Source organism: Heterodontus francisci, unplaced genomic scaffold (assembly GCF_036365525.1).
Source record: "Heterodontus francisci isolate sHetFra1 unplaced genomic scaffold, sHetFra1.hap1 HAP1_SCAFFOLD_72, whole genome shotgun sequence".
In the NCBI taxonomy this organism is placed as follows: Eukaryota; Metazoa; Chordata; class Chondrichthyes; order Heterodontiformes; family Heterodontidae; genus Heterodontus; species Heterodontus francisci.
In genome coordinates this window covers 6562974-6635062 of record NW_027140794.1, presented here as the reverse complement: position 1 = coordinate 6635062, position 72089 = coordinate 6562974, and the positions used below count along the sequence as shown (strand labels likewise).

General features: G+C 46.1%; 1 protein-coding gene across 1 annotated transcript; it reads right to left on the bottom strand.

Moving 5' to 3' along the window:
* Window positions 1-39593: 39593 nt before the first annotated feature.
* On the bottom strand, window positions 39594-46323 carry LOC137361135 (probable G-protein coupled receptor 139). Its single transcript, XM_068026076.1, has 5 exons — window positions 46240-46323; window positions 45740-45749; window positions 44825-45693; window positions 40325-40427; window positions 39594-39652 (listed from the first exon to the last, which is right to left on the bottom strand). The coding sequence occupies exons 1-5, from the start codon at window positions 46321-46323 to the stop codon at window positions 39594-39596; spliced, it is 1125 nt and encodes a 374-aa protein (XP_067882177.1).
* Window positions 46324-72089: the final 25766 nt, after the last annotated feature.

Here is a 72089-nt window from a genome sequence, read left to right as displayed (position 1 = left end):
AACAAATGGAGAGAGGGACGAAATGAAAGACAGTGAGCAACAGAAGAGACAGTGAAATGAGTGCTTGACAGAACCCCAGTAACAATTGCCATTGTCTGACCAGTCCGGATTTGGAGATATACTGCGACTGTTTTCGGGCTCAGTGTGGCTCAGTGTTTGATATTTTCAGACTGCAGTGACATTCCCAACAAGGGCAAGAGTTACAGATTCAAAACTAACCACGGAATGGCTCGAAGCATTGCTGTCCAGGGAGATGGAGGGGGAGATGGAGGCAGTCAGACACAGACATAGTGGGACAGAGACATTAGCGTGGGGGGAGAGAGAGTGAGTTAGAGGGAGAAAGGCAAAGAGAGAGACAGATACAGAGGGATAGAGACACTCAGAGAGAAGGAGAGAGAAAGACAGTGGGTGAAACAGAGACTGAGGGGGACACAGACAGAGAGTGTGTGACAGGGTGAGATTATAGGAGAAACTTTAGATTTAACAATGTTGGAAAAAAAATAAAGTTAAAAACTAAAACTGGCTGTGCGCAAGAACTAAATCTGAAAGGAAACATTGGGAGTTTAGTGTGAGTGTTTTGGAGGCAACTGTTGGATCAGTGTTTCATATTTTCAAACTGCAGGGACATTTATTGTTGTTGACAATATATTATCAACAATTGACAAACTTTAGAAGCAGGGGTAAAGTGAGACAGGGTGTGAGGGGACCTTGACAGAACCTCAGTCACAATCCACATTATCTGCCCAGTGCTGTATTGGGGGTTTAGTGTGAGAGTTTAGGGGGCGAGTATTGATCAGTGTTTGATATTTTCAAACTGCAGTGACGTTCTCAGCAAGGGCAAGATTTACAGGTTCAAAATTAGCCAAGAAATGGATTCAAACATTTCTGTCCAAGGAGAAAATTTGGGAGAGATGGTGTGAGACAGGTACAGGCACAGTCATGGACTGAGGCAGTGAGAGAGGGAGAAGGAGATAGAGGGAGAGAGAGAGATGGAGACAGACAGACATGAGAGGCAGAGACAGATGGAGGATGAGACAATATGTAACAATAGGTAACAATCCTCATTATCTGCCCAGTCAATTATTGGGAGTCTACTGTGAATGTTTTACGGTTGAGTGTTGGATCAGTGTTTGATATTTTCAAACTGCAGTGACCTTCCCAAAAAGGCAGGTATAGAATAGAAGAGCAGGGAGGTTATGCTGAAACTGTACAACCCATTGGTTAGACCACAACTGAGTACTGTGTGCAGTTCTGGTTACCTCATTACAGAAAGGATGCAATTGCACTAGAGATGGTACATAGGACATTTTCGGGGATGTTGCCAGAACTGGAGAAATGCAGCTATGAGGAAAGCTTGTACAGGCTGGGGCTGTTCTCTCTGGAACAGAGAAGACTGAGGGGAGATCTGATTGAAATGTGAGGGGCTTGGATAGAGAGGAGGTGAATGGTCTATTCTCCTTCGCAGACAGCTCAGTGAGGAAGGGGCAAAAAATTAAAGTGACAGGTAGAAATATTGGAGGGGAGATGAGGAAAATGTTTTTCACCCAGATTGTGACGAGGGTCTGAAACACACCGCCTGAAAGGGTAGATGAGGCAGAAAACCTCAACTCATTCAAAAGGAGTCTGGATATGCACCTCAAGTGCCGTAATCTACAGGGCTACGGACCAAATGGTGGCAGGTGGCACAGACACGATGGGCCAAGTGGCCTCCTTATTTGCCTTAAATTTTCTATGATTCGAAAGGAAAGTGTTACTGGTTCAAAATTAACCAAGAAATGTCTGAAAGCATTGCTGCCCTGGGAGAGAGAGAGGAAGGGAGAGATGAAGAGAGAGAGAGAGAAAGAGAGAGACAGGCAGAGAAAGAGGGAGAGACAGAGAGAGAAGGAAGGCACAGACAGATCGGCAGGGGAGAAACAGAGACAGAGGGAGAGGGAGAAACAGAGACAGAGAAGGAGGGAGAGACGGAAATAGGGGAGATGGAGACAGGGGAGACAGAGGGGAGGGTAAGACATACAGAGAGGGAGTGGCAGAGATAGAGAGGTACCAGTAGAGTGAAGGAGAGGGAGGGACAGAGGGAGAGAGAAAGACAGATAGAGGGACAGATGGAGATGGAGATACAGAGTGATAGAGAGAATGATTGGGAGAGACAGGGAGTGGGGGAGGCAGGGATAGAGGGAGAAACAGAAACAGAGTGAGAGCGGAGAGACAGGGATTGGCAGAGAGAGAGAGACTGAGAAAGAGGGAGAGGCCGAGAGAGAGAGAGGCAGAGAGAGAGAGAGAGACAGAGGGAGGGACATAGGGAAGGAAAGAGGGAGGGACAGAGAGAGAGAGAGAGAGATTGAGAGAGAGAGAGAGTAAAGATGGAAACATAGAGAGAGACAGAGAGTGGGGAGTCCACAACAGCAACTTTAGGTCAGTTATTTTAACTTCGGTGGTGGAAAACATCCAGAAAAAATAATTCGGATCAACATCAATAGTCACATGGACAAATGTGAGTTAATTAAGGAAAGGCAGCATGGATTTCTTAATGGAAAATCATGTTTAACGAACTGGCTGGAGCTTTTTGAGGAGGTAACAGAGAGGGTTGATGAGGGCAATGGTGACGATGTGGTGCACATGAACTTCCAAAAGGCGTTTGATACAGTGCCACACAACAGACGTGTGAGAAAACCTGTAGCTCATAGAATAAATGGGACGGTAGCAACATGGATATGGAATTGGCTGAGTGACAGGAAACAAAAAATAATGCTTAATGGATGCTTTTCAGTCTGGGGGAAGGTTTGTAGTGGAGTTCCCCAGAGGTCAGTGTCGGGACCCTTGCTTTTCCTGACATAGACCTTGGTGTGCAGGGAAGAAATTCGAAGTTTGCTACGAAACGTGGAAGCATTGTGAACTGTAAGGAGGACAGAGACGAACTTCAAAAGGACATAGACAAGTTGGTGGAATGGGCAGACAGGTGGCAGATGACGATCAATGCATAGAAATATGAAGTGATTCATTTTGGTAGGAAGAACATGGAGAGACAATATAGAAGAAAGGGAACAATTCCAAAGGCAGTGCAGGAGCAGAGGGACCTGTGTGTATGTGTGCATAAGTCATTGAAGGTGGCAGGACAGGTTGAGAGAGCAGTTCATAAAGCTTACAGTATCCTGGTCTTTATTAATAGGGGCACAGAGTACGAGAGCAAGGAGGTTATATTGAATTTGTATAAGACACCAGTTCGGCCTCCGCTGGAGTATTGCGTCCATTTCTGAGTGCCACACTTTCGGAAAGACGTGAGGGAATTGGAGAGAGTACAGAAGAGATTCTCGAGAATGATTCCAGGGATGAGGAATTTCAGTTTTGACGATAGATTGGAGAAGTTAGAACTGTTTTCCTTGGAGAAGAGAACGCTGAGAGGTGACTTGATTGTGGTAACAAAACTCATGAGGGGTCTGGACAGAGTAGATAGAGAGACACTCTTGCCACTTGTGAAAGGTGCGAGAATCAGAGGAAACAAATTGAAAATATTTGCTAAGAGAAGCAAAAGTGACATGAGGAAAAACTTTTTCATGCAGTGAGTGGTTAATATCTGTATTGTGCTGCCTGAGAACGTGGTGGAGGCAGGATCAATTGAAGCATTGAAATGGGAATGAGACTGCTATAAGAAAAGGAAGAATGCGCAGGGTTATGGGGACAAGGCGGGGAATGAAACTGAGAGAATTACACTCTCGGAAAACCAGTGCAAACATGATGGGACGAATGGCCTCCTTCTGCACTGTAACAATTCGGAGACAGGCAGAGAAAAAGACACAGAGAGAGGAAGACAGAGAGGCAGAGAGAGAGAGTTTGTCAGAGAGCCAGAGACAGAAAGGGAGAGACAGAGGGAGGGAAACACTATGGCAAAGAGATAGAAGATGAAGAGAGAGGGAGAGACAGAAAGACCGAGGGAGACAGAGGGACAGAGACATAGAGAGAGAGAGAATGACAGAGAAGGAGATAGAGAAGAGAGCTAGTGGGAGGGGTGGAAGGTGTGAGAGAGAAAGAGACATTGTTTTGGATTGAGACACAATAGGAGGGAGATCGAGAGGGAGAGAATGTGACAGAGAGAGGGAGAGACAGACACAGAGACAGACAGAGAGAAGGAGAGGCAGAGAAAGGGAGAGAGAGAGAAAGAGAAAGAGAGAAACTCACTGTGGAGTTACAATAATAACAGACCTACTCAGTGACTCTCCCAGTGGAGATATTACAATGACAGACCCACTCAGTGACCCTCCCTGTGGAGATACTATAATAACAGACCCATTCAGTGACTCTCCCTGTGGAGATACGATGACAACAGACCCACTCAGTGAACCTCCCTATGGAGATACTATAATAACAGACCCATTCAGTGACTCTCCCTGTGGAGATACGATAATAACAGACCCACTCAGTGACCTTCCCTGTGGAGATACTATAATAACAGACCCACTCAGTGACTCACACCGCGGTGATACTATAACAACAGAGCCACTCAGTGACTCTCCCTGTGGAGATACTATAATAACAGACCCACTCAGTGACCCTCCCTGTGGAGATATTATCATAACACACCCATTCAGTGACTCTCCCTGTGGAGATACTCTATCAGGACACACACTCAGTAACTCACACCGAGGAGATATCATAACAACAGAGCCACTCAATGTCTCTCCCTTTGGAGTTAATATAATAACAGACGAAATCAGGAATTCTGCCTGCAGAAATATTATAATAACAGACACACACAGTCACTCTTCCTGTGGAAATACTAAAATAACAACCCCCCTCAGTGACTCTCCTGTGGAGACACTATAATTACAGAACCCCTCAGTGACTCCCCCTGTGGAGATACTATAATAACAGATCCACTCAGTGACTCTCATTGTGGAAATACAGTCATAACAGACCCAGTCCGTAACTCTCCCTGTGGAAATACTATAACAGCAGACCCACTCAGTGTCTCTCCCAGTGGAGATACTATAATAACAGATCCACTCAGTGACACCCCCACTGGAGATACTCTCAGAACAGAAACACACAGTGACTGTCCCACTGGAGACACTGTAATAACAGATACTCAGTAACTCTCCCTCTGGAGATTATATAACAACAGACCCACTCAGTGACTCCCCCTAAGGAGATACTATAATAACAGACCCACTCAGTGACACTCCCTGTGGAGATACTAAAACAACAGAACCACTCAGTGACTCTCCCTGCGGAGATATAATAATAACAGACCCACTCAGTGAGTCTCCCTGTGGAGATACTAAAACAACAGATTCACTCAGTGACTCTCCCTGTGGAGATTCCATAATAACAGACCCACTCCATGTCTCTCCCTGTGGAGATACTATAATAACAGACCCACTCAGAGACGCTCCCTGTGGAGATACGAGAATAACCGACTGACTCAGTGACTCTCCCCGTGGAGGCGATATACTAACAGACGCACTCATTGACTCTTCCTGTGGAGTGACTGGGAGGGAAAGTCAGATGGAGGGACAGAGAGAGAGACAGAGAGAGAAGGAGAGAGGGATTGACTGAGTGAACGACAGACGGAGGGACAGAGAGAGAGGAACAGCGATAGAAGGAGAGACGGGGGTGTCACTGACAGAGAAAGACATATGGAGGGACAGAGAGAGAGACAGAGAGAGAAGAAGAGAGAGAGGGAGTGACAGGGAGGGAAAGACAGATGGAGAGACAGAGAGAGAGAGACAGAGATATAAGGAGAGAGAGGGAGTGACAGCGAGGGAAAGACAGATAGTTGGACAGAGCGAGACAGAGAGAGGGGCAGAGACAGAGAAATAAGGAGAGAGACGGAGTGACAGAGAGGGAAAGCCACATGGAGGGACAGAGAGAGAGTGGCAAAGAAAGGAGAGAGAGGGAGTGACAGAGAGGGAAAGCCAGATGGTGGGGCAGAGAGAGCGACAGAGAGAGAAGGAGAGAGGGAGTGACAGAGAGGGAAAGCTAGATGGAGGGACAGAGAGAGAGGGGCAGAGACAGAGAAAGAAGGAGAGAGAGGGAGTGACAGCGAGGGAAAGACAGACGGAAGGACAGAGAGAGAGTGGCAAAGAAAGGAGAGAGAGGGAGTGACAGAGAGGGAAAGACAGATGGTGGGGCAGAGAGAGAGACAGAGAGAGCAGGAGAGCGGGAGTGACAGAGAGGGAAAGACAGATGCAGGGAGAGAGAGAGAGACAGAGATAGAAGTGAGATGGGGAGTGGCAGAGACGGAAAGACAGATGGAGGGACAGAGAGAGAGACAGAGGGAGGACAGAGAAGGAGTGACTGAGAGGAAAAGACTGATGGAGGGACAGAGAGAGAGGGAGTGACAGAGAGGGAAAGATATGTGGAGGGACAGAGAGAGAGAGAGAGAAATAGAAGGAGAGAGAGAGGGAGTGACAGGGAGGGAAAGGCAGATGGAGGGACAGAGAGAGAGACAGAGGGTGATGGAGAGAGAGAGGGAGTGACTGAGAGGGAAAGACAGATGGAGGGACAGAGAGAGAGAGAAGAGAGAGATAGAAGGAGAGACAGGGGGAGTGACAGAGAGGGAAAGACAGATGGAGGGACAAACAGAGAGAGGTAGAGATAGAAGGAGTGACAGAGAGGGAAAGACAGCTGGAGGGACAGAGCGAGAGAGACAGAGATAGAAGGAAGGACAGGGGGTGTGACAGAGAGGGAAAGACAGTCGGAGGGACAGAGAGAGAGACAGAGAGAGAAAGAGAGTGGGGGAGTGACTGAGAGGAAAAGACAGATGGAGGGACAGAGAGAGAGAGAGATACAGGGAGAGAAGCAGAGATAGAAGGAGTGACAGAGAGGGAAAGACAAATGCAGGGACAGAGAGAGAGAGAGAGAGAGACAGATAAAAGAGAGATTGGGAGTGGCAGAGAGGGAAAGACAGATGGAGGGACAGAGCGAGAGGCAGAGGGAGGACAGAGAAGGACTGACTGACAGGGAAAGACTGATGGAGGGACAGAGAGAGAGGGAGTGACAGAGAGTGAAAGATAGATGGAGGGACAGAGAAAGAGAGAGAGAGGTAGAAGGAGAGAGAGAGTGAGTGACTGAGAGGGAAAGACAGATGGAGGGACAGAGAGTGAGAGAGAGAGAGAGAGAGAGATAGAAGGAGAGACAGGGGGAGTGACAGGGAGGGAAAGACAGATGGAGGGACAGAGAGAGACAGAGAGAGAGGGGCAGAGATAGAGAAATAAGGAGAGAGAGTGAGTGAAAGAGAAGGAAAGCCAGATGGAGGGACAGAGAAAGACAGAGAGAGAGGGGCAGAGACAGAGAAAGAAGGAGAGAGAGGGAGTGGCAGAGAGGGAAAGACAGATGGAAGGACAGAGAGAGAGAGGCAAAGAAAGGAGAGAGAGGGAGCGACAGAGAGGGAAAGACAGATGGTGGGGCGGAGAGAGAGACAGAGATCGAAGAGAGATGGGGAGTGGCAGAGAGGGAAAGACAGATTGAGGGACAGAGAGAGAGGCAGAGGGAGGACAGAGAAAGAGTGACTGAGAGGGAAAGACTGATGGAGGGACAGAGAGACAGAGGGAATGACAGAGAGGGAAAGATAGGTGGAGGGACAGAGAGAGAGAGAGAGAGAAAGAGAGGTAGAAGGAGAGAGAGAGGGAGTGACAGAGAGGGAAAGACAGATGGAGGGACAGAGAGAGAGAGAGACAGAGGGTGAAGGAGAGAGATAAGGAGTGACTGAGAGGGAAAGATAGATGGAGGGACAGAGAGAGAGAGGCAGAGATGGAAGGAGAGAGAGAGGGAGTGACAGAGATGGAAAGGCAGCTGCAGGGACAGAGAGAGAGACAGAGAGAGGAGAGACAGGGAGTGACAGAGAGGGAAAGACAGGTGGAGGGACAGGGAGAGAGTCAGAGATAGAAGGAGAGCAAGGGGCAGTGACAGAGAGGGAAGGACAGATGGAAGGACATACAGAGAGAGGCAGAGATAGAAGGAGTGACAGAGAGGGAAAGATAGATGGAGGGACAGAGAGAGAGTGAGACAGAGATAGAAGGAAGGACAGGGGGTGTGACAGAGAGGGTGAGACAGACGGAGGGACAGAGAGAGAGACAGAGAGAGAAACAGAGAGGGGGAGTGACTGAGAGGCAAAGACAGATGGAGGGACAGAGAGAGAGAGACAGGGAGAGAAGGAGAGAGAGGGAGTGACTGAGAGGGAAAGACAAATGCAGGGACAGAGAGAGAGAGAGAGAGAGACAGCGAGAGAAAGAGATAGAAGGAGAAAGAGGGTGAGTGACAGAGATGGAAAGGCAGCTACAGGGTCAGAGAGAGAGAGACAGAGAGAGGAGAGACAAGGAGTGACAGAGAGGGAAAGACAGGTGGAGAGACAGGGAGAGAGTCAGAGATAGAAGGAGAGCGAGGGGGAGTGACAGAGAGGGAAGGACAGATGGAAGGACAGAGAGAGACAGAGATAGAAGGAGAGAGAGGGATTGACAGATCGGGTAAGCCAGATGGAGGGACAGAGAGAGAGAGGCAGAACAGAGTGTGAGGGATAAAGAAAGGAGAAATGGTTGACAGCTGTCCTGGGAGCGAGGGAGGAAGGGAGAGATGAAAAAAGACAGAGAGGTATAGAGGAAGGGAGAAATCGTGTCATAGATACACAGACAGAGTTTTGGACAGAGGCAAAGAAAGAGAGTGAGAGAGGGAGATACAGAGACAGGGAGAGAGGGAGAGGGAGATACAGAGAGGAAGAGGCAGAAATAGAGAGGGAGATGGAGATATAGAGAGGGAGCTACAGAGGCAGTGAGAGTGAGTGAGGCAGAGAGGGAGAGCGAACCGAGATGGTGTGAGAGAGACACAAACAGTGTCATGGACAGAGGCACAGAGGGGGAGAGAGAGAGTAACAGAGAGAGTAACAGTGAGAGAGTGAGCGGCAGAGAGAGAGACAGAGAGAAAGACTTTGATAGTGAACGACATTGAGAGAGAGAGATGGGGGAGAGAGCTGGGGGCGAGAGGGAGATATAGAGGGAGATAGAGGGGAAGTGAGAGATAGAGGGGGAGTGAGAGATAGAGGGGAAGTGGGAGATAGAGGGGGAAAGTTAGAGAGAGTGGGAATGAGTGATAGAGGGGGAGAAAGATAGAGGGGGAGAGAGTTAGAGGGGTGAGAGAGATAGCGGGGGAGAGAGATAGAAGTCGAGAGAGAGGGGGAGAGAGAGATAGAGGGGGAGCGAGAGATAGAGGGAGATAGAGAAATGGAGGGGGATAGGGAGATAGAGGGGGATAGAGAGATAGAGGGGAAGAAAGAGATAGAGGGGAAGAAAGAGATAGAGGGGGATAGAGAGATAGAGGGGGAGAGGGAGATGGAGGGGTAAGGGAGATAGAGGGGAGAGGGAGATAGAGGGGGAGAGAGAGAGTGATAGAGGGGGAGCGAGAGATGGGGAAGAGGTTGGTGAACCTGTTGAGTTCTCTACCAGAGAAGGCAGTGGAGGCCAAGTCATTAAATTTATTCAGAAGGTGATATATATATGTCTTTATGTCAAAGGGATCAAGGGATATGGGGAGAAAGTGGGAACAGGGTACTGAATATACCATCGCCCATGATATTTTATGAATGACGGAGCAGGTCAGAGGGGTCGAATGGCCTACTACTGCTCCTATTTTCTATGTTTCCATGAGAGAGGCGGACTGAGAGAGAGGGAGAGACAGAGAAAGAGGGAGAAACCGAAAGAGAAGGAGAGATAAAGATGGAGAGAGGTTACCCTGATACGCTCTCTCTCACACACACAAACATGCAGAGACACCCAGAGACCCACACAGACACACACATAAAGGGACACACAGAGCCACAGACACACACACACACACAAACACACACAGACAGACAAACACATAGACACACACATAAAGGGACACACAGACTCAGACACAGACACACACACAAATACAGGGGCACACAGACAGAGACACAAACATACAGGGAAACACACACACAGGGACACACGCACACACTTATACCAAAGCTCCATCTACACTGACCCATTAAACACTCCCAAGCCAAGCACAGTGTGGGGTTAGACACAGAGTAAATTTCCCTCTGCACGGTCCCATCATACAGTCGCAGGGCAGGGGCAAGATGGGGTAAGATACAGAGTAAAGACAATGCCTATTGTATTATAAACAGAGAAATGGTCTTGTGCAGTACAAACTGAGACCGGGTGAAACGCAGCATAAGCAAAGACCACTCCCAGGACAGGAACATTATGGGGTGAAAACAGAGGGAATCTCGCTCTACGCTGTCTGAAACAGACAGAGAGAGATAGAAAGAGAGACATAGAGAGACACAGACAGACAGGATGACTGAGAGTGAAAGAAGGATATTTAACATCAGACATAGGAAGAGATGGAGGGAATTATCCCCTCAAACCTCTTCCAGCATTCAGTGAGATCAGGGCTGATCTGTGATCAACTTAACACCATATACCACACCTTTGCCCCTTATGTCTTAATACCTTTGGTTAACAAGAATCTATCAATTACAGATTTAAAAATTAACAATTAAGCCAGCATGAATTCCTATTTGCAGAAGAGAGTTCCAAAATTGCAAAGAAATCCAAAGGAATGATTGTACAGTCTGCGGTTATTTTCTTTGGAACAGAGGAGGCTGAAGATAGATTCAGTTGAGGTGTTTAAAATTATGAGGGGCCTCGACAGAGTGGATAGGAAGGACCTATTTCCCTTAGCACAGAGGTTCAAAAGCGGGGACATAGATTTCAAAATTTCCACAGCCAATATCATGATGGTGTGATGGCTCCCACAGTGGAATAGCTTGATTGATGTTTAAAATGGAGGATATTCCCTCTGGATCTCTCCTGATGTTTCTCTCTCCATGTCTATCTCTTATAAGAAATATGAAGGATTATATCAAATTAATACATCTTACATACTCCCTTTTAATCCATCCCATCGATCTCTCTCTCTCCAATCTTATCCCTCTCTACAGCACTCTCTCTGTCTGCATATCTAACCCTCTCTCCCTCTGTCTCTCTCCTCGTGCTAGAGATAGCAGGAGGGAGAGACAGAGAGAGGAAGACAGAGAGAGAATGTTGAAGGAACTGTACTCTGTTCCTAAGCTGTGCTGAACCTGCGCTTGGAGTGTTTGATGCGCTCCATTAATCGGCTGTGTACAGTCCTGTATCAGGCTATGAAGAAGCAAAGCATGTTCAGTACACAAACGGCTCAAAGGGACCGAGTCACTCCTGTCTGCTATTGGGAGCAGAGACTGATCTTAACATCAGGGCTGCGTTTGACCGAGTGTCACATCGAGGAGCCCGAGTAAAACTGAAGTCAGTAGGAATCCGCTGTATGGAGTCATACCGAGCAGAAAGGAAGATGGTTGTGGTTGTTGGAGGTCTATCATCTCAGTCCCAGGACATCACTGCTGGAGTTCATCAGGGTAGTGTCCGTGGCCCAACCATCTTCAGCTGCTTCATCAATAACCTGCCCTCCATCGTAATGTCAGAAGCAGGGATGTTCACTGATGATTGCACTGTGTTCAGTTCCATTCTCACCTCCTCAGATAATGAAATCCCAGCAGAAAATGCCGGAAATGCAGAGCATGTCAGGCAGCATCTGTGGGGAGAGAAACAGAGTTAGTGCTCGCTGGTTTCCAGATTTCCAGCATCTACAGTATTTTGCCTCAGATAATGAACCAATCCATAGCCACATGAACCAAGACCCAGACAACATTCAGGCTTGGGCCGACCAGTGACAAGTAACATTCACGTCAAACAAGTACCAGGCCATGACCATCTGCAACAAGAGAGAATCCAACCACCTCCCCTTGGCATTGAAAGCATTATCCCATCGCTGAATCCCCCAGCATCAACATCCTGGGGACACATTGACATCAAACTTAACTGAACGAAGCACATCAATAGTTTCTTCACCCAGGGGCTGATGGGTGTCTGGAACTCACTGCCTGAAAGAATGGTAGAGTCAGAAACCCTCATCACAGTTAAAACAATCTCTTGGAAATGTACTTGAAGGAATAACTTCTCCATATTTAAAGTGGGTAAGGAATAATTATCCTCGTCTGCACTGCCCCATCGAACAATCTCAGAGAATGTACAGCACGGGTTAGATACAGAGTCAAGCTCCGTTTAACTTTCCCTGGAGTGTCGGATTCACCCAGGTCACTCACTGTGCCCGGCTCAGCCTCAAGACTCATCAGCCTCAGTCACTCAGGCACTCCTGTATCACTTGCCTTAATGTAAGCGGATGCCGGATTTGGGAGCTGGACAGGCACACGGGATTCGGACGACTGCTCATTTGGAGGATAAGCATCAGTCATCCCTCAGAGAATGAGAACAGACCAGCGAGACTCAGAAAAGGAAACTTGTGTTGAATTTGTGAGTCTTGCATTGTGGAATCCTTTAGTATTTGGTGAGAATGTTGAGCCAGTGAAGTTTTGCCCCAGTGGGATGAATAGATACTATATGACTTTATTGCAACAGTAAGGTACCGTATGTACTGTAAATATGGACTGAGATAACAATGTAACTGATCAATTTTCAGCTGAATACTATGACGACAGTTGTAGAGTCTTAGAGGCATAGAGTTATACAGCACAGAAACAGGCCCTTCGGCCCATCATGTTCCTGCCAAACATCAACCACCTACCTATTCTAGTCCAATTTTCCAGCACTTGGCCGTTGCCTTGTATGCTATGGCATTTCAAGTGATCATCTAAACACGTCTGAAATGTTGTGAGGGTTCCTGCCTCTACCACCTCTTCTGGCAGAGCGTTCCAGATTCCTACCACCCTCAGGGTAAAAGAAATTGTCCTCAAATCCCCTCTAAACCTCCTGCCCCTTACCCTTAAATCTATGCCCCCTGGTAATTGACCCCTCCGCTGAGGAAAAAAGTTTTTTCCTATCAAACCTATCAATTGCCCTCATAATGTTGTATCCCTCAATCATGTCCCCCCTCAGCCTTCTCTGCTCTGAGGAAAACAACCCAGCCTTTCCAGTCTCTCTTCACAGCTGAAATGCTCCAGCCCATGCAACATCCTGGTGAATCTCCTTTGCACCCTCTCCAGTGCAATCACATCCTTCCTATCGTGTGGCACCCAGAACTGTACACAATACTCCAGCTGTGGCTGAACTAGTGTTTTACACAGCTCCATCATAACCTCCCTGCTCTTATACTCGGCTAATAATGGAAAGTATCCCATATGCCTTCCTAACCAACTTATCTACCTGTGCTGCTGCCTTCATTGATCTGTGGACAAGAACACCAAGGTCCCTCTGACACTCTGTACGTCCTATGGTCCTACCATTCATTATATATTCCCTTGCCTTGTTAGTCCTCCCAAGGTGCATCACCTCACACTTCTCAGGATCAAATTCCATTTGCCACTGCTCTGCCCATCCTACCAGCCCACCAATATCGTCCTGTAATCTAAGGCTTTCCTCCTCACTATTTACGACAGCATTATTTTTCCTGTCATCTGCAAACTTACTGATCATACCTCCTATATTCACATCTAAATCAATAATGTACACTACAAACAGCAAGGGTCCCAGCATCGATCCCTGCAGTACACCACTGGTCAGTTATACCTGCTATCCTGTGAGAATGTACATAAGACACGATGGGATGAAGTCAAAGTGGGCACTGTTGAATTTGCGAGCTTGATCTGTCTGGGAACACAAGCGTTAATTAAGTTTAAAATATTAAATGTTCAATTCACTTGTACAAGTAAACACTCAACAGAAATGGGTCTGGAATGTCCTATGTGCTGCATTTCTAAGACAAGATATGGGCAGTAAATGAACAAAGGACTGGAATTACAAGAAGGCAGGATATGGAGAATAAAATGGAGTCTTTTATTGACAAGAAATTAGGTACGGATGAGGCTTGGAATGTAGAAGCAAATGCAATGTGTTTGTGGGTTGGTCCAGGCAGTATAGGAAAAGATATTGATCACACACAGGGATTGATGATGCAGGGAAATACCCTGACACTGAGCCCAGTGACATGGTCCACGAGGGGAGAGTGAGGGTCAGTCCTGGATATAAAGGGGTCCCTTTCCTTTATCTGACACTGCAGTCCAGATAGCTGAGCCAGTTTTTGGAAGAAAATCCCTCCTGCACGACTGATCATCTATCAGTGGGAACTTGGTGAGATTAAAAACGCAGACGAGGTGAGAGTCTGTGGGGATCATTTCCAGCATTGATATTTCCAGGAATATTCACTGGGATTTTATTGCTATTTTCCAGGAATTCTATGTAACCTAACCTACGTGTAACCTTTAATCTTTTAGTGCATGTGTAATGTTTAATTTGTGAAAGCCATACAGAGTAGAGGTTAAGGTACTACAACAAGGTCAAGATTGTTCGCATTTATGACGTTATCGTGTCGAAGCTGCAGTTAAGTTGGACTTGACTTGTGAACAATTGTTTTTAAGTTACTTTTCCTACTGTACTGCGGCATCCCACCATATAATATACTTTGCTGTCTATATTGTCTGAATACAGACATAAAATAGCCACAAATTTTGCTATTTATGCCGGTGGTGAAGTGTTTATTTTGTCTGTGATTTAACTGGACCCGTAATGATAATCAACTCAGTTTGTTAGCCACGATTGATTTACATTGTCTGTTGGGTTTTTGTTTCTTTAAGGAATGAACATTTGTTGTCAACCATGAAATAACTTCTTTAACTGCTAGCCATTGTTTGGCTACTGTCAAATTGTTTAATGCATTTTCTCAACACACCATAGGCAACTTCCCCTTCGTATCTTCATTGTTTCCTTTGTTCAGATTTAAAAACCTAGTTTCAGAATGAACTATATATTTTTTTTCAATTGTAAATTTCTATCATATTGTGGTCACGATTTCATAATGGCTCCTTTACAGCAAGGTTATTAATTAGCCCTTTCTCATTACAAAATACAAAATCAGAAATAGCTCAATCCCGAGTTGGTTCTTCAACATACTGCTCCATTCATCCATCTCGTACACATACTAGGAATTCATCCTCCACAGAATTAGTGCTAATTGGGATGAGACAATCTATCTGTAAATTGAAGATGCCCATTGTTACTGTGTTGCCCATGTTGCATGCAGCTGTAATTTCCTGAAGTTTACCGTGTCCAACATTACCACTGTAGTTTGGTGGTCTACAAAATATCTCCCAGCAATGTTTGCTGCCCCTTGCTGTTTCTTACTTCCGCCCAAACTGATTCTACATCTTGCTCCTTCAATGTAAGATACTGTCTCACTAATGTACTGTCTCGTCCTGCATTGACAGCACTATCGCACCTCCTTTGCCCCTCCACATATCCTTCCTAAATGAATGCATCGAGAATTAATATGTTTGTGTCGTAATGACGGGCCAGGCCTAAATTAGCGAAAACTTTAATCCATTTAAAAATCAAGGGCCACAATCCAACAGGCGCATATTTAAATGAGGGATCTTAAGACAGACACAAATGCAGGTCGACACATTGAATCCTGCCTCTGGGTGAAGGACACGCTCCAAGGCGGGTGGACAGCCTGTCCAATATATATTCCTCATCCCAAAACTCTCTCACTCTCTCCACATATTGTCATTATAGTTTTCAAAGTAAAACAAATGCCCCCAGGAGCAGAGCAGTAAAATAACATAAATTGGATAAATCAAAGCAAAAGATTCTCAGGAATAGGTGCAGCAAGATCCCAAAACTGTTTTCTCTCAGTTGGACTGACAATCTGTCAGTAAAATCCCAATACAATCAAATGCAGGTTAGAAAGCAAAGGATCAAAAGTGATATATATTGAGGCCACAAAGCGAGCACACAACCCACACACACCAGACTCAGCGAAATATCCCTTCCACTGGAGAGAGGGATGGAGAGTGTTTGGGATTTGAACTGGGACTCCTTTCCACCCAGAAACAACCCATCTCAGCAGTTTGCTTCACCAGTGAATATGTTGCACGTTGGGATGTTGTTCAATATGTTCCTCGGGGTATTGGCCATTGATATATTTAATTCAGTATATTGAGGACAGAACCAATTTGACCAGTGGACCTGTTTTGTTGATGTAAAACATTTAACTCTCAGCCCTTGTCGGGAACATTACTGCAGTTTGAAAATGTTTGATCCCCATTGCAGGCCGCACACAGAGATTGGGGAAATTTCGGGAGGGAGTGACACATGTCAATTCCAACCTCAGCTCAAAACTCACGTTGAACAAATTCAGATCCATCTGCCTGTCTTTCACTCTTTGTCGGTCTGTCTCTCTCCCTCACTCTCATTGTCTGTCTCGCTCTATCAGTCTCACTCGCTGTCTGGCTGTCTGTCTCCCATGCTCTGTCTGTCTCTCTCTCTCACTCCCCCTTTCTCTCACTCATTCTACGTCTGTCTCTCTCCGTGTCTGATTCACTCTTTCATTCCATGTCAGCCTCTCTCTTTATTTTATGCTCTACCTGTCCAACTTTCATTCACCCACGGTTTCTCTCCCTCTCGTTCTCTCTCTCTCTCTCTCCCTTTCTCTCTCATTTTCCTTGCTTGCCTGCCTCTCTCAACCTATCACTCTCTCTTGCTGTCGGTCTGTCTCATTCCATGTCAACCCCTTTCTCCTTCATGCCATTAGTTTTACTCTCGCTCGCCCTCTCTCTGTCTCAATCTCAATTTCAATTTCTCCCCCCCCATCCATCCATCTATCTATCTATCTATCTATCTATCTATCTATCTATCTATCTATCTATTTATCTATCTATCTATCCATCTATCTCTTGGTTTTGTGCTCTGTCTGACTCACTCCCACTTCTGTTCTCTTTTTCCCCACCTCTCTCCCATTCCGTCTGCCTCTCGTGCACACCCCGTCTGCCTATCTCTTTTTCATTCCCTCGCTCCACGTCTCTACCTCACTCTGTTTTGTGCTCTGTATAATTCTTCTCTCTCTCTCTCTCTTTTTCAATCCTCTCTCTCAGTCCCTGTCTGTATTTCTCTATCTCGCTCTGCTTCCTTTTTCTCATTTTCTGTCACCCCGTTTCGTTTGTTCATATGGTTTCGCTCTATCTCCGCCCGTCCGTCCGTCCGTCCATCCATCCATCTATCCATCTCTTTGTTTTGTGCTCTGTCTAACTCACTCTCATTCTGTTTCACGCTCTGCCCCTTTAACCCCCTCTCGCTGTCTCTCTCTCTCTCCCTTTTCCTCTCTCTCTCACTCTGTGTTTTTTTCCGCTCTCATCACTTCTTCCTGGATTGGAATGTACTCTGAAATAATCAATTATTTAAAGCTAGTACTAAACAAATTTATGTCGTATTTTTAATATATTATATATTGAAATCGGGGAAAGAATTTAGTCTTCGAATAGTACTGGAGCCTGGGACCAAATTTTTTTTTGTCATCCATACATTGCCACATTGTAGATCTACCTTTTATCAGAGAGAGGAGCTCCCATTGTACAATATACACTGTAGATTTTTAATATTCACAATTTGGAACTGCGTGTTTTCTGGGCCAGAGAAACCAGGTTGCATAGTTAAATGGAGATTGGGGATATGTTCTTTCCCACATTGAGGAATTGCCCTGTTACAGGAGAAGAGCGAGGGAGAGAGAGGCTGGGTTTGCTCATTGGAGATGGGGGAGTTTTGAGTTGTTTATTCCCGAATTGTGGATCTGTTTGTTACCTGGGCCAGAGAGAGGAGCTGGAACTTATCATTGGAATTCGATGCTCCGTTTATTGTAACAAACGCATTATTCTGGGTGGAGGGCGAAATATTAACAAGAGATCGTCAGTTCTGAGCTAATTGATTTGAAACGTTGAATCATGAAAATAGACTCATAGAAAGTTTAATGCACAGAAAGAGGCCACTTGGCCCATTGTGTCTGTGCCAGTCGAAAAACGATACACCTATTCTAATCACACCTTCCAGCATTCGGTTCGCAGCCCTGCAGATTACAGCACTTGAGGCGCATATCCAGACTCCTTCTAATGAGTTGAGAATCTCTGCCTCAATTACCCTTTCAGGCAGTGAGTTCCAGACCCTCAACAGCCTCTGGGTGAAAACGTTTTTCCTCAACTCCTCTCTGATTTGCTTAACAATCACATTAAATCTATTCCCCCTCGTCTCTGACCTCTCGACGAAGGAGAGTAGAACCTTCCCCTCCACTTTATCCAGGCCCCTCAACATTCTGTACATTTCAATCAGATCTGTTCCAAGGAGAACAAACCCAGCCTATCCAACCTTTTCTCATAGCTGCATTTTCCAGTCCTGGCAACATCCTCGTAAATTGCCTCTCCAGTGCAATTACATCTTTTTAAAATGAGGTGACCAGAACTGCACACAGTACTCTAGTTGTGACCTAACTGATGAAATATACAGTTCCAGCATAACCTCCCTGCTCTTATATTCTATACCTCAACTAATAAAGGAAAGGATTCCATGTGCCTTCTTCACCACCTTATCGACCTGTCCTTCTACCTTCAGGGATCTGTGGACATTCACTCCAAGATCCCTCTGTACTTCTCAGTATTCCTCTATTAATCGTACATTCAGTTGTCTTGTTTGACCTCCCCAAATGCATCACCTCACAATTCTCTGAGTTGAACTCCATTTGCCACTTTTCTGCCCATCTTACCAGATCATCAATATCTTCCTGCAGCCTACAACTATACTCCTCGCTATCTACTACAAGGCCAATCTTTCTGTTGTCTGCACACTTCGTGATCATGCCCCCTACATTACGGTACAGAACGTTAATGTTCTGGGGCTGTACGACAGGCCTCCCAACAGCGAGCGTGAGATAGTGGTATAAATATGTAAACAGATTATGGAAAGATGTAGGAGCAACAGGGTGGTGGTGATAGGAGATTTTAATTTTCCCAACATTGACTGGGATTCACTTAGTGTTAGAGGTCCAGATGTAGCAGAATTTGTAAGGAGCATCCAAGGGGGTTTTCTAGAGCAGTATGTAAATAGTCCAACTGGGGAAGGGGCCATACTGGACCTGGTGTTGGGGAATGAGCCGGGCCAGGTGGTTGAAGCTTCAGTAGGGGACAACTTTGGGAATAGTGATCACAATTCCGTAAGTTTTAGCATACTCATGGACAAAGACGAGAGTGGTCCTAAAGGAAGAGTGCTAAATTGGGGGAAGGCCAACAATACCAAAATTCGGCAGGAGCTGGGGAATGTGGATTGGGAGCAGCTGTTTGAAGGTAAATCCATATTTGATATGTGGGAGTCTTTTAAAGAGAGGTTGATTAGCCTGCAGGAGAGACATGTTCCTGTGAAAATGAGGGATAGAAATGGCAAGATTAGGGAACCATGGATGACAGGTGAAATTGTGAGACGAGCTAAGAGGAAAATGGGAAGCATACATAAGGTCCAGGAGGCTGAAGAAAGACGAAGCTTTGAAAGAATATCGGGAATGTAGGACCAATCTGTGACGAGGAATTAAGAGGGCTAAACGTGGTCATGAAATATCTTTAGCAAACAGGGTTAAGGAAAATCCCAAAGCCTTTTATTCATATATAAGGATCAAGAGGGTAGCGAGAGAAAGGATTGGCCCACTCAAGGACAAAGGAGGAAAGTTATGCGTGGAGTCAGAGAAAATGGGTGAGATTCTAAACGAGTACATTGCATCGGTATTCACCGAGGAGAGGGACATGACGGATGTTGAGGTTAGGGACAGATGTTTGATTACTCGAGGTCAAGTCGGCATAAGGAGGGAGGAAGTGTTGGGTATTCTAAAAGGCATTAAGGTGGAAATGTCCCCAGGTCCGGATGGGATCTGTCCCAGGTTACTGAGGGAAGCGAGAGAGGAAATAGCTGCGGCCTTAACAGATATCTTTGCAGCATCGTTAAATGCGGGTGAGGTCCCGGAGGACTGGAGAATTGCTAATGTTGTCCCCTTGTTTAAGAAGGGTAGCAGGCAAAATCCAGGTAATTATAGACCGGTGAGCCTGACGTCAGTGGTCGGGATGCTGCTGGAGATGATACGGAGGGATAGGACCTATTCCCATTTGGAAGAAAATGGGCTTATCAGTGATAGTCAACATGGTTCTGTGCAGGGAAGGTCATGTTTTACCAACTTTATAGAATTCTTTGAGGAAGTGACAAAGTTGATTGATGAGGGAAGGGCTGCAGATGTCATATACATGGACTTCAGTAAGGCGTTTGATAAGGTTCCCCATGGTAGGCTGAAGGAGAAAGTGAAGGCGCATGGGGTCCACGGTGTAGTAGCTAGATGTATAAAGAACTGGCTGGGCAACAGGGGACAGAGAGTAGCAGTGGAAGGGAGTTTCTCAAAATGGAGACGTGGGACAAGTGGTGTTCCACAGGGATCCGTGCTGGGACCACTGTTGTTTGTGATATACATAAATGATTTGGAGGAAAGTATGGGTGGTCTGATTAGCAAGATTGCAGACGAAACTACGATTGGTGGAGTCGCAGATAGTGAAGGGGACTGTCAGAGGATACAGCAGAATATAGATAGATTGGAGAGTTGGGCAGAGAAATGGCAGATGGAGTTCAGTCAGGGCAAATGCGAGGTGATGCATTTTGGAAATTCCAATTAAAGAGTGAACTATACAGTAAATGGAAAAGTCCTGAGGAAAATTGATGTACAGAGAGATTTGGGTGTTCAGGTCCATTGTTCCCTGAAGGTGGCAACGCAGGTCAATAGAGTGTTCAGGAAGGCATACGGCATTCTTTCCTTCATCGGACGGGGCATTGAGTACAAGGGCTGGCAGGTCATGTTACAGTTGTATAAGACTTTGGTTTGGCCACATTTGGAATACTGCGTGCAGTTCTGGTCGCCGCATTACCAAAAGGATGTAGATGCTTTGGAGAGGGTGCAGAGGAGGTTCACCAAGACGTTGCCTGGTATGGAGGGCGCTAGCTATGAAGAGATGTTGAGCAGATTAGGATTATTTTCATTAGAAAGATGGAGGTTGAGGCGGGACCTGATTGTGGTGTACAAAATCATGAGAGGTATAGACAGGGTGGATACCAAGAAGCTTTTTCCCTGAGTGGGGGATTCAATTACTAGGGGTCACGAGTTCAAAGTGAGAGGGGAAAAGTTTAGGGGGGATATGCGTGGAAAGTTCTTTACGCAGAGTGTGGTGGGTGCCTGGAACGCGCTGCCAGTGGAGGTGGTAGACGCGGGCACGATGGCGTCTTTTAAGATGTATCTAGACAGATACATGAATGGGCAGGAAGCAAAGAGATACAGACCCTTAGAAAATAGGCGAAATGTTTAGATAGAGGATCTGGATCGGCACAGGCTTGGAGGGCTGAAGGGCCTGTTCCTGTGCTGCAATATTCTTTGTTCTTTGTTCTTTGTTAATATATACCACAAAAAGCAGGGGACCCAGGACTGAGCCTTGCAGAAGGCCACTGGAAACAACCCTCCAGTCGCTAAAATGCCCGTCAGCAATTCCTTTTGGGTCCTGCCATTGAGGCACTTTTGTATCCACAATGCTGTATTTCCCTGGATGCCATGGGATTTTATTTTTTTAACCAGTCTGTCATGTAGGACCTTGTCAAAAGCCTTGCTAAAATCCTTGTCTACCATACCAACTGCACTACCCTCATTGATCTTTCGTGTTTTTCCTCCAATAAATTCAATCAAGTTGGTCAAAAAAGATCTTCCCTGAATGCCTCAATGCTGACTATCCGTTATTCAGCCATGCCTTTCTGAGAGACAGTTTATCCTGTCCCTCAGAATATATTCCAATCATTTGCCCACTACTGAGGTTAAACGGACTGGTCTGCAATCCTTCGCTCCCTTTTTAAATAGAGGTACAACGTCACCTGTTCTCTAATCCTCCAGCACCGCACCTATGTCCAATGAGCACCGAATCTCCCTATCTCTGTCACCTCCTGCAACCCAAAAAACCCTCCTTATTTCTGTAACCTCCTCTATACCCTACAACCCTCCCTTTCTCTGTAACCTCCTCCAGCCGCAACAGCGCACCGTTCCTCTGTAACCTCCTCCGGGCCCTACATCACTTCCTACCTCTGTCACCTCCTCCAGAGCCACAACCTTCCCTATCTCTGTAACCACGACCACCCCCTACAGCTCTCCCTATTTCTGCTGCCTCCTCCAGCCCCGATAACATTTCCTATCTCTGTCACCACCTCCCGGCCTGACAAGCTTCCCTAACTCTGTCACCTACTCCAGGCTCTACAACCCTCCCTCTCTCTGCAACGTCCTCAGCCCGACAACCCTCCTGATATCTGTAACCTCCTCCACCCCTACAACCTTCCCTGTCTCATGTTTCAGGTCAGTGATGAAGGTTCTGATGAAGGGTCACCGTCATGCAAAGTTAACTCTGCTTCTCTCTCCACAGATGCTGCCAGACCTTCTAGGTATTTCCAGCATTTCCTGTTTTTACTTCACTTTACATCGATGCCCCCGTGTCACTGACCTCTCAGCGAAGGTAAATTGGCTGATCACGTACACTCTATCCGGGCCAATCAAAACTTACAACATTTCAATCCAATCTCACCTCAGACTTCTCTGTTCCAAGCACAACAGCCCCAGGCTATCCAATATTTCCTCACAGCAACATTTTTTCCAGACATGGCAACATCCTCGTAAATTTGCTCTGTACCCTCTCTCGTGGAATTAAATCCTTTCTGTAAAATGGTGACCGGAACTGCACAAAGTACTCACGGTGTGGCCAAACCAATGACTTATATCGTTACAGCAGAACCTTTCCCCTATTCTGCACCTCGGCTAATAAAGGAAACGTATTCCCTATATCTTCTTAACTCTCTTAGCGACCTGCCCTGTTATCTTCATGGATCTGTGAACATTCACTCCAAGGTCCCACACTTCTTCTACACCTGGAAGGATTCTCCCATTAATTGTGCATTCCTTTGCCGAGCTCGACCTCCCCAAATTCATCACCTCACACTTCTCTGCATTGAATATCATTTGCCACTTTTCTGCCCACCTGGCTAGTCCATTAACATTTTACTGCAGTCTACAGCTATTCTATCAACCACACGGCCATTTTTTTGTATCGTCTGCAATCTTTTTTATCATGCCCACTCGATTTACGTCCAAATTCTAAATAGAAAGCTCAAGAAGCAGTGGCTCTATTAGCGAGCCCTGTGGAACGCCACTGGAAACAGCCTTACAGTCGATATTTCAGCATTTAAGAGAACAAAGTAATTCATGACAACGCTACGTTCTCGCAGACGTCATCAGGATGCGCCGCGGTGCGCACATGCGCAGACGGTCTCATGCCCCCTGCGCATGCGCTACGGTCCGGCTTGCAAGGATCGCTTTGCGCATGCGCAGTTGACGCGGTAGTCGCATGTATCTCCTCATCTCTGCGCATGCGCTGCGGTCCGACATGCAGGACCGTTGTGCGCATGCGCAGGTGACGCCATCGCGTTACGTCGTCTTCCTCGGGCAACGCGCCAGGTTGGCCGCTGCGCATGCGTCAAAGCTTCAGCGCGACTTTTTGAAAGTGGAAGGAGGAGAGATTTCGTCGGGCATTTTCCCGCATTTTATCTGAATTATTTATTCGTTTTGGAGACTTGCTTCATTTTTATTTGACACAGGAGATTGTTCCAAGGTAGGTTGCTCTGCCTTTGTAAGTTGCTCTGAAAACATTTCCATTGTCTGGGCCACCGCATGTTCTCCAGCCCCTGTTGTAAGTTGCTCTGAAAACATTTCCATTGTCTGGGCAACCGCATGTTCTCCAGTCCCTGTTGTGAGTTGCTTTGAAAACATTTCCATTGTCTGGGCCACCGCATGTTCTCCAGTCCCTGTTGTGAGTTGCTCTGAAAACATTTCTATTGTCTGGGCCACCGCATGTTCTCCAGTCCCTGTTGTGAGTTGCTCTGAAAACATTTCCATTGTCTGGGCCACCGCATGTTCTCCAGCCCCTGTTGTAAGTTGCTCTGAAAACATTTCCATTGTCTGGGCAACCGCATGTTCTCCAGTCCCTGTTGTGAGTTGCTTTGAAAACATTTCCATTGTCTGGGCCACCGCATGTTCTCCAGTCCCTGTTGTGAGTTGCTCTGAAAACATTTCCATTGTCTGGGCCACCGCATGTTCTCGAGTCCCTGTTGTGAGTTGCTGTGTGCAGGCAGTACATGTGCTGCAACCTACCGTCTTAACGGTCACTTTCGTTTTTGTAACGTTTTAATGGAGTGCATTGTGTATTTCTTATCTCATCTCATGTTTCCCGTGTGGTCCCTTAATAGCCTTCCTGAACCTCAAACTTCGGTCATGGCAACGTCAGTAGATTCCACAGAGCAGTTCCGTGCCACCTTGACAACCCAGGAATTCGAGAGTTATGACGACTTCAGCAGTAAACTTGAGATGTTTCAACAGGTAGCATGGTCTGCAGGCACATCCTCTGATGTGCCTTGTTATGTTTCACTGTGTTAACAATGCTATTTAAATGCGCTTTACTGTTGTGCTTACAGGCAACGGGGAGTCTATTTAAAAAAGTGAGCACCCATATGCTTGAGAGGGAAAACAAGAGACGGCGAGTCGAAATTCCCATCCGCTTTAAGTATGCCTCAGTGAGGCTGTGCTGTGCACACTATGGGCAGCCACGCATCCGTTCCACTGGAGTGCGACCGAATCAGAGGTAGGTGCTGCGGTCACTATATTTCCACTTGTGCAGCTTGTCAGTCCTGTAAAGCTGTTCCTTGATGTGCATTGAACAAAGATTCGATTTGCAGTATCAATACATCTCGTCAGTGAGATCCTGTGCCCACAAAGCCACGCGCATACCGCCCCCGTGTCTACGGACTGCCTTTGTTGTGATTTCCTGGATAGACCAATGGCTGGGCGACCACCTCAGCGCAACCTCCTCCGGACTGCGAAACAGGTGCGCACCAGATGTTGGGACCTTGTCATGGTGCACATGTAAACTGCTGCCAGCAACACACCTGGGGATGGCTGGCGTTTTCGTGAGGGCACGAGGCACGTGGGGCGTGCTCATTGAATGTCTGTTATTTTTCAGGTATCTCGCCCTGGGCCGTGAGGTCTTCATCAGTGTGAAATTCAATACGTCCAAGAACACACTGTGTGTCAGCTCCTACCATCTTGTGCATACGGGTCATGTTTTGCATCCAGAATGTTTACGCTTCTATGCAAGGAGACGACAACTGAACCACGATGAAAGGCAGAAGGTAGAAGAGTTGATCAAGCTGCAGGCTGGGAACAAACAGCTGAAGGATTATATCGAGCGTTCATTCAATAAGACCGTGACCCTTAGTGACATTAGAAATGTAAAATCCCGGCTCAAGACAGGGGATGACAGCATGGATGCGCTGTGTGATACGCTGAAGAAGATTCAGCAGGACGGGGCTGCAGTACGGGTTGGCCTGCAGGGAAGCAGCATCTCTATATTGCCTTCATGACACCAGCCATGAAGGCCCACATGCAGGCCTTTCCTGAACTGCTGTTCATGGACGGAACGTACAAGGTGAACAAGTGCGGCTACCCTCTGTACCAAGTGATGGTGCAGGACAATGTTGGCAGGGGCAGGGCTGTGTTCTGTGCCATGGTGAGGAATGAGACGGCTCAGATGCTGGACGAGATTGTGGGTGTTTTTGTTGATTTCATGGGATCCAGCGCCTGCCGCGTGAGATCAGCCATTGTGGATAAAGACATCAATGAGATCAATGCGATCAGAAAGCATCTCCCAGCTGCAACGGTTCTCCTCTGTCAGTTCCATGTGATGCAGAGCACGAGGAGGAAGATCAGCAGCTACCCACTGAATGGTGAACTGAGGGATCAGTTGTTTATGATCTGCAAGGAAATGGTTCATGCACCTTTGGAGGAGAAGCTCACTAGTTGTGTAGAAAGGATTGGACACCTCTACCCACCCCTGCAGGACTACCTGCTTACAAACTGGATTCCACAGAAGGAGATGTGGGCAGCATGTTCACGCAGTAAATTCCTAACGTTTGGGGACAACACCAACAATCGCATTGAGTCAGAGAATGGCAAGATAAAGCACCTGCTCCACTCCTCCTCATCCATGAAGGAATGCATCTCAGCGCTGATCTTCCACAATAGTGTCCTGGATCGGGAGCGTGCCTATTACACATTCCTGCAGGGAGCCTCTTTCAAGCGCATCGCAGAGGCGCCAGCAGATCTGCAATCATTTTACACGGGATTCACCAGTCATGCTATGAAGCTGATGCATCAGGATCATAGCCACATTCAGCGAGTACATGACAAGGAGCAGGATGAAGGCACAGTAACTGTGATTTCTGGCGCCAAACAGTACACACTGAAGATACATGATGGCCAGGCTACCTGCAGCTGCATCTTCTCCATTCAGACTTTGTTGCCCTGCAAACATGCTGTTGTTGTGCAGAGGCATCTGGGTCTGCCTTTGGACAGGCTCGCCCCCAATTGTCGCTGGTGTGCATCTCAGACACAACGACGACAGGCATGGCTGCTGCTATTGTGATTACAGAGGAACTGCCAAGGCCCCTCAGCCACAATGAAAAATACCGCTTGCTTTCAGATCAATTGTACCAGCTACAACAGGCCGTTCTGGAGAGTGGAACGGCAGCATTCATGAGGAGACTGGACTGGCTGCGGCAACAGACTCTCCGCTGGCAGCAAGGACTGGCTGATGAGATGGAGCCATTTACTATGCCCAACAATTGCCCGGAAGCACCTTCGGATGGAGGTGGCCGCGAACTGGACATCAGTCACGTGTCACAAACCCTGGATCCTGAGCGTCTCACCCCCTGGCCTAATGATCTGATGGACCATAAATATGCCTGCCTGTTCAAATCTCCACTTCCCCTACCTGTGGTACCCTCTCATTGCTGCTCAGTTACACAGTCACCTGCTCCTACACCCATCAGGGCAGTGCACATGGGCACACAGTTAGCTGCTCCTACACCCATCAGAGCAGTGCACATGGGCACACAGTTACCTGCTCCTACACCCATCAGGGAAGTGCACATGGGCACACAGTTACCTGCTCCTACACCCATCAGAGTAGTGCCCATGGGCACACAGTTACCTGCTCCTACACCCATCAGAGCAGTGCACATGGGCACACGGTTACCTGTTCCTACACCCATCAGGGCAGTGCACATGAGCACACAGTTGCCTGCTCATACACCCATCAGAGCAGTGCTCATGGACACACAGTTAACTGCTCCTACACCCATCAGAGCAGTGCACATAGGCACACAGTTACCTGCTCCTACATCCATCAGGGCAGTGCACATGGACACACAGTTCCCTGCTCCTACACCCATCAGAGCAGTGTTCATGGACACACAGCCACCTGTTTCCCCATCCGACGTTGAAACAACCATGCAGAGCATTGTGAGACTCCGCAATTGCCAGTTGCTGCCTGTCAAGCAGAGAGGGCGTCCAAAGGGGTCAAGCACTTGGGGAACATTCAGAAAGAAGAGACTGAGCACTAAAAGAAACAAGCATGCCGTGTCCAGTGGTAGCAGAAATGTGAATGCTCTTGCTCTGAACACAACTGGTGATAGTAGTAGGAAGGATTAAATGGGAATGGATGGGAAGATGCATGAGTAACATAACCACTAGCAGGCAACTGCTGGGCTAAATGGCCAGCTTTATGTTCATAGCCCAAAAGAAATGTGCTTCTTTTCCAGCATCATTCATGTTTTCCCTGAGAGCAGCATTGAACCATCACGAGATAGGGGCAATAACATCATCCTGCCTCCGACAGCTGAGGTGGGTACTAAGTGATTCATTGGCGGTGTCATCAGTACATGCCTTTACCGCAGATCACAAAGCATGCTCAACAGTAATTCCATTGGAGGGAGGGAAGCTCTGACACTGATGTTCTTTCCTTATTTTCTTTCATGTAAAACGTGCCCTTGAGAAAACAATCCTTGACACTTAAGGACAGCATTCAAGCAAAGGAGGCAGTGCGGGAGAGGACGCAAGGATGTGCTGATTCCTGCATGTGAGGTGGGTAATAAGTGCTTCATTGGCGACGTTATCAATTGGTGCCTTCACTGCAGAACTTAAAAAGGTGTGCACAACAGTAATTTCAGTGGATGGAGGGAGGCAAGCTCTGACTCTGATTTGCTTTATTTCTTCTCATGTAAAACATGCCGTCGAGAAAACAATCCTTGAGACTTAAGGTCAGCATTCAAGCAACGAAGGCAACTGGATCATGCTGCGGAGCTCATCACGATGTGGAAAGGAACATTGCATTTACTGATGAATTGGGAATGCACATTGGGATGCGCTTGGGGAACATTCACCAAGAATGGACTGAGCTCAGACTCTTGTGACTTTGCCTTCTTCACATGGACAATACAGTAGTGGAATAGAGGGCCAAGCGTTTATTCACCACAAGGCTCTCCAGGAACAATCTCTTTAGCTGTGCATAGCAGAGACTCGGCCTGTCTGTCAAACGGGAATGCTGGACACAACACTCATGTATCCATGCACAGCAGTTGCTCGGATACTTAATGAACTTAATAAAACTTTTCAATAATTAAACCTAGAATTGTTGAGGTTTTGTTTTGCATGCTATTTCCCCGACTTTGCAACTGCGCTTCAGATATTCAACTATGGTGGGGGGGGGGGGGCAGAGGGAGGGGTGGGTGAAGAGGGGGAGGGGTGGGGAGAGCGGGGAGGGGTAGGGAGAGGGAGCATGCAAAATGCAGGGACCAAACAGTTGCAATGCCTGAAGTACTGAGGAGAAGTAGAGAAAGCAACTGGGTAGGGGACAAAGCAACTGGATTGGGCATCCGCAGCTGGAGGGAACGGCTGAATGGAGAGGGCCGGAAGCGAGAGGCCGTAGAGAGCCGCGGGGAGCGAGCGTGCGAAGACCTTGGTGTCACCGGGTCCAGCGACTGGCCAGTAAGTCTTTTGCTGTTGTGTTTATGGCGCATGCACAGAAAAAGGCACTCCTCTTCCATTCTGCTGCTCCCCCCCACTCTCTCCCCTTCCTCCCTCTCCCCCCAGCTCTCCCCCCCTCCCCCTTCCTTACCTCTCCCTCTCCCTCTTTCACCCCCCTCCCCCTCTCCGTCTTTCTCTCCATCTCCCTCTTTATCCCCCCTCCCTCTCCCTCTTCCTCCCCTCCCCCTTCCTGACCCCTCCCTCTCCCTCTTTCTCCCCTTCACTCTTTCTCCCGCCTCCCTCTTTCTATCCCTCTCCCTCTTTTCCCCCTCTCCCTCTTTCTCCCCCTCCCTCCCCTTCTTTCTCCCCATCCCTCTCCCTCTCCCTCTCCCTCTTTCTCCCCCCTCACTCTCGCTCTTTCTCCCCCCTCCCTCTCCCTCTTTTTCCCCCTCCCCCTTCCTTACCCTAACCTCTTCCTCACCCTCTCCCTCTTTCTCCCCCTCCCTCTCCCTCTTTCTCCCCCTCCCTCTCCCTCTCCCTCTTTCTCCCCCCTCCCTCTCCCTCTTTCTCCCCTTCCCTCTCCCTCTTTCTCCCCCTCCCCCTTCCTTACCCCTAACCCTCTCTCTTTCTCCCCCTCTCCCTATTTCTCCCCCTCTCCCTCTTTCTCCCCCTCCCTCTCCCTCTTTCTCCCCCTCTCTCTCCCTCTTTCTCCCCCTCCCTCTCCCGCTTTCTCCCCCTCCCTCTCCCTCTTTCTCCCCTCCCTCTCCCTCTTTCTCTCCCTCCATCTCCCTCTTTCTCCCCTCTCCCTCATTCTCCCCCTCCCTCTTTCTCCCCCTCCCTTTTTCTCCCCCTCCCTCTCCCTCTTTCTCCCCCCTCCCCTCCCTCTTTCTCCCCTCCCTCTTTCTCTCCCTCCCTCTTCCTCTTTCTCCCCCTCTCCCTCTTTCTCCCCCTCTCCCTCCCACCCTCCCTCTTTCTCCTCCCTCCCTCTTTCTCCCCCCTTTTCTCCCTCTTTCTCCCCCCCTCCCTCTTTCTCCTCCCCCGGCACCGCTACCGCTGCTCTCCCCGCGCTGCTCTCCCCGGCCCCCGCGCTGCTGTTCCCGGCCCCCGCGCTGATCTCCCCGGCCCCCGCGCTGATCTCCCCGGCCCCCGCGCTGATCGCCCCGGCCCCCGCGCTGGTCTCCCCGGCCCTCTCCACTTTCTCACTCCGGCCATTGTTTTCTGCCAAGTGTTTGTTAGGTTTCATCTCCGTGATTTTTTGAGCAGCGCCATCTTTAGTCCTGCCAGCTGCAAAAGTCGCAGGCTGTGACGTTTTCGTGGCACATGCTGTATCTGCGCATGTGCCAAAACAGCGCCGCCTACCGATCGCGTTGTCAACAATTGCGGTCAAACATGAAACCCTGCAAAGTGCAGGCATAAATTCCTCACATCAAGCTGCAAAGTACAGTTATAGTCAGGCGACTTTGAACAAAAAAAAGAAATAGCACTAGGAAAATCATGAACAGAACAGAAACACACAGTGTAAAACAGGACCAATTAAAAACTACATGTGAAACACAAGGAATGGCAATGCAGCAATGCACGGCAGCAGACAGGAGCAGCGGTGACATCACACGACAAGGAGCAACCTGAGGTGACTACACTGGTAAGCTTTGATTTTCCTTTAAATTTTAATATAGCATTATAGAATTTCAGCAGCTTTGAAGGTCTGAATTCAAATATTTATAAAGACATTTAAAAAAGGAATAGATAAAAGATGACATTGATAACAGTGTAAGGTCGCCAATTAATTTGCAACACTGCATCCTACATTGCAAGACCCTTGAGGAGGGAAATCTGCTCGTCCCAGCAAGAACCAAGTCCCATGAAGTTTAAGAGAACTGCTTGGTCTCTTTCTTTTAGAAGGAATATTGGGAGCTACTATGCTTGAATCTCTGAGTAACGATCATGTGACAAACCCCTCCCCATTTGCGGACTTAAAGTTGGTATTTTCTCTGCAACAGAGTGGCTAAACAGCTAGACTCTGACACGTGCAGACCCCAGTCGGGGTCTCTCTCTGTCTCTGCTTTTCAGCTTGCAAGCTTCGAATCCTGCCTGTTGACTGCTCACCTGTGATTACCCTGGCTACAATCAAAAATCCCTTTGGAGGAAATCATCCACATCACTGTCTCCAATAGCCCCACCAAATCTGTCATCTATCTTATCAAGCTAACAGCCTTGCCACCACTGAATTCAGCGAGAAGCCAGCTGAATCACTAAACTCTACAGGCTGCAGATCTTTTACTTCCATGGACTATAACTGAACCAATCTACCCTTCCCCACTTCTCGATACCTCTGCACCAAATGATGCAGTCCCTGAAACCGATAGAGAACCTCCAATTTATATATATATATATACATGTGTGTATGTAAGTCGGCATATATCTTATTATTTCAATTACATCTGCTTAAGTACAATAAGGTTAACGTCTGTCTTAGCTAAATTCAAGAAAATCTGTCCAATTGGTTCTTGTTATGTAAGTATTGGCCAGTATATCCACTTTCAGAAATAACTAAACCTGTTGTGTTCAAACAAGTGGAAGGAAAAGAAGGAAGCTCTTTGACACGTCCTTACTTTACCACAACGATGTACTAAGGCCAAGTTGGTAATTTCGAATCAATGGTCGCTTACTTAATAAGCTCCAGGGGATAGATGTACAAGTGAATAGCAAGAGATAGTAACAGTAAAGGTTCTGAATTTTCCAGAAAATTAAAATCTAAGGTTTTTGGATGATAGGAATTAAATTTTAAAAATCCATTAACCTGTCAACATAATAAAGTTGCATTAACTCAAGAGATGCAGCTGATTGGGAAGTAGCTGGTCGGAGTTTACTTATTTAAGTCATATGATTAAAAGTCTACGGAATATAGGCGTGTCACAGCAGCTCGGATCTGTGAAGTGTGCATCCGATTCCATGTAAGAAACTTAACATGCCTTGCATGGATATATGTGCAGCATTTGTCGTAAGTTGGAGCAGCTCGAGCTCTGGGTTGAGAGCTTTAACTGAAGCTGGAATCGCTGCACTGTACATCGGTGAGGCGGAGAGGTTTGTAGATAGCACGTTTCTAGCTGTGCTCACCCTGCAGCGTAAGAATCTGCAGTTTTAACCCCGTTTGTTTAACTTTTCCAATACACAGACTGTGACAGGTTTTTTTGTATGCTCTTGTCTGCACGAACCGTCCTGATGCTTTTGTAAACTTTTCACTCTCTGCAGACAGCTACTTTAAGGTATAAATCTCTCACATGCTGGCTTCGTTAGGAGACTTAGGGCCCCTTACCTGTTCTGGCCAGCAACGGACCAGGATGTGGCTGCTGCACAACAGTTTCGTTGAAGAAGAAAACATTCAATTAAGGAATGTCTGTTAATGGGTTCAGGACGAGTGGAATTCACATTTCTCAGCCTGGAATGTATGCTTTTGCACTTAACAGACAGTAAGGCAGCTGTTTTAAACACAGGGCCAGGCCATCTGAACTACGGCTGCCATTTGGGAGCACATTGCACTTTGAAAGGAAATGCTAATTTATATAAGTCTTCAGTTCGGGTTTTGTATTTTCATTAAACCAGTTCTCGTGAGCGTGACAGCTACAGCTTGGTTTACGCAAATGCTTTGTGGAAAGACCAAAGAACAAAGAACAGTACAGCACAGGAACAGGCCATTCGGCCCTCCAAGCCTGCGCCGATCTTGATGCTTGCTGAAACTAAAAGCTTCTGCACTTCATGGGACCGTATCCCTCTATTCCCATCCTTTTCATGAATTTGTCAAGATGCCTCTTAAACGTCGCTATCGTATCTGCTTCCACCACCACCCCCGGCAGCACGTTCCAGGCACTCACCACCCTTTGTGTAAAGACTTGCCTCGCACATCGCCTCAAACATTGCCCCTCTCACCTTAAACCTACGTCCCCGAGTAACTGACTCTTCCACCTTGGGAAAAAGGGTCTGATGATCCACTCTGTCCATGCCGCTCATAACTTTGCTAACCTCTATCATGTCGTCCCTTCACCTGCGTCGTTCCAGTGAAAACAATCCGAGTTTATCCAACCTCTCCTCATGGCTAATGCCCTCCAGACCAGGCAACATCCTGGTAAACCTCTTCTGTACCCTCTCCAAATCCTCCACGTCCTTTGGTAGTGTGGCGACCAGAATTGCATGCAATATTCTAAGTGTGGCCTAACGATGCAGCTGCAGCATGACTTGCCAATTTTCATACTCTATGCCCTGACCGATGAAGGCAAGCACGCCGTATGCCTTCTTGACTACCTTATCCACCTGCGTTGCCACCCGTGGACCTGTGCGCCCAGATCTCTCCGCCTGTCAATACTCCGAAGGGTTCTGCCATTTACTGTATATTTCCCACCTGCATTAGACCTTCCAAAATGCATTACCTCACATTTGTCTGGATTAACCTGCATCTGCCATTTCTCTGCCCAAGTCTCCAACCTATCTATATCCTGCTGTATCCTCTGACAGTCCTCATCACTGTCTGCAACTCCACCAACCTTTGTGTCATGCACAAACTTACTAATCAGACCATTTTCCTCCAAATCATTTGTATATACTACAAACAGCAAAGGTCCCAGAACTTATCCCTGCGGAATACTATTAGTCACACCCCTCCATTCAGAAAAGCACACTTCCACTGCTACCCTCTGTTTTCTATGACCGAGCCAGTTCTGTATCTATCTTGCCAGCTCACCTGATCCCGTGTGACTTCACGTTTTGTACGAGTCTGCCATGAGGGACCTTGTCAAAGGCGTTACTAAAGTCCATATAGGTAACATCCACTGCTCTTCCTTCATCAATCATCTTCGTTACTGACACAAAAAACTCAATCAAGTTATTGAGATACGACCTCTCCTTCACAAAACCATGCTGCCTCTCGCTAATAAGTTCGTTTTTTTCCAGATGGGAGTAAATCCTGTCCCGAAGAATCCTCTCTAATAATTTCCCTACCACTGATGTAAGGCTCACCGGCCTATAATTTCCTGGATTATCCTTGCTATCCTTGGGTTTTCTGCGGGTGCTCCCGTTACCTCCCACAAGCCAAAAGACTTGCAGGTTGGTAGGTAAATTGGCCATTATAAATTTCCCCTAGTATAGGTTGGTGGTTGGTGAAATATAGGGACAGGTGGGGATGTGGTAGGAATGTAGGATTAGTATAAATGGGTGGTTGATGGTCGGCACAGACTCGGTGCGCCGAAGGACCTGTTTCAGTGCTGTATCTCGAAACTAAACTAAACCCTTCTTAAACAAAGGAACGACACTGGCTATTCTCCAGTCCTCTGGGACCTAACCTGTAGCCAATGAGGATTCAAAGATTTCTGTCAAGGCCCCAGCAATTTCTTCCCTTGCATCCCTCAATATTCTGGGGTAGATCCCATCAGGCCCTGGGGACCTATCTAACTTAATGCTTTGCAAGGCACCCAACACCACCTCCCTTTTGAGAATGAGATGACCGAGACTATCTACATTCCCTTCTCTTGGCTCATCATCCACCAAGACCGTCTCTTTGGCGAATACTGATGCAACGTACTCATTTAGTACCTCGCCCATTTCCTCTGGCTCCACACACAGATTCCCTTCTCTGTCCTTGAGTGGGCCAACCCTTTCCCTCGATCTCCTCTTGCTCTTTATATACGTATAAAAAGCAGTGGGATTTTCCTTAATCCTGCTTGCCAATGATTTTTCATGACACCTTTTTGCAGTGCTGACTCTTTGCTTAAGTTCCTTCCGACTGTCTTTATATTCCTCAAGGGATTCGTCTGTTCCTAGCCTTCCATCACTTACGAATGCTTCCTTTATCTTTTTGACTAGGCTCACAAGATCCTGCGTTATCCAAGGTTCCCGAAACTTGCCAAACTTATCCTTCTTCCTCACAGGAACATGCTGGTCCTGGATGCTAATCAACTGACATTTGAAAGACTCCCATATGTCAGATGTTGATTTACCCTCAAACAGCCGCCCCCAATCTAAATTCTCCAGTTCCTGCCTAATATTGTTATAATTAGCCTTCCCCCATTTTAGCACCTTCATCCGAGGACTACTCTTATCCTTTTCGACAAGTACCTTAAAACTTACGGAATTATGGTCACTGTTCCAGAAATGCTCCCCTACTGAAACTTCGACCACCTGACTGGGCTCTTTCCCCAACACCAGGTCCCGTATGGCCACATCCCTAGTTGGACTATCTACATATTGTTTCAAGAAGCTCTCCTGGAGGTTCCTTACAATTGCTGCCCCATCCAAAACCCTAGCATTAAGTGAGTCCCTGTCAAGATAGTGGAAGTGAATATCACCCACCACTACAATCATGTTACCTTTACATCTTTCCAAACTCTGTCTACATATCAGCTCCTCTACGTCCCACTGGCTGTTGGGAGGACTGTAGAAAACCCCCAACATCGTGACTGCACCCTTCCTATTCCTGTGCTCCACCCATATTGCCTCGCTGCATAACCCCTCTGAGGTGTCCTCCCGCAGTACAGCTGTGATATTCTCCTTAACCAGTAATGCAACTCCCCCACCCCTTTTACACCCCCTCTATCCCGCAGGAAGCTTCTAAATCCTGGCACATTTAGCTGCCAATCCTGTCCTTCCCTCAACCAAGTATCTGTAATAGCAAAAGCATCATAGCTCCAAGTACTAATCCAAACTGTAGGTTCATCTGCCTTACCTGTTATACTTCCCGCCTTGAAACAAATGCACTTCAGACCACCAGTCCCGCTGTTCTCCGCAACATCTCCCTGCCTGCTCTTCCTCTTAGTCTTACTGGCCTTATTTACTAGTTCCCCCTCATTAATTTCACTTGCTGTCCTACTGCTCTGGTTCCCAAACCCCTGCGACACTAGTTTAAACCCTCCCGAGTGACGCGAGCAAATCTTGGAGCCAGAATATTTTTGCCCCTCCAGTTTAGATGCAACCTGTCCTTCTTGTACAGGTCCCATCTGTCCCTCAAGAGATGCCAATGGTCCAGATATCTGAAACCCTCCCTTCTACGCCAGCTGTTGAGCCACGTGTTTAGCTGCACTATCTTCCTATTTCTAGCCTCATTGGCACGTGGCACAGGGAGTAATCCAGAGATTCCAACCCCAGAGGTCCTGTCTTTTAACTTACTAACCAACTCCCTAAACTACCCCTGCAGGACCTCATCAATCATCCTGCCTAATTTTCGTTGGTATCGATGTGTACCACAACCTCTGGCTTTTCACCCTCCCCCTTCAGAATGGCCCCTGACCGTTCAGATACATCCTTGACCCTGGCACCAGGGAGGTAACATACCAACCTGGAGTCTCTTTCACGTCCACAGAAGCGCCTATCTGTGCCCCTGACTATAGAGTCCCCTATAACTATTACTCTCTGTGCTTTGTCTCTCCCTGCTGAACAACAGTGCCAGCCGTGTTGCCACTGCTCTGGCTGCTGCTGTTTTCCCTTGATTGGCCATCCCCCCAACAGTATCCAAAACGGTATACTTGTTAGAGAAGGGGATAGCCACAGGGGATTTCTGCACTGATTGCTTGTCACTTCTAGCGGTCACCCATCTATCTGCCTACACCTTGGGTGTAACCACTTCTCTAAAACTCCTGTCTATGGCACGTTCTGCCACCTGCATGCTCCTAAGTGCATCCAGCTGCCGCTCCAACCGATCCGTGCGGTCAGTGAGGAGCTGCAACTGGGTACTCTTCCTGCAGATGTAGTAGGCCAGAAAGCTGGAAGCGTGACGGACTTCCCACATCTCACAGGTGAAGCACTTCACCCCTTAACTGACATTTCTGGCACTAATTAATTAATTTAAAATAAATAAATACTTATTAAATCCTTGCTAAATGGTTATAATTAACTATCTGGTCCCTAGTGTTAGATTCCTACTATAAATATTAAATGCTAACTAAATACAGTAATCTCCTCCCTCTGGTTTAGTTACTCTACTTATTAATTAGTTAATTAGGATTTTAATCAATTTTTATCAATGTTTTATTTTCAAATTGAGTAAAAAAATTCCCCACCAGCCAATCAGGTCACAGCTTTCCTGTGAAGTCACTTTCAGTTTTTTTTTACCAGAGGTAAGGTTTTTATACTTACAGTCTGGAACTCCGCCCTCCGAGTCTTCTCCCAGTCAGCTGTGCTCTTTGGGAGCTCTCGGCTCCCCTCACTGTGAGGACAGATATGAAATGAAAGGAGCTCCTCACTCCCTCCTTACCGAACTTCCTCAGTTACCAAACTTCTACTATCGCACTCTAATGCAACCCAAGTCAGCACTCCAGTACAAACAAAGTCAGCACTGTAAGACGGCACACTTTTATAATGACTGGCTCTGGCCCCTGAAAACTGGTTTAAGCCAATTCTTTGATTAAAAAGGGGCCGCTGCAAGCAGAGCCTGAGTGAAGATCTGTTTAAAGCTGGTCTAAAACTCACTTCCTCCAACCCTAACAACAACTGTTGAGTTAATCTGCTAAATAAAAGACAGATTAGATTGAAGATAAAATTAACCCTTAATTATCCTCAGTTACCAAACTTCCACTATCGTACTCTAATGCAACACAAGTCAGCACTCAAGTGTTAGTATTAGTCTTAGGGTTGCAGTTAGATTTCGGATGAGGGGTAGAGTGAATGATAAAGTTCCAGTTCGGGTTAGGTGTGTGGTTAGGTTTAGGATTGAAATGACTTTTTGGATTCGGATTATATTTAGAGTTAGGCTTAGCTTGACTGTGATGGTTAAGGTCATAGTTAGGTCTCGGGTTGGAGTTTGGATTAGGGGTTGTTTAAGGTTACAATTAGGGTGGCACAGTGGTGCAGTGTTTAGCACCGCAGCCTCACAGCTCCAGCGAGCCGGGTTCAATTCTGGGTACTGCCTGTGTGGAGTTTGCAAGTTCTCCCTGTGTCTGCGTAGGTTTTCTGCGGGTGCTCCGGTTTCATACCACATGCTAAAGACTTGGAGGTTGATAGGTAAATTGGCCATTAGTAATTGCCCCTGGTATAGGTAGGTTGTAGGGAAATATAGGGACAGGTGGGAATGTGGTAGGAATATGGAATTAGTGTAGGATTAGTATAAATGGGTGGTTGATGTTTGGCACAGACTCGGTGGGCCAACGGGCCTGTTTCAGTGCTGTATCTGTAAAAACTAAAAAAAAAACTAAAAAAACAGTTAGGGTTAGCTTTAGCATTGGGGATATGGCTAGATTTAAGACAACAAATAGAGTTGCTGTTACAGTTTGATTTAAGGTTACAGTTAAAATTAAGGTTGTGGGTAGGGTTAGTTCTACAGTTAGGTTGTGGACATAATTAGGCTTATGATTCGGTTTACATTTAGGAAAAGCATTGGGATTAGAGTTAAAACAGAGAAACATAGAAAATAGGAGCAGGAGTAGGAGTAGGTCATTCGGGCATTCGGGCCTGCTCCATGGCTGATCGTCTAACTCAATGCCCTGTTCCCGTTTTATCCCCATATCCCTTGATTCCTTTGGCATTAAGAAATATATCTGTCCCCTTCTTGAATTTATTTAATGACTTGGCCTCCACTGCCTTCTGTGCTGCAGAATTTCATAGGTTCACGACCCTTTGAAGAAATGAAGAAATGTCTCCTCATCTCGGTTCTGATTGGCATATCCTGTATCCTGAGTCTGTGATCCTGGGGTTCTGGACCGCCCAGTCTTCGACAACATCCACCTTCCATCAAGCCTGTCTAATCCTGTTAGAACTTTACAGGTTTCTATGAGATCCCCTCTCATTCTTCTAAAGTCCAGTGAATATAGGCCTAGTCAACCCAATCTCTCCTCTTACGTCAATCCTGCCATTCCAGGAATCAACCTAGCAAATCGCCTTTGTACTCCTTCCAAGGGAAGAACATCCTTCCTCAGATCAGGAGACCAAAACTGCGCACAATATTCCAGATGTGGTCTCACCAAGGCCCTGCATAACTGCAGTAAGACATCCTTGTTCCTGTACTCAAATTCCCCTTGTAATGAAGGCCAACATACCATTCGCCTTCTTAAATGCTTGCTGCACCTGAATGCTTGCTTCTTGCTTAAGGTTACGTTTAAGGTTACAGAAAGCTTTAGCGCTGAGAAAGAGAGAGTGAGTGGGAGGCATCAGCAATTGATATTTCTATTGTGCCTTCAATGTAATAAAAGTTCGCTGGAGTATTATATCGCAAATGTTGATACCAAGCCATTGAAGGAGGTTTTAGGTCGGGTGACCTAAAGTTTCAGCATATAGATGGATTATAAATAGTTTATTAAAGGTTTGGATGGAGAATTCCAGAGCTTAGTGCTCAAGCACCTGAAGACACAGCCAGAAATGGTTGAGCAAATAAAATCAAGGATGGGTAAGATGCCCGAATTAGATGAAAATAGTGATCTCGGGCGGTTGTTGGGCTGGAGCGGAATACCTCAATAGGGAGGATTTTAGAGATGGCATGAAGTCAGACATATGGGAATGGTTGCAGGGCTGGAAGCGATTGGAAAAAAGGTAGGGTGGAGGCCATGGAGAGATGGAAACACGTATGGAAAGCTTAAAACTGAGGCCTTGCATAACTGGGAGCCAATGCAGGTAAGCAAGTGTCGGGGTGAAGTATGTATGGGAACTGGTCCGAGTAAGGACATGGGCAACAGTGTTGCAGTTGAACTCACGTTTACAAAGGGTAGAGTGCCGGAGAGCAGCAGCAACAATTGAAATAGTCAAGCCTCGAGGTAACAAAATCATGAAAGAGGGTTTCAGCAACAGATGTGCTGAGACTGGGCCGATGTTAAGTGGAAACGAATAGGCCATCATAGTGGTGTTTGGACACCGAGACTACGAACAGTCTGGATCAGCCCCAGGTAGTGACCTGGAAAGAGGATGGAGCCAATGAGCAGCCGCCAAACTTAGGCAGTGAGAATGCTGGATCCATCGCCAAGCCTGGCTCCACTGCTTCACATAGTGTCCAGTCTCCCCACCTGAGAACCCCAGTTGTGCCTGTCCAGACGTGACCACTCAATGGCAAAATGCCCCCACCCAACTGTCTGCTAAGGGAGAGAGAGAGATGCAAGGGTTCAAAAAACAGTTAAAAATAATACTTATAAATTCACACAAGGTGTATTCCAGCATCTATAGCATTTTGATTTGTAACATCAACCTTTCTTTTTTCCTTTCTGAGTCAATGTGAGGTGCTCAGAATGGAACCAGTGCAGGTAAAGGAGAGACTATGGCTGTTGGTTCCACTCTTGTCCTGCCGTGTGCATTGTTCATCTCCTAATCGGAAACAATTAAAAATAGGTTTCCTGCATCTGCAACATTTTCTGTTTTGTAAGCAAATTTTTCTTTCCGAGCAGATTGTTTTTGGTGTGTCTGACTCCTCCTGCTAATTTAATTTTGGATCTACAAATGTCACCTCTCGCTCTGGCTTACTGCATTTTTTTGATTTTGTCTGGGGGAGCGTTATTCCATAGGCCATCATTTATGCAGGTGCAGTTTTTATAAAGAACATTTTTTTAATGAAACACAACTTAAAATAAAATGCCTTTGTCAACATCCACGATGAACTCCAGCCGCTGCGGTGCACATTCCTTGTGAACCAGCAGAAATAGTGCCACGGCCCAAGCACAGTGGCGGCTCTCACGCCGCTGAGTTACAACAACAAAGAACAACAAAGATAATTACAGCACAGGAACAGGCCCTTCGGCCCTCCAAGCCTGCGCCGATCCAGATCCTCTCTCTAAACATGTCGCCTATTTTCTAAGGTTCTGTATCTCTTTTCTTCCTGCCCATTCATGTATCTGTCTAGATACATCTTAAAAGACTCCATCGTGCCCGCATCTACCACCTCCGCTGGCAATGCGTTCCAGGTGCCCACCACCCTCTGCGTAAAGAACTTTCCACGCATATCCCCCCTAAACTTTTCCCCTTTCACTTTGAACTCGTGTCCTCGAGTAATTGAAACCCCCACTCTGGGAAAAAGCCTCTTGCTATCCACCCTGTCTATCCCTCTCATGATTTTGTACACCTCAATCAGGTCCCCCCTCAACCTCCGTCTTTCTAATGAAAATAATCCTAATCTGCTCAACCTCTCTTCATAGCTAGCGCCCTCCATACCAGGCAACATCCTGGTGAACCTCCTCTGCACCCTCTCCAGAGCATCCACATCCTTTTGATAATGTGGCGACCAGAACTGTACGCAGTATTCCAAATGTGGCCGAACCAAAGTCCTATACAACTGTAACATGACCTGCCAACTCTTGTACTCAATGCCCCGTCCGATGAAGGAAAGCATGCCGTATGCCTTCTTGACCACTCTATTTACCTGCGTTGCCACCTTCAGGGAACAGTGGACCTGAACACCCAAATCTCTCTGGACATCAATTTTCCCCAGGACTTTTCCATTTACTGTATACTTCACTCTTGAATTGGATCTTCCAAAATGCATCACCTCGCATTTGCCCTGATTGAACTCCATCTGCCATTTCTCTGCCCAACTCTCCAATCTATCTATATTCTGCTGTATTCTCTGACAGTCCCCTTCACTATCTGCTACTCCACCAATCTTATTGTCGTCTGCAAATTTGCTAATCAGTCCACCTATACTTTCCTCCAAATCATTAATGTAAATCACAAACAACAGTGGTCCCAGCACGGATCCCTGTGGAACACCACTGGTCACACGTCTCCATTTTGAAAAACTCCCTTCCACTGCTACTCTCTGTCTCCTGTTGCCCAGCCAGTTCTTTATCCATCTAGCTAGTACACCTTGGACCCCAAGCGCCTTCACTTTCTCCATCAGCCTGCCATGGGGAACCTTATCAAACGCCTTACTGAAGTCCATGTATATGACATCGACAGCCCTTCCCTCATCAATCAACTTTGTCACTTCCTCAAATAATTCTATTAAGTTGGTAAGACATGACCTTCCCTGCACAAAACCATGTTGCCTATCACTGATGAGCCCATTTTCTTCCAAATGGGAATAGATCCTATCCCTCAGTATCTTCTCCAGCAGCTTCCCTACCACTGACGTCAGGCTCACCGGTCTATAATTACCTGGATTATCCCTGCTACCCTTCTTAAACAAGGGGACAACATTAGCAATTCTCCAGTCCTCCGGGACCTCACCCGTGTTTAAGGATGCTGCAAAGATATCTGTTAAGGCCCCAGCAATTTCCTCTCTCGCTTCCCTCAGTAACCTGGGATAGATCCCATCCGGACCTGGGGACTTGTCCACCTTAATGCCCTTTAGAATACCCAACACTTCCTCCCTCCTTATGCCGACTTGACCTAGAGTAATCAAACATCTGTTCCTAACCTCAACATCGGTCATGTCCCTCTCCTCGGTGAATACCGATGCAAAGTACTCGTTTAGAATCTCACCCATTTTCTCTGAGTCCAAGCATAACATTCCTCCTTTGTCCTTTAGTGGGCCAATCCTTTCTCTAGTTACCCTCTTTCTCCTTATATATGAATAAAAGCCTTTGGGATTTTCCTTAACCCTGTTTGCTAAAGATATTTCATGACCCCTTTTAGCCCTCTTCATTCCTCGTTTCAGATTGGTCCTACATTCCCGATATTCTTTCAAAGCTTCGTCTTTCATCAGCCGCCTAGACCTTATGTATGCTTCCTTTTTCCTCTTAGCTAGTCTCACAATTTCACCTGTCATCCATGGTTCCCTAATCTTGCCATTTCTATCCCTCATTTTCACAGGAACATGTCTCTCCTGCACGCCAATCAACCTCTCTTTAAAAGCCTCCCACATATCACATGTGGATTTACCTTCAAACAGCTGCTCCCAATCTACATTTCCCAGCTCCTGCCGAATTTTGGTGTAGTTGGCCTTCCCCCAATTTAGCACTCTCCCTTTTGGACCACTCTCGTCTTTGTCCATGAGTATTTTAAAGCTTACGGAATTGTGATCACTATTCCCAAAGTAGTCCCCTACTGACACTTCAACAACCTGGCCGGGCTCATTCCCCAACACCAGGTCCAGTATGGCCCCTTCCCGAGTTGGACTATTTACATACTGCTCTAGAAAACCCTCCTGGATGCTCCTTACAAATTCTGCTCCATCTGGACCTCTAACACTAAGCGAATCCCAGTCAATGTTGGGAAAATTAAAATCTCCTATCACCACCACCCTGTTGCTCCTACATCTTTCCATAATCTGTTTACATATTTGTACCTCTATCTCACGCTCGCTGTTGGGAGGCCTGTAGTACAGCCCCAACATTGTTACTGCACCCTTCCTATTTCTGAGTTCTGTCCATATTGCCTCACTGCTCGAGTCCTCCATAGTGCTCTCCTTCAGCACAGCTGTGATATCCTCTTTGACCAGTAATGCAACTCCTCCACCCCTTTTACCTCCCTCTCTATCCCGCCTGAAGCATCGATATCCTGGGATATTTAGTTGCCAATCATGCCCTTCCCTCAACCAAGTCTCAGTAATAGCAATAACATCATACTCCCAGGTACTAATCCAAGCCCTAAGTTCATCTGCCTTACCTACTACACTTCTTGCATTAAAAGAAATGCACCTCAGACCACCAGTCCCTTTATATTCATCATCTGCTCCCTGCCTGCTCTTCCCCTTAGTCACACTGACTTCATTATCTAGTTCCTTACAGGCTTTTGTTACTACCTCCTTACTGTCAACTGACCTCAATTGGTTCCCATCCCCCTGCCACATTAGTTTAAACCCTCCCCAACAGCGTTAGCAAAAGCACCTCCAAGGACATTGGTTCCAGTCCGGCCCAGGTGTAGACCGTCCAATTTGTAATAGTCCCACCTCCCCCAGAACCGGTCCCAATGTCCCAAAAATCTGAACCCCTCCTTCCTGCACCATCTCTCAAGCCACGCATTCATCCTGACTATTCTTTCATTTTTACTCTGACTATCACGTGGCACTGATAGTAATCCTGAGATTACTACCTTTGAGGTCCTACTTTTTAACTTGGCTCCTAACTCCCTAAACTCTGCATGTAGGACTTCATCCCGTTTTTTACCTATATCATTAGTGCCTATGTGCACAATGACAACTGGCTGTTCACCCTCCCCCTTTAGAATGTTCTGCAGCCGATCTGAGACGTCCCTGACCCGTGCACCTGGGAGGCAACATACCATTCTGGAGCCTCGTTTTCGACCACAGAACCGCCTATCGACTCCCCTTACAATCGAATCCCCTACGACTATAGCCCTTCCACTCTTTTTCCCGCCCTTCGGAACAGCAGAGCCAGCCACGGTGCCATGGACCTGGCTACTGCTGCCTTCCCCTGGTGAGCCATCTCCCTCAACAGTATCCAAAACGGTATACTTGTTTTGGAGGGAGATGACCGCAGGGGAATCCTGCGCTGCCTTCCTGCTCTTTCTCTGCCTTTTGGTCACCCATTCCCTTTCTCCCTCAGCAATCCTAATCTGCGGTGTGACCAATTCACTAAACGTGCTATCCACGACCTCCTCAGCATCGCGCATGCTCCAAAGTGAGTCCATCCGCAGCTCGAGAGCCGTCATGCGGTCTAACAAGAGCTGCAGCTGGACACACTTCCTGCACGTGAAGGAGCCAGGGTCATCAGCCATGTCCCTGAGCTCCCACATTGAGCAAGAGGAGCATGATACGGGTCTGAGATCTCCTGCCATTTTTAATCTTAAGTTTAAACTTAGTTAAATGAAAAAGGAACGAAAAGTTTTTACCAATCACAATAAAACCAGAGAAATCGAAAAAGCCTTACCTTATAAACACCCCACCGAGTCTTTTTTTGGTTAGAGGAGGAGGGCGGGTGGGAGACACTACAATTGTGGTGTCTCGGGTTCAGAAACCGCCCAAATATATAGTGTTTTACTTACCCAGCAGCCCCCTGGCCTCCGCCGAAAAACAAAAGGAAATTTTCAGTTATTTTCAGATCACCAGCGATTCCTGGCGTCATTCAGTTGATGTAATTGTGGGGATACATATTACATCCATGCGATTGAAGCACGAGGATCCACCTTTCGGCTGCTGTCAGTTGTTTTGTTTATTAAATAATTGAACAATTAATATTACAGGATATTTCACCGCACTCTTGAACTGTTCTCTGAACTTGGACTGGGTCGCCCCATAAATAAATGTGTTTGTGCAGCAATTTAAACTCCGCAACATATATCCGACTTGTTGAAACATATATTCAGAATCATTGTAAGCCGTGGGATTTGTTCCTGTAATGATATAATATAAGAATTCTATAACATACGTCAACAACAGAAGTATGAAGCTGCTGGATATGGTGAAGAGTAAAACCATTGACTTCCTTCTGTTCTCCATCTTTGGATCATTGCGATTCTCTCCCTTTTTCAGACCCTTTAGTCCTTTCCGGGCTCGACTGGCCACTAAAATGTATCTGACAGTCAGAGCATTGAGCAACAGAATTAAAGCAAATGGCAGCAATGGGGTTAAAACCTTATCAAACCAGTCAAATGCCACCCATCCAGGCTCTGTATAATAGCTTGGTTTTACATTCCAGAACCATGGTACATTCTCAAGTATCTCCACAGGTTCATATATAAAGTAGAAGGGAACGTTTTTTGTACAGAACAGAATGCAAGTTGTTGATAACATCACAGCTGCAGTTTTCTCAGTACAATATTTAGTTTTCAGCTTTTGGCAGCAAATCGAGACAAATCTGTCAAAGGTGAAAGCGACAGTGAGCCAGACAGAAATTTCTGTGGCTGCACTAGTCAGGAGATAGATTACACTACATACAGGGGTGATGTTCAGGAAACTCTTTGGGAAATAATAATAAGTCATTTGGTTCAGTATGACCTCGGTGATAATGACCAATAGATCCGCCACTGCCATGGCCACCAGGTAGCGAGTGGTACAAGTGGAGAGGCCGTACTTTGCCCGGGACAGGATCAGAATTGCCACTAAATTAACTGTAAGTGAGAAAAGAGAAAAGAGACTAGTAATTGCCAATCAAACGTTTCACTGCCTGAGCCAAGACAGTAAGGAGTCAATTGTAGCACCAAAAATGTTTGGGTGTACTCAGATGAAACGTGAAATAGTTTCAACCATGGTCTTAACACATCTCCAACCTGCCTAATTCCAGTGTTAATAGTGACGGGCCAAAGGGCCGAGTAGAAGACCGCTCCTGGTAGGAGGGGTCGCATGTTAAGTGTTTTAATGAGGCTGGCAGATTTCTGAATTAACCTGATTTACTGGTTTAACATTGGCTTCTCTGACTTTCCAGGCCCTACGAAACCTGCCAGCTGATGGGAGGAGAGGCAATCTTTAGAAAGAGGGTTTGTGTGCAGCACTGCTTGTGGGTCAGAAAGCGCAGGAGTGCTTCTCCTGGAAGTCCAGGTTCACAGCCCATCAAACTCCACCGAGGCAAAGCACCCTGTTGATGGGGATTGTATCCCATGCTAGGTCCATGATTAGATCATTGTGGGATCAGACACAGCATCCGGAATTGGATGTACCTGTTCCTTTGAGCTGCTGTGATGTCGTGGCGCTCCAACTCGAAGCCTGTCAATCAAGCTCATTTCCAAGTGGATAATCTGCATAAGAACTCTACAGCATGTGGGGAAACCCGGTACCAAGCATGTATAGAAATTACTCCAGTTATTAGCCAGGGAAGAACTAGCTGAGCAGAATGAAATACTGCAACCACTGTAAATATGATTCAGAATAATGATCAAATTCAGCAGGTCAGCAGGTATTTGTGGAAACAGAAACAGAGATAACTTTCATGTCGATAACCTTTCATCAGATCTGTAAGATATTAGAGAGTAATAGTTTTGAAGCATAGAACTAGTGAAATATGGGGCATAGAGGGAGGAAAGAAAGAAGTGGAAGTTCTGCGATCGGGTGGAGGACAGTAGAAATTCAATGACGAATGTTGTAATGGTGCATGCTGATGGGGCAATTCCAGCAATGAAGATGAGTAAAGAGGAGAAGCAAGTTGTCCCAACAAAATCTATGGGAGAGGCCCATGGAAAGTCTGGCAATGAGGAAAAAGCTCCAGTTGCCCGCAAATTGGGTGGAGAAAGATGGGTAGACTTAGGGACACGGTCCAGCCTGTTGAAAGTGCACAAATAGGGGTTCCTGGACCCAAGCATGGGGCAACACTTCCTCTACACCAGTGGCTCCGTTGTAGCCATCCTGCATTATGCACCCATGCCATGTGAGCAAATTGGGATTGTAATCTAAAGTTTTTCATCTCCGTGTTGAGGCTGACATCAATAAAGTACGCAGTCAAAATATATGATGTCTTTACTCATTGATCTTAAAAGTTCAACAGCAATGGTGGCCGAGAATAGAAATGTCAGAGTGGGAGTAGGATGTAAAATTAAAGTGGAATGTAAGATAATATCAGGGTCGTGCTTCCAGACTGAAAGGAAATGTTCAGCACAGCACTTACTGAACCTGCATATAGTCATCTCTAAGGTACAGGAGACAGCATCCTCGGAAGGTAAAACAGCGGATGAGGTGTTTTAGGCACTGGACGGTGAGAATAAAGAAGGTGGAAAAGCCGGTGTTGCATCTCCTGTGCTTGCAGGGTTGGGGGATGGGCAGAATGTTGATGGTAATGGAAAAGTGAACCAATGTTTCATAAGATTTATGGGAGAGGAAGGAGGGGGCGTTAGATGTACTTGGTGGTAGGTTTAGTTGGGCATGTTGGAAACGGCAGAGGATGTGTTTCTGAATGTGGAGGTCGTCAAAATGTAAGATGAGAACAAGGGGAAAACTGTGATGGCCCTGCCAAGGAGGGCAGGGGTTGATGGCACGAATATGGGTTATGAAACAGACATGACTGAGATACCTGGCAATCACAATCGAGGGGAATCCTCGGCTGAGAAAGATGAAGACAACTCAGTAGCACTGGTGTGAAAGGTGGCATCACCGGAACTGTTGCAAAGGCGACAGAAAGAGTGGGAGAATGGAGCATGGTCCATATAGGATGCAAGATTTGAGGAATTGTAGTCAAGGTAGCTGTTGCCGTCGGTGAGCTGAGAGTAAATATTGATGGACAGCCTATCCCTGAAACGAAGACCGAGAAGTCAAGAAAGGGAATGAAAGAGTCAGTGATTGATGATGTGAATGCGAGGGATGGGTAAAAATCAGAAGTATTGTTGATTACATTTTCCAGTTCAGGGCGAAAGAAGGAAATGACACCAAGCCAGTCCTCGGTGTACGGCGGAAAAAGGGTGAAGCAGCGATACTGAGAATCACGAAGCCAGTGAGGAAGAAAGCAGATCCAGTGGGAATAGGGACCGAACAGCACCAAACGGATACATTCCAAATGGGGCTCTCAAACGTAACCGTGGGGGAAGATTGACGGGGCTTGGCAAGGAAATGACCTAAAGTTGTCGGGGTCAGGAAAGCTCCCTGCTGCTCTGAGTTTAAGGGCATTTTGGGTTTACTGGACATTGGACCTGGGATGTTCGGACTGGCATGGGCAGAAACATAACTAGACATATGTAGGTCAACTCCGACCTCAGAAGGAAGGAAGGCACCTATGTAGTGGAATAGTCGTGGCAGAATTGATCCGTAGGTGAGGATTCAGAGGCTGAAAAAGGATGAGTGATCCTGGATGGGAGGGAATAGCTGTCAAGTAATTAGTGACTGGATTCGTACAGATTGACAAATGATTTAAATAAGCAACAAATTTTAACAAGACCATGGAAATGCGAGCAGAGGTCTGGGTGTTTTTGCAGTGGAAGATCTGAAATCGCAGACATCATGCTAAACTTATACAGATCCTTCATTATACCACTCTTAATGTACAGTGGGCAGGTCAGATCTTCATCTTATAGAAAGGGTATCGAGCAACGGGAGAATTGTTGCAAGAATGATGCCGGAAATGAAAAATATAACTATCAGGGAAGATACGACAACCTGTGGCTCTCTTCTCAAGAAAAGAAAATACTGAGGCTGATGTAATAGATGACATTAAAATTATAAAGGAGTTTGGAGAGGGAACGTGGAGTAGCTATTTCCACTTGTGATCAGTCCAAGTCTACTTTTTTTCTTCATTTGTGGGATGTGAGCGTCTCTGGCTAGGCCAGAAGTTATTGCTTACTTGCCCTCGAACTGAGTGGCTTATTAGGTCATTTTAAGAGTCAAGCACATTGCTGTGGGTCTGGAGTCACATGTAGACCAGAACAGGTAAGCAAGGCAGATTTCCTTCCCGAAAGGAAATGACTGAACCAGATGGGTTTTTACAACAATGGTTTCATGGTCATCATTAGACTAACTTTTCAATTCCAGATTAATTTTACCACCTGCTGGGGTGGGATTCGAACCCATGTTCTCAGAGCATTAGCCTGGGCTCTGGATTACTAACCCAGTGAAATGACCGCGACGCCAACGCCTCGCAATACAAGACAGTCGCTATTAAATCGAAAAACGTAATCAGGAGATAACTCTTTAATCAGACAGTCCTGAGAATACGGAACTTGCTACCACATGGAGCAGAGGAGGTAAATGTAGAAACATAGAAACATGGAAAAACAGGAGCAGGAGTAGGCATATCGGCCGTTCGAGCATGAACCGCCATTCAATACGATCATGGCTGATCATCCAAACTCAGTACCCCGTTCCATTTCTCCCCGTATCCCTTGATCCCATTAGCCCTAAGAACTATATCTAACTCTTTCTTGAATATATCTAATGATTTGGTCTCAACTGATTTCTGTGGTAGAGAACGGTTTGGCAGAACGTTCACCATTCTCTGGGTGAAAAAATCTCTCCTCATCTCAGTCCTAAATGTCTTACCCATTATCCTTAGACTGTGACCCCTGTTGCTAGACTCCCCCGCCATCGGGAACATCCTTCCTGCATCTAGTTTGACAAGTCCTCTTAGAATTTTGTAGGTTTCAATGATATCCCCTCTCATTCTTCTAAACTCCATCGAATGCAAGCCTAATCGACCCAATCTCTCTTCATACGTCAGTCCTACCATCCCAGGAATCAGTCTGGTGAACCTTCGCTGCATCTTTTTTCATATAAGGAGCCCATAACTGCACACAACACTGCAGATGTGGTCTCAACAAAGCCTTGTATAATTGCAGTAAGACATCTTTGCTCCTGTACTCGAATCCTCTCGCGATGAAAGCCAACATACAATTTGCCTTCTTCACAGTTTGCTGCACCTGCATGCTTACTTTCAGCGACTGGTGCACAAGGACACCCAGGTCTCGCTGCACCTCCCCCTTTTCTAATCTATTACCGTTCAGATAATAATCTGCCTTTCTGTTTTTTTTCTACCAAATTGGATAACCTCACATTTATCCACATTATACTGCAGCTGCCATGTATTTACCCACTCTCATCCTTACTGTACAATGTAACTGAAACTTCTCTGAATCCTCCTCACAGCTCACAATCCCACTCATCTTCGTGTCGTCTGAAAACTTGGATATATTGCACTTAATTCCCTCATCCATATCATTTATATAAATCGCGAATATCTGGAGTCCGAGCACTGATCCCCGCGGTACCCCCCACACCCCCCCCCCCACCCCGCCCCCGCAGTCGCTGCCTGCCACTCGGAAAAAGACCCTTTTATTCCGACTCTTTGTTTCCTGACTGCCAACCCGTTCTCTATCCATGTCAGTACCATACCCCCAATCCAATGTGCTTTACTTTTGCACACTAACTTCGTATGTGGGAACCTATCTAAAGCTTTCTCAAAGTCCAAATATACCACATCCACTGCTTCTCCCTTATTTATTCTACTAGTTACATCCTCAAATATTCCAGTCGATTTGTCAAGCATAATTTCCCTTTCGTAAATCCATGTTGACTTTGTCCGATCCTGTCATTTTTCCAAGTGCTCTGCTAATACATTTTTTAACATGGTCTCTACATTTTCCCCACTACTGATGTCAGGCTAACTGGTCTACAGTTCCCTGTTTTCGTTCTACCTCCTTTTTTTAAATATTGGGGCTTCATTCGCTATCCTCCAATCCGTTGGGACTGTTCCAGAGTCTATAGAATTTTGAAAAAATGACTAGCAATGCAGTTAATATTTCAAGGGACACGTCCTTAAACGGAGGTTAAAGGGAAGATTCATAAGTACATGAGGGAGAAAGGAATAGAAGGATATGCTGATTGGGTTAGAAAGACTGTGGCGGGGAGTATATCGTATGAAGCATAAAGACAGGCTCACATCAGTTTGCCTGTGTGACTATGTTCTGTTTTGTAAATTCTGTAATTTTCTATAAGTTAATTATTAATCACAGCTATCAGCCCTTTAAGTATATTTACGATATCGAAAAAGCTTATTTATTGAAACATTGCACTATTTATTATACATTATGCTAATGTTACTCGCCTCTGTATGATGAAAACCGAAAATGTATGCTCCTCAGTTATTACCTCTCTCCTCACATGGACGCACCTCACTGAGCTAAAGGTTACTGCTGCCGCAGGTTGCATGTGTAGAAACCCTGACTCATAGAGAAGAACTGCTTTCTCAAAACCTAATAAGCTGCAGAAATGGAATATTCAATAGCCATAGCCGAATAATGATCCTGTGCAACAGGAAGATAATAACACCCACCATTCGTGATCTACAGATTCTCAGGAATACGCTGAGAAAGGGGATTAATCCGCATCCGGAAGTGTTTACAGTAATTGTACTTAACGTTACAAACAGTCATCATCCAGAGGATTTGAATACAGTAACAGTGATAATGCTATTGACCTGCAAGTAGTTATTTAACATCTGTTTCAGTTGTTGCAGATCAATAGGGAACAGAACAACATCAATGCATTTCACTTTCTATGTTTATTAACAAGTATCTTCAATCAACAGCAAAAACGTCCTCTTTGTAAGTTCTTACATATTTAAAACATGAATTAAGCCTCATGGAGTGGAGAGATCAGTCTCCAGAAACAATGCCCTCAAAGTAGACGAACTTGTTCCAACCCTGTCAGTGACCCACATTCAATACAATTCTACAGTGACTGATACTTCCAGGTAATACATGGCCTCTGGTCTGGTGTTCCACTCCAGTTGATGACTCACACTCAGTTGAATTTTACAAAAACAGATGCTCTCAGTGATACATGGAAACTGGAGTCAAATGTTCTACTCCGGTTAGTGACACACATTCACTAACTTTCTACAGTGACAGGTACTTCAAGTAATACATGACTACAGGGTTAATAAACCACACTGGGTACATTTCTAGAACGACAGATACTGCCTGTCACAACTTTCCGCAGCCAGTTGACTGCACTGAAATCTAACTGTGTACAGAGAATAGCAGAATTGTTACAGTGCAGAATTAGGCTATTCGGCCAAGCATGTTTGCAGCAGCTCTCCCATAGAGAAATTCACTCAGTCCTATTCCCCTGCCTTCTCCCCGTCACCCTGAACTTCCTTTATTTTCATGTAACTATCTAATTCCCTTTGGAATGTTTCAATTGAACATGCCTCTACCACATTCTCAGCCAGTGCATTCCAGGCCTTAACCACTCACTGCATAAAAAAAAGTTTTTATCCACGTTACTTTTGCTTCTCTTACCAAGCACTTGAAATCTGTGTCCTCTCGTTCTTGATCCTATAACGAGTGGGAACATTTTCTACATCTACTCTGTCCAGACTCCTCATAATTTTGAATAAATTCTCAAATCACCTTCCTAGGCAAACAGTCTTAACTACTCCAATCTATCTTGTAATGAAGTTCCTTGTCCCTCGATTCATTCTCGTGAATCTTTTCTGCACTCTCTCAAATGTCCTCACATCTCACCTAAGTGGATGCAATACTCCATCTGTGGCCGAACTAGTGTCTTCTGCAAGTTTAACATAACTTCCTTGCTCTTGTACGGTATGTCGCTATTCATAAATCTCAGGATACTGTATGCATTATTAACCACACGCTCAACCTATCCTACCACCTTCAATGACTTATGTACATATAAACCTAGGTCTCTCTGCTCCTGCACCCCGTTTAGGATTACGTGCCTTATTTTATATTGTCTCTCTATGTTTTTACTAGCACATTGGAACACTTCACATTTCTCTGCGTTGAACGTCATCTGCCACCTGTCTATCCATTCCAACATGTCTACTTTCTTTTGGAGTTCCACACTAGCCTCCTCAACGTTCGCAATGCTTGCAAGTTTTGTATTATCTCCAAACTCTAAAAGTGTAGCATGCACACCCAAGGTCTCGGTCATTAATATATATCAGGAAAAGCAAAGGTCAACTATTCCATGAGTTATAACCTCAGTTGCAAGTCTATTTTGTGGCATTGTATCAAACGTCTTTTGAAAGTCATGTGCACCATATGAACAGCATTGCACTCCTAACCTCTCTCTGTTGCCTCCTCAAAAAACTCCAGCTAATTAGTGAAACATGATTTTTCGTTAACAAATGCATGCTGACTTCCTGTAATTAACCCACATTTTTCCATGTGACTTTTTTCATGGGTTATTTTTTCGAGATGTTTCCCCACCACTGAAGTTAAACTACCTGGCTTGTAGTTGCTGGACTTATTTTACACCCCTTTTTGAACCAGAGTTTAACGTTTGTAATTCTCCAATCTCAGGCACGACCCCAAGTCTAGGAAGACTGTAAGAAATACGATCAGTGCCTCCGCGATTTCCACCCATCACATCTCTCAGTATCCTTGGATGCATATTATTCAGTTCTGGTGCTATATCCACTTTAAGTACAGTCAAACTATCTGATACCCACTCTTAATTAGTTTAAAGCACTCAAGTCTTTGAATTACCTCCTCTTTCACCATTGCCTGGTTGCATCTTCTTCATTGGTTAAGGCAGATGCAAAGTGTTAATTTAATAAGTCAGTTTAATACCTCTCCCTCCATAAGTAACTTCCTTTTGCGGTGCCTAATTGGCTTCAATCCTCATTTTACCACCCTTTTACTGTTTATATTTCAATAGTAAACGTTCCGATTCTTTTTAATGTTAGCTGCTAGTCTTTTATTTTACTCTCTGTCTCTCTGCTGCTCTTTTTTTTGTATTACGTTTCCACTTCCCCTCTAGACTTTCTATATCCAGCCTGGTTCTCAATAGTATTTTCTACCTGGCATCTGTCATAAGCATACTTTCTCTTCTTTATCTTAATCTCTACCTTGTTTGTCATCCAGGGAGCTCTGGAATTGTTTGCTCTACTTCCTTCGAACATTGACTGTGCCTGAACTGTCGTTTCTTTGAGGTTCGCCCAGTGTTCAGCTCCGCCAGTGATATTGATACAATGGGGCCAGTCTGCTCTCCACTGGCTCAGTGGAGCCGGTCTTCTCACCCCCTGGATCAGTAAGACAGACACAGTGGCAAAGTCACATCTTTCCACAGGCTCAGTGATACAGACACAGTGGGGCCAGTCGGCTCTCACCCAGTCTAAATGGTACTGTCACCGCGGGGAAGGTCTGCTATACCTCAGGATCAGTTATACAGACACAGTGGGGCCGGTGTGCTCCCCCTCCCCCCCCAGGCTCAGTGATGCAGACACATTGCGGACAGTCTGCTTTCCCCCAAGCTCAGTGATGCGGACACAGTGCGGACAGTCTGCTCTCCCCCAGGCTCAGAGATAGAGACACAGTGAGGCTTGTCTACTCCCACTCAGGGTCAGTGATGCAGGCATATACTCAGTGATATAGACACAGTGGGACGGGTCTTCCTTTCGTCAGGCTCAATGATACAGACACAGTGGGGCCGGATCCTCTCCTGCAGTTTCACTGCTACAGACACAATGGGGCCAGTCTGCTCGACCCAAGACTCACTGATTCAGACACGTTCCGGCCGGTCTGTTCTCCCCAAATCTCAGTCCGCCAGACGCAGTGGAGCCTCTCTGCACTCTCCCTGGCTCAGTGATACAGACACTGTGGGGCCGTTCTGCTCTGCCACAGGATCAGTGATGCAGACAAAGATGAGCTGGTTTGCTCTACCCCAGGCTCGGTGATATAGACATAGTGAGGCCATTCTGTTCTCCACCAGGCTCAGTGATGCAGACACAGTGGGGCCATTCTGTTCTCCCCCAAGCTCAGTGATGCGGACACAGTGCGGACAGTCTGCTCTCCCCCAGGCTCAGAGATAGAGACACAGTGAGGCTTGTCTACTCCCACTCAGGGTCAGTGATGCAGGCATATACTCAGTGATATAGACACAGTGGGACGGGTCTTCCTTTCGTCAGGCTCAATGATACAGACACAGTGGGGCCGGATCCTCTCCTGCAGTTTCACTGCTACAGACACAATGGGGCCAGTCTGATCGACCCAAGACTCACTGATTCAGACACGTTCCGGCCGGTCTGTTCTCCCCAAATCTCAGTCCGCCAGACGCAGTGGAGCCTCTCTGCACTCTCCCTGGCTCAGTGATACAGACACTGTGGGGCCGTTCTGCTCTGCCACAGGATCAGTGATGCAGACAAAGATGAGCTGGTTTGCTCTACCCCAGGCTCGGTGATATAGACATAGTGAGGCCATTCTGTTCTCCACCAGGCTCAGTGATGCAGACACAGTGGGGCCATTCTGTTCTCCACCAGGCTCAGTGATGCAGACACAGTGGGGCCAGTCTGCTCTACCCCACGATCAGTGATACAGTCACAGTGGGGCCGGTCCGCTCTCCCCCAGGCTCAATGTTAAATGTAAAGTGGCTCTCCCCCAGGGTCAGTGAGGCAGACAGAGTGGAGGCACGCTGCTCTCCCCAGGCACAGTGACATAGACATAGTAAAGCCGGTCAGGTCTCCCACGGCTCAGTGATACAGACACAGCGGGAAGAATCTGCTCTCCCACAGGCTCAGTAATAATGTCACAGTTGAGCCGATCTGCTCACCCCAAGGCTCAGTGATGCAAAAACCGTGAAGTCGGTCTGCTCCCCTTCAAGTTCACTCCGGTCTCCCCCAATCTCAGTGATACAGACCCAGTGGAGTTGATCTGCTCTTCCCCAAGATCAGACACACAGACACAGTGGCGCCAGTCTGCCCTCCCCCCACCGGCTCAGTAACGCGGATACTGATGGGCCGGTCCACTCACCCCCAGGCTCAGTGGCAAAGACACAATGGGGCCAGTCTGCTCTCGCCAAGATTAACTGATACAGACACGTTGGGGCCGGTCTACTCTCCCCCAATCTCAGCCATGCAGCCACATTGGTGTCGGTCTGCTCTTCCCTGGCTCAGTGATACAAACACGTAGGGGACTCTGCTCCCACCCAATCTCAGTGATGTAGACACAGTGCGGCCAGTCTGCTCTCTCCCAGGCTCAGTGATGCAGCCACAGTGGGGCCAGTCTGCCCTCCATCTGGGATCAGTAATGCAGGCTCGGATGGGCTGGTCCGCTCTCCCCCTAGGCTCAGTGACACAGAGTGGGGCACGTCTTCTCTCCGTCAGGCCCAGTGATACAGGCACAGTGGGGCCAGTCTGCCATCCTCCCAGGCTCAGTGATGCAGACGCTGATGGGCCGATCTGCTTTCTCCAAGCTCAGTGACACAGTCACAGCAGGGTCAATCTGCTCTCCCCCAGGCTCAGTGGCACAGAGTGGGGCGGGTCTTCTCTCCATCAGGCTCAGTGATACCGACACAGTGGGGATGGTCTGCTCTATCCAGGCTCAGTGACACAGACACAGAGGGGACCTGTCTTCTCTCTCCCAAGCTCCCTCCTACTAACACAGGGAGCCAGATGTGCTGTGCCCCAGTCTCAGTGATGCAGAAACAGTGGGGCTGGCCTTCTCTCCCCCAGGTTCAGTGGCACAGACACAATGGAGCCCCTCTACTCTACCCAAGACTCATTGAAACAGAAACGTTGGGGCTAGTCTGGTCTCCCCCAATCTCAGTGATGCAGACCCAGTGGAGTTGGTCTGCTCTCCCCAGGCTCCGTGATGCACACACATTGGAGTTGGTCTGCTCTCCCCAGGTTCCGTGATACAGACACAGTGGGGCCGCTCTGCGCTCACCAAGGCTCAGTGATACAGACACAGTGGAGCCCGTCTGCTCTCCCCCATGTTCAGTGATGCAGACAAAGTGGGGCCAGTCTGCTCTCCCTCAGGCTCAGTCATACAGATGCAGTGCACCAGTCTCCTCTCCTCCAGGCTCAGTGATACAGAAAATGTGGGGCGAGTCTTCTCTCCGTCAGTCTTACTGATACGGACATATTGGAACGGGTCTTCTCTCCATCAGGCTGCGGGATACAGCCACAGTGGGGCCAGCCTGTTCTACCCCAGGCTCAGTGATACAGACACAGTGGGGACGGTCTGCTCTTACCCAGGCTTAGTGATGCAGACACAGTGGGGCCAGCCTGCTCTACCCCAGGCTCCCTCCTACTAACAAATGGAGCCCGGTCTGCTGTGCCCCAATCTCAGTGATGCAGAAGCAGTGGGGCTGGCCTTCTCTCCCCCAGTTTCAGTGGTACAGACACAATGGGGCCCGTCTACTCTACCCAAGACTCACTGAATCAGACACATTGGGCCCGGTATCGTCTCCCCCAATCTCAGTGATACAGACACAGTGGAGTTGGTCTGCTCTCCCCAGGCTCAGTGATACAGACACAGTGGAGCCCGTCTGCTCTCCCCCATGTTCAGTGATGCAGAAAAAGTGGGGCCAGTCTGCTCTCCCTGAGGCTCAGTCATACAGATGCAGTGCACCAGTCTCCTCCCTCCAGGCTCAGTGAAACAGAAAATGTGAGGCGCGTCTTCTCTCCGTCAGTCTTACTGATACGGACACATTGGAACGGGTCTTCTCTCCATCAGGCTGTGGGATACAGCCACAGTGGGGCCAGCCTGCATAACCCAGGCTCAGTGATGCAGACACAGTGGGGCCAGCCTGCTCTGCCCCAGGCTCAGTGATACAGACACAGTGGTGCCAGCCTGCTCTACCCCATGTTCAGTGATACAGACACAGTGGGGCCAGCCTGCTCTACCCCAGGCTCAGTGAAACAGACACAGTGGGGCCAGCCTGCTCTACCCCATGTTGAGTGATACAGACACAGTGGGGCCAGCCTGCTCTCCCCCAGGCTCAGTAATGCAGACACAGTGGGGCCAGCCTGCTCTACCCTAGGCTCAGTGATACAGACACAGTGGGGCCGGTCTGCTCTTACCCAGGCTCAGTGATGCAGAGACAGTGGGGCCGGACTGCTTTGACGCAATCTCAGTGATACAGACGCAGTGGAGCCAGTCTGCCCTACCCCAGGATCAGTGATGCAGACGCAGTGCTTCCAGTCTGCTCTACCCCAGGCTCAGTGACACAGACACAGTGGAACCCATCAGCTCTACCACAGGCTCACTGATACAAACACAGTGGGGCCGGTCTGCTTTCCCTAGGCTCTGTGATACAGACACAGTGGTGCCGCTCTGCTCTCACCCAGGCTTAGTGATGCAGACACAGTGGGGCCAGCCTGCTCTACCCCAGGCTCAGTGATACAGACACAGTCGGGCCGGTCTGCTCATATGCAGGCTCAGTGATACAGACACAGCGTGGCCGGACTGCTCTGACACAGTCTCAGTGATACAGTCGCGGTGGAGCCAGTCTGCGCTACCCCAGGATCAGTGATGCAGACACAGTCCTTCCAGTCTGCTCTACCACAGGCTCAGTGACACAGACATAGTGGAGCCCATCACCTCTACCACAGGTTCAGTGATACAGACACAATGGGGCCAGTCTGCTCACCACCAGGCTCAGTCATACGCACACATCATGACCGGTCCTGTCTGGCCTGTGTTGTGACCTCATAGAGAATGTTATTTTGATCCAACAAGTATGAATTTTCCATTGACCATTTAAAGAATATGACGGCAATATTCCAAGTTTTCAGACTTTTGCTATAACAATCAAACTGAAAATCAACATTATGCAAACAGTATTTAATTAGCAGCTAATCCATCAGATTATAGATAAAGCTATTTCCCATTAAGTTATTTCCACACTCGAAAACCCCATACCACATTGATACATTGTATAGCTTTGTCACCGAAAAGGTAATTAATATGGTTACAGAATTAATTGGCCTCGAGCAGAGCAGTGTTGTCACATCCAGTAGACTGGAAGCAACTGTTAGAAGTGTTCTGGTGCGTCAAATCACAATAGACACTTGGGAGGAATGCCAGTCACTAAATGAATCCTTGCTAAACTTTATGGGAGTTAAAAAAATAAACCATCCCTATTTTCAACTGGACACCCTGTCAGTTTGTAATTAAGGTATTTTTTACTTGGTAAATGCCTTGTGAACTTAACCATCTCCCGAGTTCAAGAATGTGTGTTAATAAACTCTACTGTTTTGACTTAACTTTAAGAACAGTGTTATAATGACAGTCTGTTACAAGTCAGGTTTCACAAGCTGAGGGAGTGGAGAAATGCGCCATCAGGGTTTTTTAAAGAAAAGGAAAACAATTAAATCACAATCCGCTTACAGACAGGTTGCTGAAACCATTGGGAAATGTGTTTGAAAAATGAACTACTTGTTCACAAGATGACAGCAATGGATATCAGTTAAAAATGCAACAATAAATGCAACGTAAGAAGGACGCAGAAAATATCACGTAAAATTATCCCAAAAAAAGTAAAAAATAGTGAAAATGGGCATGGCAAATATAAATTTAAGTGAAAAAAGCAAATATCTCTTAAAATGGACATCGCAAATGTATCTTGAAATGGCCACAACAAATACCACATAAGCTGCAAATCGCAACTGACGCTCAGAGTGGTCCTGGCAATTATGTTTCCAACAGGTCACAGAAAATATCACTTAAAATGGTCAGCACAAATATCACATGAACTGAGCTGCGCTAATATCGCTCAAATTGTTCACAGCAATTATCTCTTAAAATGGTCCTATGAAAGATAATGAAAGCAGGAACACGTGTCAGCCTTTATGTTTAAAAAGGCAAGCCCATAGTTTATTTGACCCACGAATTACAAGTAAACAAATAGATCGTTTTCAGTGATCACAGATTAGAAATGATTCATCTAAAATTAATATGGTTGCAAAATTAACATTGGAAAAAGGGAAAAGAAAATAATAATGAAAGAAAAAACATCTTATTGCTCCACTTCCAGAAAATGAATGCCTCAGCAACATCGAAGATAAGAATGCTCAATTACTTATTTTTCTGTAGCGATACAGCACTGAAACACGCTCTTTGGCCCACCGAGTCTGTGCCAACCAACAACCACCCATTTTTACTAATCCTACATTAATCCCATCTCCCCTACGCATCCCCACCCTTCTCCTGCCACCTACCTACAGAAGCGCAATTTACAATGACCAATTTACCTATAAGTCTGCAAGTCTTTGGCTATGGAATGAAACCAGAGCACCCAGTGGAAACCCACGCAGTCACAGTGAGAACGTGCAAACTCCGCACAGGCAGTACCCGGAACTGAACCGGAGTCCCTAAAGCTGTGAAGCTGCGGTGCTAACCTCTGCACCGCCATAATTATGTAATTGTTGTTAACTATGTGATCACACTAAGTGGTCAGTTCCAGTTGTTCAAACATTTTTCTCCTAATGATCAATAAGGCTCTCTCACCAATATTCTTCTGTCGGTCCGCCGTAGTTTCTTACCCTCGAATGTAGTGAAGATGTATTCAACTGCTTTTCTCCCTTTTCAGCGGATTGATTTGGGCAAGTCACAGCATACCATGAAGTTTCCTTTGAAAGAACAATACCCAATTAAATTCTGCAGTTTTTCTTTAAACCATGGGGTTTGTACCGGCTCAGGAAGCATGCCATCTTTTTTCCACTTTGTTTTGTTATTTTCAACCACCTGAAGTCGCTTGCAGTCAAGATTCCAGAAAGGATCTTTGTATTTTTCTGGAATACCATGTCCCATATTATTTAAGCTGTATATTCTTCCAAAGTCTATTTTTCATAAATCCAAATAGCAATGCCTCTTTCTTGCCAGCACAATGCACTCATCAGAACAATCTGCAGGTATACCAAGGTAAGGAAAAGCAACAACTGTATACTGAAACAAACACAGAAAGAGCTGGAAAAAAAAACTCAGTTGGTCTGGCAGCATCTGTGGAGAGAGAAATAAAGTTAACGTTTCAGGTCTGTGTTCTGATAAAATGTCACAGTCTTGATACGTTATCTTTGCTTCTCTCTCCACAGATGCTGCCAGACCTGCTGAGTTTTTCCAGCACCTTTTGTTTTTTGTTTTGGATATCCAGCATCGCGGTATTTTACTTTTATAAAAACTGTATACTGAAAGGAGAAGAGAGTATGATTGGTTGGAAAGTGAACTCTGATTGATCGAAGCGTTCCCATGGAGAATGTACCAGTTTATGGTGACTGACAGTTAACTGCCAAGATATGTTGAAAGTTGAATGAGACAGATTGATTCTGATTGGTTAAGGCATTGCTCTGAGGAATGAACACGCAAATGGCTGTCACATATTTCATTTCAGTCAAGCAGGTGCGTTGGTTCTTCATATCCATTCTGTCTGCAAAGAATGGCCCTTTATATTAATATATGTTGCATGCAGTACGAGCAAATGCAACACACTGCGAGCCCTGCTGGCAAAGTAAATTGGTTGCCAGTGAGGATTATTTAGCAAATATTGTTCCAATTGGTGAGCCAGATCGAATGTTGGACATTGTGCTTTGAGTAGTGTAAGCACGGGCTGTTTAGGTACAGCATTCACCTTGCTCGTTGCGAAGAGTGGAAGAGACATGTTGTTTGAACGATCTGCCAGTCTTTGGAACATAAGTCCTAGATAGCTATCATTACACTGGTACTGAAATTCAGTTATCAAATTATTCATTTGTGTGATATGCAGAACCTCTTTTTGGCTTGATGGCAGCATCCTGTTCGTCGCAAACACCACAAGTTTTGCTACTGCATTGTAGCAGCATTCAACAGAGCTTTACCTGTTGCTCTAGTATTTGGCATACATTACCCTTGCAGGATAATCTGAGATAGACTGGGGACCTTTCAGGGCCGAAAATCACAGCCGTAACCGGTTTATAATTTTGTGCTTTGTACAATAATAAGTTATCTGATCAGAACAGCCATTGGCACGCAGGATGTCTTTTATTCGCCCTATTTCAACATCAAGATTGCATGGCATGACTCGGGCCCTATTTACAAACTTGCTAAAAAGGCCAATATTATAGCGTGTGGAACTGTAGGAATCCCAATTCATGGATTGACCAGTGAAGGTAGGTTTGCAGTAGACTGTGGTAGAGAACCCCTCAACAGATTTCTCAAATAGCACGTCAAGGAAAGGGAAAACGTTTCTGCTCCATTTTAAAAGTGAATATGAGCGCAGGATGGAGCCCATTAAGACGTGAAAGGAAATTATTGAATGCAAATGCTGATTCAAATAAATGAAACGTGCCATCTACGTATCACAAATACGCAAGAGGTGGGACGCTAGGTGTTATTCCCTTGAAGACACGATTGTCATGGAACCCAACAAAGATGTTTGTGAGAGCTGAGTCTGGAGGGGATCCCATGGAAACACCATCTGTTCGGGCATAAATGGTGTTGTCATTCTCTCATTCACAATTAAATGTTTTCTGAATTCTGGAGGTGTACTCATGGTTTTCCAGGATTTTCTCTTTCAGAAGCATCAGAGGCCCCCAGACCACATTCCTTTAGAAGGTTTCAGCTAACTAGACCTCTGGCTCATCCAGCTGGTGCACTAATTCCCTCTCACCTAATCAGGCCTGTCTGGTTTGGGACCGAGTTACTATGCAACCATAGAAGATCTCTGGATTTTCCTCCTGTCGTTCAATTGCTCTGGTTTTGGGGCTGGGCTGGTCTAATATTATAAAGGTTGGTATTATCTTGCTGCCAGCCAAGTCATTCCCCAGTAGGAAGTCAATCCCTGCCACTGGGACAATTCCTATAGTTATGAGGCCCGAAACTAGGTCGCACTGTAGGTGGACTTGATGAAGAGGAACAGACAGGTAACCTCCCACCAAGCCGCTTCTCAGGGCCTTGGTTTTCATGGAGATTACAGGAGAAAGACTTAGGCTGTCTTCTAACATTAAGGACTGAGTGTCTTCCGTATCCCTGAACAGCGCAATGGACTAGCTCACCTTCTGGGAAGGGCAGGGGGTATGTTTCCTGCAAAAATAACACTCCAATAACTCGGGGATTTTGACTGGTTCAAAAAGGCTTAGGGCAATATGCTCCGAGGGTCTAGATTCTTAAGAGAGGTCCGCTGTTGTCGTGATACACCCTGTATTGTACTATCCTCCTTTGGACCACCGTTGAAGAGACCTATTAAATCTGACAGCTTTCCTTTCAAGCATTCGAATCTGGAATGATCGACTTTCTTGCAGGGGGAGCACAAGGAACACTGGGGTTTATCTTTGACTGCTTGGGGTGGACTCCTCGCACCCTCCCTTGTACTCCACTTTCCGGGTGTGGCTTCCTTTGTATCCCACTCTCTCCTCTTATCCATCGAGTGATTTGGGGAGTGGTTTTGACAGGGCCTGTCTTGTTTTCCAGAATGATGTGTGAGGTCATAGTTATCAGCAGTGACTGCAGACTCTCTAGCTTTGTGGAATCTCTGCTCCTCTAAGTGCATTCTCAGGTTGGTGAGTAATCATTTTTTGAATTCCTCCAGCAGCATTTACTCGGTTAATTCATCATAGCTTTGCTGTACTTTTACAGATCGTATCCACCAGTCGAAAACGATTTGCGTTCGCCTTTTGAACCCCAGATAGCTCTGCATGGGTTCGTTCAAGCATTCCTGAATTGCTGATGATCTGCTTCTGGGACCATCTCATATGCACTAAGGATGGCAGCTTTGGTGTGCTCATAATTAGAGGACATTTCATGGGTCTGGATGCAATAGACCTCTTGAACCTTCCCTACTAACTGACCCTGAATCATGAGGGTCCATATTTCTTGTGGCCATCATAACTATCACGCTACCTTGGCAAAAGTGGCAAAAAGAATTCCACCGCACCCTCTTCAAATTTTCGTACGAATTAGACATACTTAAGAGCCTCAAAACCGGATTCTGGGTTCGGGAGATGTGGACAGTGACCGGATGAAGAGGGATTTTCCCCTTGCTGCCTTCATCTGTCTCGCATCTCTCTCTGCTTTAGCATTCAGCTCAATTTCCAATTCGTTTCAGTGGACAACCCTTTTTGTCTCTCTCTCCCTGCCTCCACCCCCTGTCTCTCTCTCTCATTCTCTTTCCTGAAACTGCAGTCGCATCCTGAATTGTTTCCAGTTCCATTCTGGCCATGGGAGATGGTTCAGTTTCAGGAATAAATTCCTCATCTACCTGTTCTGGAATGGGACTGTGCCCTAGGTGCTCAGGGCCTCAATCCGTTTCACCTTCCTGGGCAGTTGCACTTGCTTCTCCATGTCTATACCTTTTAACTGGCCCTTACTCAAGTTTGCCAACGTTTCAGCTGTTACATCACTTTGCTCCCAAAAACAATATTTGAATCAAAATTTGACATTTTGTAATGTTCGAGTAAGAGGGTTTGCAGTGGTCGTTTATTTGATTAAACAATTTGTTTCAGCTGCCAGATTTCCTACTTTGGCTTCCAGTCCGTTCATTTTAATTTCTGTGCCTTCGTATTTTCTTTTAATCTCATGGTTTTATCCACCGAGCCCCTAATTTCTGTTGCAAATGGGTAGTTAATTTTGAAAACAAACTTTTCCCTATTTTCAACAACCTGTCCATAAGCCAATTGTGATGTAAATGCATCCTTTTTAAGAACAAGAGAAAACAAGATGGCATATTTCTCCACTCCCTCAGTTTGTGAACGGTGACTTTTTGAAGGACAGCAACAACACTGTCGTTAATGTTAAAACAAATATCTAGGGTTTGTTTACACACAGTATTATACACAGAAGGGGTAGAACTTCGCAACACACGTTCACGAACATACAAAGGAAAATGGGGAGGCATTAGCTTGATATTAGTGTCACTCCACAAAGCAATCCAGAAACTCAGGCGAAAGCTTTGGGGATATGGGTACAAATCGCACCATGGCAAATAGTGAGATTCGAATTAAATTAATAAAAATTTGGAATTAAATGCCTGTCCATTGGTGAAACTAACTTCGATTGTTGTTGAAATCCAACTGCTTCACTAATGTCTTTTAGGGAAGAAAATCTGTTATCCTTCCCGACATGTGACTCGAGATCCACAGCAATGTCGTTGACACTTCAACGCCACTCAATTCAAGGGATGTGCAATAAATGATGGCCTAACCAGCGACACCCACAGCCCATGAACAGTGGAACTGTGAAGATGATGATGATTACAGCCGTGATGATGATGTTAAGTCAGCACTGGAGAACGATTTGCTCAGGGACCTTGCACAGTGGCGCAATGGTTAACACTGCAACATCACAGCTCTAGTGAGATGAGTTCGGTGCTTTGTACTGCCGATGCAGAGTTTGTAAGTTCTCCCAATGTCCACGGGGGTTTAGGCTGGTTCTCCGGTTTTCTGCCACAGCCAAAGACTGGCAGGTTTATAACTAAATTGGCTATTGTAAATTATCCCGAGTGCAGGAAGGTGGTGGGGATGTGGTAGGGAATATGGGATGAATGTAGGATTAGTGTCAATGGGTGATTGTTAGTCGGCACAGACTCGGTGGGCTGAAGGGTCTGTTTCAGTGCTGCATCATGAAATAAATAGAGTCCTTTCTTAACTAAGATAAAGTTCAAAGCTGCAACTAACTTACTGGAAATGCCGATTGGAATAGGGATCGCAGGATATCTCATCTTTTAAACTTTCTTCTTCTTGCAATTTCAAAGATAAGCTGAGGCAGCTTAGTTTCTGATTACCTGCTTTTTTACCAAGAGAAACTGGCAGTGAGCAGAGAAATTTCTTGCTGCTTTGCAGACGGTGGCTTCTTTGCTTCCTTTTGCAGACAGGCCCCAGAGATGTTGATTTGCAGCTTCAAGGCTGACAAAGCAGACTGGTTAAAAAAGGATGGTTTCTACGTCATGTGACCGGACCCCTTCAACTAGCTGTCCCACTTCCTGTTGGTGAAATGATCTCCCCCTCCACTCCAATATAAACATGTTGAACATAGATACAAATAAACCTTACAATGCTGTGTATAATGACAGCTGACAATAACACCCACGTGCACAAAAATACTGTAACTAACACTTGGTTTTCATCCATTAGTGACAGTGCAAATGAAGTTTATGACGTCCAGTTCAAGTGATATTAGCTGTGTTCTGCTTAAGGTATATTTGCTGTGACATTTTAACTAACATTTGCTGTGGCTTGTGCAGTTTACCTGATATCTGCTGTGACCATGTCAAGCAATATTTGCTGTTCCCACATTAAATGATATTTAAATGATGCTTGTTGTGGTCATTTTACGTGCTATTTGCTGTGTTCAGTTTCAGTACTATTTGCTGTGACCGTTTCAATCATATTTGGTTCTTCCAGTTCAGCTGATATTTGCTGTATCCCTTTTAAGTGATATTTGCTGTGCTCATGTTAACTGAAATTTGCTGTGAAAATTTTATGTGACATTTCTAGTGTCCAGTTTAAGTGTTGTTTTCTGTTTCCAGTTTCAGTGGCATTTTCTTTGGTCATTTTAAGTAATATTTGCTGTGACCAGTCGAAGTAATATTTTCTGTGTACTGTTGAGTTAATATACTCTGCGATTAGCTCAAGTGACATCAGCTGTAGATAATATAAATAATATTTGCTGTAGTTATCTTAAATGGTATTTTACGTGGCAAATGTAAGTATATTGTTGCTGTGATTAGGAGCAATTTACAATGGCCAATTTATTTACCGACCTGCAAGTCTGTGGCTGAGGGAGGAAACCGGAACACCCAGCGAAAGCCGACACACTCATGGGGAGAACTTGCAAACTCCACACACATAGTACGCAGAATCGAACCCGCAACCCTGGAGCTGTGAGGCTGCAGTGCTTGTCACTGCGCCACTGTGCCACCCACGTGACACTGTGCTCGCTTTTATAACTAATAAGGTCAAGGAAGCCATTTGAAGATTAACATCTGTCTTTTCAGCCGTTCCATACTCTGCATTTTCTATTCTGTGTTATCTACTGCATAAAGTACTAGCCATTCATGATTATAGAAGTAATGAAACATGATTAAGTTATAATGAGTGCATTGATGTATAGGATAGTGTAGGTCAGATGGTTTCACAGGTCGGCTCAACAACGAGGGCCGAAGGGCCTGTACTGCACTGTAATGTTCTAATTCTAATTCTAATTCTAATAAATATATTAGAAAGCCTGTCTATTTATTTAAAGTCTTAATTAATAACATCAGGTGGCATCAGGTGGCAGGACTGTATCATCAACACAGAAGTCCTCGAGGCGGCCAACATCCTCAGATTGTACACACTACTGAGTCAGCGGCGCTTGAAATGGCTTGGCCATGTGAGCCGCATGGAAGATGGCAGGATCACCAAAGACACATTGTACAGCGAGCTCGCCACTGGTATCAGACCCACCGTCCATCCATGTCTCCGCTTTAAAGACGTCTGCAAACGCGACATGAAATTCTGTGACATTGATCACAAGTCGTGGGAGTCAGTTGCCAGCGTTCTCCAGAGCTGGCGGGCAGCCATAAAGACAGGGCTAAAATGTGGCGAGTCAAACTGACTTAGTAGTTGGCAGGAAAAAAGACAGAGGCGCAAGGGGAGAGCCAACTGTGCAACAGCCCCGACAAACAAATTTCTCTGCAGCACCTGTGGAAGAGCCTGTCGCTCTAGAATTGGCCTTTATAGCCACTCCAGGCGCTGCTTCACAAACCACTGACCACCTCCAGGCGCGTATCCATTGTCTCTCGAGATGAGGAGGCCCAAAAGAACAAAATAATTAATAACAACTGTTTAAGTTGGAAGTTTCGGAAAAGTTCAATTTCTTATGAAATTGGAATCTTTCTGAACTCTGATAAGTTACTGTAAGAGTCTGTCTTATGAATATCGAGTTGCTTAGCGTGAGATTGAAACCAGGAGGGTAAAGAAAACTATGTTCTTCATGGATAACACATTGCTGCCGATGCAAACCTGGTGTTATCAACTGGAAGATGCAATTAAGTACTAACTAAGTTTACCAAACAACAGCTAATACTAAACATTAAGTCATCAATACGCTAACTGTGACATGCATGATGGTTATCTAAGGGATAACAACGAGGGTTCCAGCAGGTTTCTGTTTTGGAAAGACTCTGAACTTTCCGGAGTATGCACCACATGTTATTCCTGCAAGCGGGTTCGATATCAAGAGCAGAGACCTGAGAGCGTGATAGAGACCTGTACTTCAACAGACCATAAAACTGCCTAAAGCTGTAAATATCATTATCCTATCTTTATGAATTATGTCTTTGCTTTCCTAAAATTTCTTCTATTTACTATCCAATCATTCCTGTTATTGTCTTACTTGTTTAATTCTCTTTTGAACAAAGTACATTTATTAGGTCAATTAACATTGCTAGCAAATTGGAATAACTGAAAATTATCAGGCAACGAATTAAGCCAAACACAAAATATCAGAGTGAAACAAAGTACATGGGAACATAAATCTCCATTTCCTTGTCCTTTTCATTGATTCAGGGATTTAAGCATTTCCCAGAATCATTGAAACAGAATAGAGAGAATGGTATTAGACCCAGCGACCCTTTTTCCACACCCTGCCTCCAGTAAGGACTCCATTTCATTCTCACAGTTTCTCCTTCTCCGACACATCCGCTCTGATGATGCAACCTTCCACAACAGCGCCTCTAATATATTTTCGTTTTTCCTCAACCGAGGACATCTTTCAATTTAGTATGCTCTACTCGCTGCTCACAATGCGGTCTCCTCTACGCTGGGGAGGTGAAACGCGGATTAGGTGACAACTTTTCCAAATACCTTCACTCAGTCCGGAAACATAACCCCGATCTTCCTGTCGCTTGCCATTTCAACACAAACCTCTGCTGTCATTCCCACATCAATTACTTGGGCTTACTGCATTGTTCCAGTGAACATCAACGCAAACTGGAGAAGAGCAACTCATTTACTGATACGGCAAGCTACAGGCAACTGGACTGAACATTGAGATCAATAATTTCAGAGCATGACTCGCCCCCATTGATTTTATTTTTAGTCTTACCTTTCATTATTAAATTATGTTACATTACTTTGTTACATCATTCATTTTTTTCATCATGTGCCTGCCCAATGTTTTTATTCACGTTTGTGCTTTTGGCTAGAGCTTTCATTATTCAGTCATTTAAACCATCTCTGCACTAACGTGTTGTCTTTCACCACAACATTAGCGCATCTTCGTTGCCTTTGCCTTTGCCGCATGACTTCCTTGTCAGATATTCTCTGTGACCCTCGGGCCTATCAACACCTTCCATTTTGTTCTCTTTTGCCCTACTCCAGCTTTATTTGTTTAAACGCTATTACATTCCTAACGTTTGATAAGGTTCCCCACGGTAGGCTATTGCAGAAAATACGGAAGTATGGGGTTGAAGGTGATTTAGAGCTTTGGATCAGAAATTGGCTAGCTGAAAGAAGACAGAGGGTGGTGGTTGATAGCAAATGTTCATCCTGGAGTTTAGTTACTAGTGGTGTACCGCAACGTTCTGTTTTGGGGCCACTGCTGTTTGTCATTTTTATAAACGACCTGGATGAGGGTGTAGAAGGGTGGGTTAGTAAATTTGCGGATGACACGAAGGTCGGTGGAGTTGTGGATAGTGTCGAAGGGTGTTGTAGGGTACAGAGGGACATAGATAGGCTGCAGAGCTGGGCTGAGAGATGGCAAATGGAGTTTAATGCGGAGAAGTGTGAGGTGATTCACTTTGGAAAGAGTAACAGCAATGCAGAGTACTGGGCTAATGGGAAGATTCTTGGTAGTGTAGATGAGCAGAGAGATCTTGGTGTCCAGGTACATAAATCCCTGAAAGTTGCTACCCAGGTTAATAGGGCTGTTAAGAAGGCATATGGTGTGTTAGCTTTTATTAGTAGGGGGATCGAGTTTCGGAGCCACGAGGTCATGATGCAGCTGTACAAAACTCTGGTGAGGCCGCACCTTGAGTATTGCGTGCAGTTCTGGTCACCGCATTATAGGAAGGATGTGGAAGCTTTGGAAAGGGTGCAGAGGAGATTTACTAGGATGTTGCCTGGTATGGAAGGAAGGTCTTACGAGGAAAGGCTGAGGGACTTGGGGTTGTTTTCGTTAGAGAGAAGGAGGAGGAGAGGTGACTTAATAGAGACATACAAGATAATCAGAGGGTTAGATAGGGTGGATAGTGAGAGTCTTTTTCCTCGGATGAGGATGGCAAACACGAGGGGACATAGCTTTAAGTTGAGGGGTGAAAGATATAGGACAGATGTCAGAGGTAGTTTCTTTACGCAGAGAGTAGTAGGGGCGTGGAACGCCCTGCCTGCAACAGTAGCAGACTCACCAACTTTAAGGGCATTTAAGTGGTCATTGGATAGACATATGGATGTAAATGGAATAGTGTAGTTCAGATGATCGGCGCAACATCGAGGGCCGAAGGGCCTCTACTGCGCTGTAATATTCTAATTCAAATTCTAATTCTAACCTTTACCATTTCTGATGAAAGCTCACTGACCTGAAACTTTCACTCTGCTGCTCTTTTCACATATGCTGCCAGACCTGCTAAGTATTTCCAGCACTTTTTGTTGTTATTTTATAACCCTTTCTTTAATCGATTTCCAAATTCAGTTTCCACCCCAAGCTCTTTCCTTTTCTTGTTGCCTCCTTAATTTGTGCCTATCTTTTCCAGAACTCCAAGATTGAAGGCCTCCAATCAGACATCCGTCACTGTCACAGTATCATGTCAGCTCTTATCAAAATCACAAATGGCACCCTGTGTGACTGAAATAAACATTAACTTTTCCTCCTCAAGTTCTCTTCCTCTCCGCAGCAATGGACTGAGTTGATCACTCAATCCTCCAACTCTCTCCACCATGTCTGGAACTGCAATCATCTGTTTCCATTCTTATCATTATAATCATTGCCAGAATATCACCATCAGTAGGTTCTATTCCAATTTCTGCAGCAGTGTCTCTGTTTATCCCGAATGGTCTATTTCTCAGTTGCATTCTGTCTTCCAGCGACATCACCTGGAAACCGAATGTCAGTTTCAATATTGGTGTGGAAGACACCAAACTCTACCTCACCCTCACATCTCTCGTTCCTCAGTTGTCTCTGGATTGTCACACGGCTTGTCAGAAATCTGGTATTGGGTGAACAGCAATGTCCTTTAATTAAATATTGGGAAGGCTGAATCCATTTACTTTCTTCCTTGCCTCAAACTTTACTCTCTAGCCAGAATTCCTTTTCCTGGAAACTGTCTGAGACTGAACCATATTTTTTGCAACCTTGGTCAGATAGTTGACCTCGACATGAGCATACAACCACAAGCCTGCGCCATCTCAATGACACATTCCTCTTACCCACTTTCACCTCAAATGCTGCTGTGCCTTTGCCAGCTCCAGAGTTGCATGCTCAAACACACTCCTGGCAGACCTCCCACATTCTACGCTCGTATTTTTTCTTTTATTTATATGGAGGAATCATACTCACTGTGTCCGCTGTCAGAACCAGCTACTGCCCACGTTTATTGAAGCTCATGAATGGTAACCAGGGATGAAATCTAATCACAAAGCCAGGAGCCAATCAAACAGCAGCCAGCACAAGTTAATCAAATTCGAGTAAGACAGGGTCACATGACCAGGCTTTGTTCCTGGTCAATTTTATTCTACCTGTCTCCGAATCCAATTGTTGTCTGCCCACGACCAAATCAGGAGCACAGCCTGAACATCAGGTATGCCAAATGCCACAGCTTAAATCCAGACCAGGAATAAGACCCCAATCCCCGTCCAGCACCGTTCCACCAAGTTCTCCTTGTCTTCATTGCTCCACTGAAATAATTTGAAGAATCGTGGACGAACATATCAATCCTGCTATAGATGACACCCTGTCAATCACAACAATCTGCCAAGCGATAGATCGCTGTGAACTTTGTCCACTCCTCCCTTGTCATCTGTTGTGGAACAGTATTTGTTATGCACCACTGTTTATGCTGCTCCATCAGCAGGTTTTTCCCCAATAAACTTTACCCAGGGCATCGTAAATTCCAGCTCTACACCATTTCAACCCTCTTCTTGCCTTCAAAACCCGTCTGGAAGTCAATATCTCTCACAACGTGCTCATCAATCTCGCACTCTCTATACTTTTCCACTCGTGCTTGATGTCACGCTGTTTTAGCCTGCTCTATTATGTCTTCTAAGATGTCTGGATGTGTGTCGTGCTTTGTTCATGTCAGTTGCCATGGTTGTGCAGGTCACCATTTTCTGGCCACTCCATACTCTACGGTCTGGCTTAACCTGCTGATTTCCCCATTGCAGTGGAAAGTATGTTGGCAA

Coding starts and splice junctions, on each gene's coding strand:
- LOC137361135 (XM_068026076.1), bottom strand. CDS start 46,323: ATGCAGATTATCCACTTGGAAATGAGCTTGATTGACAGGCTTCGAGTT. Junction 40,428..44,824: donor AGAGTGCGGTGAAATATCCT/GTAATATTAATT, acceptor GTTGTAACTCAG/CGGCGTGAGAGCCGCCACTG. Junction 39,653..40,324: donor CATCGTGGATGTTGACAAAG/GCATTTTATTTT, acceptor TCCTCTTTCCAG/GTCACTACCTGGGGCTGATC.